This window comes from Cavia porcellus, unplaced genomic scaffold, assembly GCF_034190915.1.
Source record: "Cavia porcellus strain 051 isolate PalLab524CR breed Dunkin Hartley unplaced genomic scaffold, mCavPor4.1 scaffold_13, whole genome shotgun sequence".
NCBI classification, from domain to species: domain Eukaryota; kingdom Metazoa; phylum Chordata; class Mammalia; order Rodentia; family Caviidae; genus Cavia; species Cavia porcellus.
The window spans coordinates 10447158-10508105 of record NW_026947496.1 but is presented as its reverse complement, the minus strand read 5'-3'; the positions used below and the strand labels follow the sequence as shown (position 1 = coordinate 10508105).

Genomic DNA, 60948 nt, shown 5'->3' with positions numbered 1-60948 from the left:
CACCCTCAGCTCCATGTACAGCCCCACAGCCCGGCCTGCCCCACGACATTCTCATACAAGGATGGGGCAGTATCATCTTCTCTTCTTGTTGTATGTGTGAAAATCACCTCTCTGAAGTGACCAGTGATGTAGTAGACTGGACCGCTGCTTCCTGTTGAGCGAATTCTCTTTGTCCCCCTGCTCCTGTGCAGTTCATACTCATGGGGTGCTGGTGGAAGGGAGATGACAGATGGTGGTTTCGTGCACAGAATGGGAAACACGTTCTGACTGTGGGGTTACCCTCCTTTGCTATGCACTGAGCTTTGAGCACTGAACGTGAGTCAATAAAAATTCAACTGACTGGGCCTTTCCTGCAGGGGTCTTTCCCTACCTGTTTTCCATCCTATTGATTTCTTGCTGCAGGAAGCATCACTGGTCCATCTTCAACAGTCAAACGCTGGCGCGTGCTGCCCAACTGTGGCATTGTGAGAGAAGGGGAGAGCTCAGCTGCAGTCTCACAATGGAGAAAATCCCTCAGGACACAGTGATGTCACCCAGTCACCACGGGACAAATAAAGGACCAGCTTATGTCCAGAACAGGCCCAGAATTGAAAGGGAAAGAAATTCTGGGCTGGTGGCCTTGCAAGATGGGTGATCACTGACCAGAGCCAGGAATCTCTGACTCCTGCCCAAGAGAGGAAGAACTGGCACGACAGACAGACACGACTGGACTGTGGTGACAGCCACCTCCTGGTTGCGACATGGTAAAGGGACCTGGGAAAGCAAAAACTTGACCAAAGCATGCAATTCCTGCCTCAACAGAGGAGAGGTCAGGGAGGAGCACGGGGAGGCGGCTTCCTGCCTGGGGTTACTGTCCGACTGAGCCTGAGGCCGAGGGTGAGCCAGGAGCCCTGCTCTCCTCTCCCCTCTGCAGTTAAAGGATCCTCAGCAGCTTCTTGGGAGTGGGCAGCTGGCACTTTGGCCCAAAGGCTGAAAAGAGAAGAAATTGTCAGCCAGTGTCTAATGTTATTTTCAAGGGTGGAGCCAGACCAAGTGACGGATCCAGCCTTCCTCTGGAAGTGAGTGCTTGCTGGGAATTCCACAGAGGGGAGCAGGGGTCTGAGAGGAGAGGTAAATGGAGTCCAGGCTGCCTCGTACAGTGGCCCTTTAAGACAAGCCGGGGACAGTGAAGGTGCTCTGGCTGCCACCACCAGCACAGTCCACACGCTTGTCACCTTAGTAGGGCTCTGTGTGGAGAATGTCCCTGCCATGCCGTCTCGTCTGTTGATTTTGCAGAAATGCCTGGATCCCATTGCTCAGACCCATGGCCTGCAGCACACATTTGTCCCTGTTCCCCTGCCCTGCAAACCCCTCGTGACCTCAAATCTACTTTTCAGTCTCTGTGACTTTGACTACCCTGGGTGCTTTGTGTGAGTGTTCTTGTAACTGATTTATTTCACTTAATGTTTGCCCTAAAGTTTGTGCAGGTTGCAGCCTGTGTCCTGATTTTCTTTCTTTTGAAGGCTGATGTTCCATTATATGGGTAGATCACACTTTGTTTATATGTCCATCTGTTGAAGGGCACAGGAGTTTCTGCCATGATTTAGCCGGTGTCAATGATGGTAGAAACCTGGGGGTACCAATGTCTCTTCAAACCCTGCTTTCGGATAGACACTGTGATAGTCACTTTGCTACCCCCAGATCAAAATACTGCACACCCCAATTTAACAGAGGAGAGGTTTAGCCGGCTCACAGTCTCCAGTGGGTTCAGCTCCAAGACTGACTCCGGGGCAGAAACAGCAGAGTGGAAGGGTCTGGTGGAGGACAGCTGTTCATTTCATGGCAGCCAGGAAGCAGAGAGAGCAGAGGACCAGAGACAGGAACGCACCCTCCCAGGTCACCCCCACAGTGACCCTCTGCCAACCTGGCCCCACCTCTAACAGCGCATTCAGTTATGGACTCATCCATCGGGACTCACCAGTGAGAACAGTGTCCATGATCCGGTCAAGGCTTTGGGGGACAATCTAGATCTAAACGATAACAAACACCCAGAAATGGGACTGGTGGATTCTATTGGTAATTCTATTTTCAATTTCCTGGGGGCCGTCATAGCGTTTTCCACAGTGGCCGGACCATTTTACATTGCCACAAACCGAGCACAGGATTCCAGCTTCTCTGTACCCTTGCCAACGTTGGTTATTCTGTTTTTTGATAGCCTTCCCAATAGGTGTGAGGTGAGTCTCACTGTGGGCTTGATTCGCATCTCCCAAATGCTTGGAGATGCTGTGTGTCTCTTCATGTGCTCACTGGCATTTGCATATCTTTTTTGGGAAAAAATGTGTATTCAAGCCCTTTGTGCAGTTTTGAATCCAGTGTTCAACGAGTTGAGTCAGGGCATTGTTTTTAGAGGCTCCTGCAATTCTCACTCTCTGCTCCTCCATCCCACGTCTTCCCAGGGTCTGGCAGGCTGGCCACGCTGTCCCCATGGAACATCTGCCCAGGGTCCTTGTGGCAAATTTAAGCAGAGGCAAAGGAACATGATTCGCAAGTCACTTCCATCACACGCATGTTGGGTTCCACATAAGTATAGCTGTGCTTCGTCAAACATAGCAGGATAAGAGCTTGCACGGCAGATAAATTAGGGAGTGAATTCTTAGATTACAAAAAGATTCTGGCCCTGCTGTTTAATTGCTTTCAGAAAGAACAGCTATGGATCAAATGGTTTAAAAGTAAAAGTCATTTTCTGCAGTGGATTTGCCTTAACTTTCATCTGCTGTAGAATACCAGATAGCCAGTCATCAAAGGCCTCTATTTTGCAGCCTTTTAATCTGGGAGGACTCTGCAGATGGTCCCACCATGGCAAACCAGCGTTCCCAAGGTGTCCCATTAAAATTCTTTTAAGTGAAAAGTGACTATGGCTTAAAGTATTTTTTTTCCAAGTTAAAATGACCCACGGAGGCTCAGCGTCCAGGAGCAGGATCTTAGCCAGATGACCCGAGCACAGATGTGCAGAGTGTAAAGGCTCACCCAAAGACCATGTGTGGATGTGGGGCCCCTTACGTACAGCTGGACAGGTTGTGCACTCCACAACATCACCTGATTAAAGGGCTGAGGAGAGACAAGATCTGGGCCACGGGTCACCGGCCACATCCTTGTGTTGGTGCCTTGCTGTATCTGCCCAGAGGAAGGTTTTCTTTCTGGCACACACAGAGGACCTGCATAAGTGGCAGCCCTGAGCGAGTGCAGGTCTCTCTGGCTAGAGTTCTAGAGTCACAGTCCGCTGCTCAGAGGTCCCGGTCATCTCAGCTGACCGCCAAGTCAGCCCCAGCGCTCCTAACTGGGAATATAACGCAGCGGTGCTATAGTTACTTGTGTCAGTCTACATTGTTCACTTCAACAAGCATTTATGAAGCCCTCCCTATGTGCCAAGCACTGTGGTGAGCATTTGAGACACACAGTGAAAGGGGCCGACCACGATTTCCACCCCCGTGGACACAACACTGTCACAGGGAGAGATAAGGCAATAAATAAGCAGTAGTTGTGATTGTGCTAGCTGGCGTGTCAGACTGTGGTAAGAAGCAGGGAACGAAGGTCAAGCTTGTGTGACAGATTTCTCCCCTACAAAATTACCCTTTGCCGTATTGTAATTTTTTGTTTGTTTTTGGTTTTTGAGAAACGGTCTCACTGTGTAGCCCAGGCTGGTCTTGAACTCATAGCAGTTCTCCTGCCTCTGGCTTCTGAGTGCTGGGATGACAGGCGTGCACCACCATGGCCAGATCCCCATTATAATTAAGAGGTATATTGAGGAAGATATTTTGAGGCTCTGCAAATATCCTTTTTTCCCTAATATATTTATTCACTAACCTTAGTCCATTAGTAGATGGTCTGTGACAAATGTCTGGATTTTTTGAGATAGGCTGCTTCTATGTGGTCCAGACTCACCTTGAACTCCCAGAGATCCTCCTGCCTCTGCCTCCTGAGTGCTGAGGTTACAGGTGTGTGCCACCATTCCTGGCTGGCCTGTACTAATTTTAACTGTGGTGTTCTATTTCAATTTGTGTTCCTCTCCTTCCTTCTACAGTGATTTGTTTATTTAGTTATTTATTTGCATCAGTGTGACCTCATAGATACATATTTTAATCTGTGGGTTATAATCCAAAAGCATAATTTTTTATTTTGTTGGAGGATTGTCTTCCTGTGTTTTTTGAAGTTACCTCCGCCCTTCTGAGCGCTTGCTTACTTTCTGACATGTTCTTGTGTCTTTCCCACTCTGTCCTGGACTCAATAACTTTTCAGAGGAAGCCTTGGTTCCTTTTTCTTGAAGATTGGCGTTTGGGAACCAAGATCAGACACTAAATGTGCTGCTGTTCTCAGGGGACCATTACTTTTAGGTCCTTTTCATGGGACTCTATGGGATCTGTTTCCCATTGCTGGCAGAAAACATCCTACAGCCACAATTTAAAAAGGAGAAATTGCATGGCTCCTGGAGGGCTCTCAGAGGGTTCAGTCCATGGTCAGCTCCAAGTCAGAAACATCAGAGTGGAAGAATGTCGCTTACCTGGGTATCGGAGCGCAGAGGAAGACCTGGGAGGGAAGCCAGGGCTGGGGACAGGTTAGTGACCTGCTTCACTAACCAAGCCTCATCTCCTAAAAGTGCACTTGGCTCTTTTTTTAAAAATCAGTACCAGGGATCAAACTCATGACTTCGCGCTTGCAAGGCAGGTGCTTATGCTGCTGAGCTAAATCCCCAGCTAAAAGTGCACTTGGCTTTTAACTCAGTGGACGAATCCATTGATGGGATGAGGCCTCCATGAAGTATCCCACTTCCAAACCCCACTTCTGAAAACGTGAGCCTTTTGGGGGAAGTTATTGATCTGCACTACCGGAGGCAGTCACACTTACACATACATCTACATTTACTTAAAAATCTTAAATTCATATGGAAACTCCTGACCCCAGTCATAGCACAGAGTTGATTCTAATTCCCCTTTGCTGATGTGTAGTATCTTTTATCAATAGTGAGAGACCTGGCTGTCCTTAATTAAAATGTGTTTACTAATTTCTTCTATCCTAGCTTGCATATAAAGCAGCAACAGAATTGCTAATTTTACAGATTTTGTCTTTACCCTGATAGCATATACTTCAAATGCTGCTTCCCAATGTAGCTCTGGCTGGTTCCTTTTTCCCTTCCCCTTCCGTGTGGTTATTTGATTCACTTGTAATTAAGTTCATACTATGATTTGTTTTATTTCGGGTTTTCTGCATATTATGCTTCATGTCTTTTTAATTTACATTCAATAAAATTCACTGTGGTGTAGAGTTTTATGGGTTTTGTTGAATGGATACAGCCTTGTATCCACTCCCACATCATGACTTAGGATGGTTCTGCTGACTTGACTGTACACATTAGTGAAATAAATCAGACTCGCATGTGTAAACATCGTATTGTCTCCTTAGTGTAAAAACTGAAAGAGTAAATAAGATCCAAAATGTACAATAGATTTTGTGAAAGGGGAAAAACTATTCAAAAGAAAAGAACAACTAGGATAAGGGAAAGGAGAAAATAAAAAAGGGAAAATGATTACATACCTGTCTATCTATGTATCTATCTATGTAGATAATCATGCTATCAATTTCTGTTAGTTCATCAAAATAATAGTTTGTGCTTTCCCTGTTCAATCATTTTTATGTCTATAACTTGTAATCTGAGAACCTACTTTGAAGATAACAATACACAATATAGTAACCATTGTTAATCATTATGTTGATTTGGAATTCTGTACCATTGTTTTTAGTCTTTTTTGGCTTTGTTAAAAAAAAAAAAAAAGAACAGTTCTGCTGTTTATGACATTGCATTCTGTTGGACCCTTCTGTAGTCCTGTCCCCTACCAAACCTCTAAAACTTCTGATTTATTTTCTCTCCACATAGTTAGCTTTGTGCTCCCGCAGTGAAATGCCTGACAGAGTCCTTGCGAAGTAGAGAGGATAGTTTGGGGTCCTGGTTCTGGAGTTCAAATCCAGTATCAGGTGGCCCTGTTGGTTTGGGTCTCTGGTGAGAATAGCACATCTCAGCAAGAGTTAACATCAAGCCAGGAAGGGAAGAGAAGGGAAGGAAGGGGAGGGAGGCAGAAGGGGATAGAAGGGGAAGAGGAGGAAAGGGGAGGGAGAGAGAGAGACAGAGAGAGAACTTAAGGCACCTGGCCTCACCTTCCTGAAGCCTTCAGTACCTCTTAATAGTGACACCTGCGGACCAAGCTTTTAACTCATGAACCTTTGAGGAGCACATTACACTCAAACCATAGCACGGAGTAGTGTGACCCATGACTTCCTAGTCCTTGCATTTTTCTTTTTTGTAAATTGCATTTATTACCTATTTGGTTGTGTGTTATATGTAGCTGCTTTCTTTTTGTTCCTGGGTGGTGTTTTATTCAATCTATTACAACTTTTTCACCCATTCTTTGGCAGAAAGATGTGTTAGTTGTTTCCAGTTTTCAGTGGTTATAGATAAAGCGGCTGTAAAAATGCATACAGAGTTTGTGAACCCATGTTTTCATTTCTCAAGAGTAAACACCTAACAGTGGGATTGCAGGAACACGCGACAAATGTAAATTTATCTTTAGAACACACTGTCAAACTGTTTTCTAAGAAGGCTTTAGCATTTTGTTTTGGTCTTTCTGAGACTGGGTCTCTCTATGCAGTTCAGGCTGGCCTTGAGCTCGCTTTGTAGCCCGGGCTGGTCTCAAAACTTGGAATGATCCTTCTGCCTCAGCCTCCCGAGTGCTGTGATTACAGGCATGTGCCACCATGCCCAGAGACAAGGCTGACCATTTTGTTTTCCAACCAATGACATGGAAGAGATTTGAGTGTTCTATGCTCCCACAGCACTTAGTACTGCCAGGGTTTTATTTCAGTTACTCTAACAGCAGCATAATAAAGTCTCAGCCTATCTGAGACTTTAAACTGCGTTTCCCTAAGGACTGCAGTTTAAAGGCGGAGAGTTTATTTGCCTCACCATTTCCAGCGGGTTCAGGCCATAATCTGCTGACTCCAAGGTGAAAATGGCATGGTCAGAGGACCAGTGGAGGACAGCTGCTCGGTCCACGGTGATCAGGAAGCAGAGGAGGAAAGGAGGGACCAGGGATGAGAAGATACCTCCAGGTCCAGTCCCCGGTGACCTGCCGTTAGCCAGGCCTCTTCTCCTGACAGTATGTTCAGACCCTGAACTAATCAATAGATGTGATGTGATGGTGAAACCCCAATCCCTGACCCAATCATTTTCAAACACAAGGAACTTTTAGGGGGTGGAGCTTACATTTAAACCACAACAGCTGGTAATGTGGAATATTACTTCAAAGGTTGATTTGTCAGCTTCTTTGGTGAGGTGCTGTTCAGAACTTCTGCACTTTAAAAAAACAACAACTTGTTTTATCTTTTTTACTTTTTAACTAAACATCATAAATTTTAGGTTCAAGTCCTTTGTAGGATAGACTTTGTAAGCATTTTCATTCAGTCTAGGGCTTTTCTGTTTTCATTTTGCTCATAGCAGGTTTATTTATTTATTTTTGAGACAGAGTCTTGCTATGAAGCCCAGGCTGGTCTCAAAGTTACAGCAATCCTCCTGCCTCAGCTTCCCAAGTTCTGGGATTGCAGGGATGCACCATTAAGCCCAGCTGTTGAGGGTATCTTATGGAGAGCCAAAGTTTCAAATTTTGATAAATTTAAGTGTATCAAGTTTTTATTTATAAATGGTGCTTTTGGTATCATCTAAAAAGTGTTTCCCTAACTCAGGATCCCAGAGAGTTCTTGTTTTACTTTGTTCTAGAAGTGTTACTTTTAGGGTCTATATTTTTGTCTATGATACATTATGAGTTAATTTATGTAGGTCAGTTATAGGATAGGATTGAAGTCAATGTGTGTGTGTGTGTGTGTGTGTGCGTGTGTGTGATGGATTCTAAATATCAGGAAAGATTGTTGAAAAAATATTTTCCTCACTGTGTTACATTGAAAACATTGTAAAAAAAATCACAAATTTGAGCATTTATTTCTGCATCTCTGTCCCTACACCCACACCAGACTGTCTTAACATCAATCATCTTTTTGTTAGCATGATTGGACACCCGAGGCAGGTTACTTTATAAAGAAATGAGGTTTATTTTGGCTTAACGTTCTTAAGATAAAAAGGTCTACACAGCACGATGTGAATTTTGGTGAGAGAGATCCTGGGGCAGTTAATATGACAGTGGGAGTGTGTGTCTGTAACTCTGTGTTTACTTCCGTTCCTGGCACTCCACTCTGGGGATCTACTCATCTAATCTAATCACTTCTTAAATTTCCACCTGTAACGCTGTAGTGGATTAAATGCCCCCCTTAATGTCCTTAGCATGTGACTTTGGGGTTGAACTGCACAGCTTTAGGAGGATGGGTCACATTCAGACCACAGGAACTGACTGAGTCCGCACCCTCCAGCCACTGTTTGTATTGTCCTGTTCATAGTACTCAGTTTCTTTCTAAGCTAACCTTTTTCAGTAACCAAGTTCTCTGCTTCATCTTTACAGGCCCCAACGTTATAAAAACTTCCTCTCTGGCTGAATTCAAAACTAAAAACCTTCTAAATCATTCAGCTGTGGCACTGGCTCTTGATTCTCAAGGTACAGTTGGTTAAAAGCCCCAACAGTGGCCGTGCCACCCATGTCTCAGGACAGGAGCTACATGGTTCAGAAGCCTTCGGAACTGGTTTTGGGGAGGAGCTTGGAAAGGTTTGGAAATGCCAGCTAGAGAAACACCTCTGGGATGCTGTAAGCCAAACCTGATGGGTGAGTCTGGTTGGAGGAGGCTCGAAGACCAGAATGCTGATAGAAATGCAGCCCACAACGACCAGGCTCAAGAGGTTCCAGCTGGGAACAAAGACCGCACTGGTAGCTGGACTCCAGCCTGAAAATCTGAACCACATACTAGGTAGTCAGAGCAACCCCACTTCTCTGGCGCCAACATTGTCTTAATTACTTTTCATCACGGAGACACCCGGCACCCACAAAATAAAAGGGGAGAGGTTTGTTACAGCTCACAGTTTGTAGAGTTTCAGTCTACAGTTGACTGGCTCCAAGGCAGGTGGCATGGGAGGGAGAGGGACCCAGCAGAAGAAAAGCAGCTGATGGCGGGGGCAGCTGGAGGCAGAGAGGTGAAGGGAGCGGGGAGGGGGATACGCTCCTGAGGTCACACCCCGCCAGCCGCCTCCTCCATCCAGGATCCCCCTCCTGATCACTTTTAGTTCTAAACTTATCAGTGGACAAAACCTCCACCACCAGATCACTCCCTGAAAGCCTCGTCCATGAGCACATGAGGCTGTGGGGGCGCATACAGATATCAACCGTAACAGTGTTAAAAGTTAGTGTCTTTCTGAGAATTTTCCCATTTCATCCATGTCATGCAATTTACAATGGTTTGTATTGTGTTTTTAAGTGATTGTTATTCCTGGAAAGATTAACAGTCACGTTCCCTCTTTTCAACTATGAAATCATTCTCGAGTGAATTATTAACACCATTTTTCCTGATTTCAGTAACTGAGTCTTTTTCTTGGTCACCTAATTAAAGATTGGTTCATTTTATTGCCTTAATTCAATTTACATTAATCTATTTGAGATTAAATATGAAATTAAATACAGCAGTGTAAAAATCTTTGCTCATAATGGCTCCATTTCCTGCCATTTGTGTTAGCACACTTCAATTACACATTGTATGTTATATCAATACAAACTTATAATTATTCAATTGTACTATTGTCTTTTATATAAGATTAGAGAGGGAAAGAGGTGTAAACACAGGATACTTTTACACTGGCCTCTATATTGTCTTGTGCAGTTACCTTAATCAATGTTTCTGCATACAGATTCAAATTACTATCTAGTGTCACTTTTATTTCAACAAGGACAAATTCCTTGTTGGTTAAATCACTTGTAATGGGTGCTCTGTTTATAATTTGGCAATGTCTTTGGAGGGATAGTTTTACTAGGTATAAAATTTTTGCTTGGTAGTATTTTTTTCTTCAACATATTTCTAGCCTATATGGTTCTAATGAGAAATTAGATGTTAATTTTATAGAGGGCTCTTTGAACATAGTAGGTCAACTTTTGCTGTTTTCAAGATTCTTTACTTTTTTTTTTTTTTTTGCACTGGGAATCAAACACAAAACCTTGAGCTTGCCAGGCAGACACAAGGTTATTTTCTTATATTTCAGGAATTTGGCTATGATATGTATAGATACGGATCTCTTTGGATTTATCTTACTTTTTATATGTGGGCCTTTCTTTTGGATGTGTTGATTAATATTGCCCATTGAATTTAGAAAGTTTTAGTCATTATTTCTTCAAATACTTTTTTGTCCTTTTCTTTCTGTCTATATTCTCTTTAGATTTCCATTGAGCATATGTCGGTATGTTGGATGGTGTCCAACAAGTTCTGTTCATCAGTCTTCACTTTGTTTTCTTTTTGTTTCTTGGCATAGATAATCTCAAATGACCAATCAACAAGTTCTTCAAAATCTGACTTAGTTACTTTTTTATCACTGAGACACTACCCAGCACCTACAAAATAACAGGAAAAAGGTTAATTTTGCCTCATAGTTCCTTGGTTCCTTTTTCTGTCTTCTCGGATTTATTGTGCAGGTCCTTCAGAGAATTTTTCATTTCAGTCATTATACTTTTTACTTCCACAATTTCTACTTAGTTCTTTTTAATCATTTCTATCTCCTCTTTAGTTTTCTTTATTTTGTAAATAGCTATCTTTTACATTCCTTTGCTTCTTTGGATATGATTTCCTTTAGTTCTTTGAATGTATTTATAATAGCTAATTCAGAGTCCATGTCTCTTAAGCTGAATATCTGTGCCCTCTCAAAAAGCTTCTATTCCTCGCTCCTTTTGTGTGAACAAAATATACTTTCTTATTTCTTTGTATGTCCCATTTTTTTTTAAACTTGACATTTTAAATCATTATGTAGCAACTCTGGAAATCAGATTCTCCCCATTTCACAGTATTTAGTGATACCGTTTGTTTGTTTAGCAACTACTCTGAATTAATTCAGTAAATACTGGGTTCTTTATCATGTGTAGCCACATGCTTGGCTATCTCAGTGGTTGGTACTGACTGGAAAGAGATCTCCTAAAATGCCCCACCCCTACTAGTCCCCATTATTTCTTTTTGCAGAGGAATCTGGTACTAATCCAATTTATGACAATTTATGACTCTGTGTACTGCTTTGTAGGGCTTCAGCTTCAGTCAGAAGTGAAATATTAGGCCTGCTTACGTCTTTCCTGAACACACACACAACCATAATCATGAACGAGCCTGTTCCACTGTATGACCTTCTAGATTACCAGGAATTTGCTGGAGACATAAGCAATTTATTATCCAACTTTTCTTTATAAAGTCTGTATTAGCTTATTTGTCCCAATCTTCATTAGATAACTACAATGATAAATATTTGCATGGATTTTCTTTTCAACAAATGACTCCTACAGGAAGACTGTTTTCCCTAGGCAGGAGCTGAGTAACACTGAGCAAAGACAAACCTTGCCAGTGGGGTCTTCCAGGAAACTACTGAGTAGAGAAGCCCATTATCAGCAGTTTTCTGGGAATGGGATTTTGGGAGAGTTCCAGCCCTTCCGGTGAGTAATGGGCTGCCTGTTTCATTGTGCTGTGGAATGTTCATATTCAAGGCCACAGCACATTGAAGAGAGGAGGGTGGTAGAGAGGCAAGCTAAAATGTCAGAAAGCTCAGTGTTCTTTACGGAGATTTAGCTGTTTTTCTTGAATAAATGATCCCAGATGTTTTATGTCTTTGATTTCCTGAGCTATGAAAAGTTGATTTTGGTATTTATTACTGATTATTTATGTTTTTTATGGAGAGTTTTGAAGGTCCTTCATGCTCATTTATGTCACTTATGTTGATTTTTTAATACTTTTATGAACTACTTCTTGGTAATTACGCAAGTGACTGCATTATACATCTTACCTATTACTATCCTACTTCAGATTAGTATTGTGGTCCCTCAACTCATGGGTTTAACTCTTTCCATGATTCTGGTCACAAACCAAATTGGATAAGAACCAAATCAAATTTCCCCAGAAGGTCAACATTGAAGCTAATCATTGAATTTGATTTGATTCTTGTCCAGTTTGGCTTGTGACCATAATTACGGAAAGAATTAAGTTTGAGAACCAAGGTGCCACTGTACTTAATTTCAACAAAACAGCGCAACTTCGCTTCAATATAAATAAATTAGCTTTTCTTTTCTTGCCATCATTGCATATTTGTGTGTGTGTGTGTATGTGTGTGTGTGTGTGTGTGAAAGAGAGAGAGAGAGAGAGAGAGAGAGAGAGAGAGAGAGACTCTCTGCTGTTTGAATCTTAAATGTCCCCCAAAAGGTTGTGGGTTGAAGGCTTGCTTACAGCCAGCGGCGATATTGGGAGGCAGTGGATCCTTTGGGAGGTAGGGCATATTGAAAGGAATTTAGCTTACTGGGGACACGTCCTTGAAGGGGATGTTGAGTCTGCCTCCCAGCCCTCATCAGGTGAGCCACTTTGCTCTACCACGCATGCTGCTCTGTCTGCTACAGGCCCCCAGATGTTGATGCCAACTCACCATAGGCTGAAACTGCTGGAATTGTGAACCAAAACGCATTGAAAGTTGGCTTGTTTAGGGTATTTGTCAAAGTTATGGGTTCTCTCTCTCTCCCTTTCTGTCTCTTTCTTCCATACACAAACACTCATTCAGTAGTTAGACAGTATATTCCATATACAATCTATCAGTATTTTAAATAGTGGGCAGCAAAACAATCTTTTTTCATCACCTGATTAAACTATGCGTTGTCCAGATAGACTAGGACACAGACCAGAAATAATTCTGCAGGTTCCTACTAATCATCTGCCAAAGCTTAAGAACTTTCCGTGACTAAATAGCATTCCATTTGTTGAATACCATTAGTAAATCTCTAGGGTCGTAAATTATTGTTTGAAGCAATTTTGTTCAGTTTTATACTTGTTTCTTGGGTAAGAGGTTGTATTGATCACTTTAATTTGCTGTACTCTGAAGTTCTATCTCATAGGATATTTTATTTACATCTTTCTTATATGACACCTAGTTTTCAAAGTACTTGTATCAGTTTATACTCCTATCAGAAATGTTCTGGAATACTTCTGTGCTGTATCCTTGCCAACACTTGCTTTTATAGAGTGGAAGAAGTCTTCCATTAGCTATGAGCTCACTCCATGGCTGATCCTTTTTCTCACCCAATGCTGTCCTTAGGTGAACAGATTTAAATGTATGAAGACAAATGAATCAGTCTTTTCCTTTTCTGTACTGGTTTCTAACCCAGAGGCATGAAAATATTCTGTTATGCTGTCTTCCAAAATCTGCATTATTTTATTGATCACATTTATGACTCCATCCACCTGAAGTTGATTCTAGATACTTGTTCTATGTGGACACCTAGTTAACTTAGGATCACTTACTGAGAAGACTATTCTCTCCCTGATATTTCTGTTCTGAAACTTTAATTCTACAAATTTGCCAATGAATGTCAACATTGATGATGGCACAGTTACGTTCAAGAGAACATAGCTGGGCTTTTCAATCTATCTCTGCTCATAATTAATTGAAGACTATTTTTATTAATTTTAATTTTCAAAATTTTTTCATATGCAGATATGCGGGTAGTTATAGAAATCATTTGAAAATGTCCTGAAACTAATAAATTACTTTTAATTAAGCCTGGAATAATTGTCCTTTTAAGAACTATATTGTACCATTGCTGCAATATATTTTTAGTTTGTTCTTCAGCTTGAAAACAATTTACAGCTTAAAGAGAATAAGATTATACTTTAAAGATATGATTAGCACATTATTTTAGAATACATTATATATTAGCTAGAAATCTACATTTGAAAAACACAAAAACTTCATTTCTGCTTTTCATTGTTTTAAAAATTTAAACACTGACTGAAATTTCCAACTGATCTCATAGAGTCACACAACTTAAATAATAAGTTAAGTTCTGTGCCCTCAGCTTCCAATCACAGTATCATCATTTATTCCAAGTGGCCTGTTAAAACACAGGATTATGTAGAACTATAAGACTTACAAATAGCAATTTTGAGTGGAGCCACGCTATTATTGAGACCTTTTGCATTCATTTTCATGAAGGATATAGTTCCACTTTGTTTCTTTAAATTCTAAAAATTAAGATACAATCTACAGATGGCAGAATGTACCTCTTAACAATCCACAACTGTGGATTTTGACAAATGTGCCCTATTGTGTAATCACTGCCGTGTTCAAGATATAAAAAGTCCCAGCAGTCTCCCTGCCCTACTTGTTGGTGAAGGCTTCCTCTCACCTCTGCTCTGACAATCTATTTTTTTGTCCCCATAGGTTTTTTTTTCTTTTTCAGAATGTCATATAAATGGGATCATACAGCATGTAGCCTTTTGAGTCTGGCTTCTTTAGTCTAGAGTGCTTTTGACATTTATCTTTTGTGTTGTGCCGGTGATCATTATTCTGTATTACTGACTAATATCCCTTTGAAGACATGTCCCTCTTGGTGTGTTTAATGTATGAGTGTTATTCTGTTTATAAGTCACTTTCAAAACACATTTATCATATGAGGGAATCGTATTTTGATTTGGCTTTGTTTTTCTTGAATAAGTAACACAACATTTTAAATTGAGGGAAAAGAAAGGTTTATAGAGCCCCCCTGTGTTAAATAAATAACCCAATGTTTGATAAGACAGAGTAACCTTCCCCTCAGTTTGTGGCCAGTACGTCTGGTGAGTTTCATGCTTACTTGGTCAAAGCCATCCAAGGACTGCTTAATACAAGGTAACCGTAAGAAGCTCGGATATGGCCCCCAGTTTGGGCACAGGTGCACGTAGAAGTGTTGGATAGATTGCAGAAAAAGTTACAGTTTTTGATATTTGACTAAGCACAGGTTGCAGGTGAAAGCCTGATAATGTGTGGCTTGGGGGTCCCATTCCTTTGACTCCTGCATATGTCCTACAAAAACCACAGGGGAAACTAACCTAGGGCTGGTCATGACCTCTCTTCTTTCTAAGCTTCTGTTTCATCATTTGTGGATTGGGACAGAAGTGTGTCTCCCTCAGATGGTGTGAGAATTCAGATTATAGTCAAAGCTCACCATATATTGAAAACTGTTTAGATGTGAATTTGAAAAAGTCGTACACTGTGACTTGTTCACTACAAGGTGTTACACTGAATGCTGCAGTGTGTTTCTGTGCCTCCCTCTTAAAATACAAATTCCTTAAGGACACAGCTGTTCCCCAGGGCCATGTGCATGGACTCTGACCGATTTGGTTCTCTGGGTCTACACTGTCCTGAAGGTCACTGGCAGGATTGGCCCAGTGTACTAAAATGATTTCACCAGGGACCTGCCCGTAGTGTGAGGTTTACTGTTCGATTCCACAGATCCTTCTGTCTTCAAATGTTCCTTGGATTTCCTTTTAACGTATTCGGTTGTCTTTTGAGTTTGCAAATACATTTAAAGATTTCAATGACAACTAGAGGAGATACATACTTCTGTTGTTAACAGCATGTTTGCAAAGCCAAATTCCCCTCAGTTTAATTTTAGCTGCACAGCAATTGGTGCAGCAGAATATTTCTGGGGAATTTCTCAGGAGTGCTTTCTCCTGCTTTTGCGGCGCCTCTGGGGGTTGACGGTGGTGTCTGGCGATGGAGAGGCGAGCCCCCCTCCGCCTTAAAAGAATGTTCCACTGGGAAATTCTGTGATTTCTAAGGCTTGTGTAGCTTTTGTTTTGTTTTTCTTTACCAGCAACTAGAATCTCTAAATCCCCAAAGTAACAGCATAAGGAACAGAGCTCTCGGATGAGCTCTCTAATCGCATTGAGCAATTACACGGCATGCATCCTAACACAGCCCACAGGCTCCAGGTGGGACCCATCCCTCCTAAACAGCTGGGGAGTCCTATTTACCAGGACTGGGGTCACCAGTAGGGTTGAGGGACGATAGAGCAGGGTGTGAACTTTGCTAATGAAGAACACAATTTCGTGAAACCCTGTCTTCTGTTCAAAAGTAGGCAGGTCTGGAAATGTACAAGAGTCTGCTTTCTAAAATGAAACCTTACCTCATTAAGAAAGCTGGCGAGGCTGGGGATTTAGCTCAGCCACAAAGTGCCTGCCTGGCAAGCGCAGAGTCCTGAGTTCGATCTCTGATACAAAAAAGAAAAAGAGAAAAGCTGATGCAGGCGCTGGGGCTCTGTCCACTCAGCTGTCCTGGGTCTTCAGTGGCCTTTAGTGACCCCTTACATCTGTGGCCTGTATTCTTTTGGCACCAAAGTCTGGTTTTGTGGAAAACTTTTTCCCCACATACTGGGGGAGGCAGGTGGTTTCAGGATAATTCAGGGCATCACATTTGCTGTGCACTTTATTTTTATTATTATTACATTGGATTCTCACAAGGTTCCCACAGCTCAGCTCCTTCACCAGGGCTGTCCACGGTAGGGCTCCTGCTCCTGGGAGAATCTGCCGAGAGGAGGCTGGGCTCAGTGAGCAGCAGGCTGTAGACAGGGAGGAGGTGTGCACAGAGACACCACTCGCCTCTGGCTGTGAGGCCAGGGGTGGGGACCCCTGCTTTCCATCACAGAATGGAACCTCAATTCTGAAACCTAGGAAAAGATTTTTAATTCATGTTCTTTCTTTCTTTCTCTCTTTCTTTCTTTCTTCCTTTCTTCCTCTCTTTTTCTTTCTTTCTTTCTTTCTTTTCTTCTTTCCTTCTTTCTTTCTGCTTGTCTGTCTTGCTATGTAGCCCAGGCTGGTGCTCCTCCTGGCTCAGCCTCCTGAGTCCTGCGATGACAGGTGTGTGCTACAGGGCCCAGCGTATCCTACTTTGTTGCTAACTGTGATCCTTCATTAGCTTTCAGAGAACGGTATCTCATGGCACTAGTTTTATCAAAAGATTTCATAGTTCACTAAATTGTTTCATGCTGTGTAGTCATACCTATTTTTTAAATTGTGAAAGTGACACACACCTATGATACAAAAATCATGGTATAAAATAAAAGTGAGAAAGCAGAAATGCATCTTTTGTTTCCCACTCTAGAATTCCAATTATCCAAGACTTCCTCTTTGTTTGGAGAAGGCTATGGCTACCCATTTGTTTTGTATGTGTTTCTTGTGGGGGGATATATATATATAGTGGGCATATCAGTCTGTATCTAGCTTTTCCACTTATTATGTCTTTCCATATTACCTTGTATATACCTACCTCATTGTTTCCCACGGCCTTTAGGCCTGACTTTTGTGCTTTACAGAACAGTTTGTACTTTATAAATCGCCCTTCAGCCTGGTTCTAGCCCCCCACCGACTGCCCACCTGGAGAGAAAGGCCGCGTGTGTGCTAACTGCAGGGAACCCAGAACGGCTCCTAGTTACACTGCACTGCCCTCTTCCCTGCCGTCCCCAGGCCTGTAATTTCCTAATTACACCTCCTGCCCTTTGATTTTAGCTTTGTCCATCTTCTTTGGTGCAAATATTCCTGGGAATCTTGTGTTCTTTTACATCCCAAGCTTAGGACCAATGAATTTCTCAGAAACTTTTCTAGGAATAAACTTAGCTGAGTGAGAAAGATGGACCAAGCCAGAGACCCTGGGAACTGGGGGGTGAGGGTGTGGGGAAGAAAAGAAAATAGGGAGCCTCTTTTTAGCTCACCCCCAGTTCTTCCCATAGTCAGGTCCCTGTTTCCTAAGGTCCCCTCATTGTGTGTGATTATACAAGGGGAAGACAACTTGTAGGGATTCTCTTGGGATTTTTATTTATTACAAAGATTCTGCACACTTCTTAGAGCCCTAACAGAGGAGTGTTGCTTATACTTTGCAGTCTGAGGAGTTTCCTTCTGTCTGAGAAATTACCAAACAGGAAGCAATAGGTTCTACTGATAACTGGATAAAGATTATGATTCTTATTCCAGGAAAATGAAAAAGTATGCAACTTTTTGGGAAATTATTCATGCCATTTCTTTTTGAGCACTGACACATGTCAGGTATTGGGTTATAAAGCTCAGCATATTAATTTATTTATTTGTACTTAAATCTTTACAATAGACCCACTGAAATGGAGGGGAAACCCGAGTCAGCCCTCTGGCTTCCCTTGCGTTTATTCACATGGTTTTAGCTGACTGTAACATCGTTGATGTTAGGAGTCACACAGCTGAGCCATGTATTGTCAGTCTCCCGATAGCTCGGTTGTGGGTGACACATCTGACGTGTGTGTTGTGATGATACTGGTGGCTTTGGTTCCTTGGAGGCTGCTTTTGTTTACTTTGATGCCATTGGGACCTTTGGCTCTTCCCTTGGATGTGCGTAGGTATCTGATGGTGACCTCTTTGAGGGGAAGCAAATCTCATATTCCTGCCCCCCCCTCCACTTTCTGAATAATTTTTTTCCTTTTTGCCAAAGGAGTGCATTAGCACACTATCCAGTGGGACAAAGGCCTGGTTCAGGAGCAGTGTGAGGTGCCCATTGAAACTCTCATTTTATCGAGAAAAGAAACAAACTATGTTTCAGAAGCTTGAGCCAAAGATTGAGTTAGGGTTGGAGAGAACAGCGCCTGCTCCAAGGCCCCTTTTGACCCACTGGCTCCCTCCAAGAGCACCTGGTTTGGGGTGTTGAGTGTGGGCGGGCACTGCAGGTGGCAGGAAGTCTGGGAGAACAATAGGTGAGTGGGTGCAGAGGTGGGAATGCAGGCCACTGGAACAAGCCAAGTCCATAAACACACACAGAAGAGCACAGAGCACAGAGAAGGGGGTGTCCCCAGGTGAAGCAGATGCAGACAGAAATGACGGAAGGGAGTGGAAGGTCACTCTGCTATCAAGAGTGGCAATCATCATGCAGTTGCCAACATGGTTGAGTTTAGTAGTGGGTGTGTTAGTCACCTGTCCTTTACGGTAACAAATACCTGAGATAGTTTAGTTTGGCTCACAGTATCAGAAGGTTCAGTCCATGGGTGATGGCCCCCTTGCTTTTGGGACTGAGACCAAGACAGAAGATCAAGGCAGGCAGCATGAGTTGAGCAAAATCATTCACCTTGTAACCTGGAAATGAAAAACAGAGACCCGGAAATGAAATACAGAGAGAGGAGGAGTGCAAGGTCCCACCTCTGCTTTGAGTGCATCTTCACTAACCTAAATCCCCCACTAATCCCCACCTCTTAAAGGTTCCATCACTCCCAGGAGTGAAAACTGAAGACAGTGAGCCTCTGCCTGACTCTCCATATGCAAAGGATAGCAGCAGGTGAAGTCTCGGTCTAAGAACATCACATTCTTTAACTGTGCAATCCTCACAGTAGTTCTATGAACAGGTTCTAGTGTTATCCCATTTTACACTTAGGAAACTGAGGGTCAGAAGTCATACAGCTTGCTCCAAATCCCACAGCCAGTGACAGAGTCAGGATGTGGAAGCAGTTGCAAATCTGACCTCTGACCTCCGCGATGACGGCACCCTGATACCATCGTCTGCATCTTCTTCCCCCTTCTCTCTCTCTTTTATATCCTGGCAAATCCCATATAAAGCATCATTTACACCTCTACCTCTTTTTATTTGTAACTGGCTCATAACAGTTGTGTGTATTTAAGGGGTACAGTGTGATAATGTAGACGTGTATGCAAGTGTGTCAATCAGATTAAGGTGGTGGGCATGTCTGGTGCTTAAGCGCTGGTCATTTCTCTGTGCTTGGAGCATTTAAAATCCTTTGAATTGGCTACTTTGAAAGCCACTGTGGTCTATAATATAGAAGTCCTGTAATGTTGAGTATTGGCAGCTGCTCCTCCTAAGCAGCTACCTGCTGTACCCATCAGCCGCCCTCTCCCGTCCCTCCCCCGCCTCCTTCCAGGCTCTGGTAGCTGCTATTGGTCTCTCTACTTCCATGCCATCACCTTTATTTTCTTCCACATGTGAGCAGCAATGTGAACTGTTTGTCTTTCTGCATCTGACAGCCTCAGGGTGGTTTCCAAGGCCAACCCAAGAGCCCATGGATGCTGTGATTGCCTGCTTCCTGCTTCTTCTGGCCCCGAGTCCTTAGCCTTCCCCTCCCAGCGGCTCCGTGGTACATGGCTTGTCTGCAGTGTCCTTGCAGAGTGTGGATCCCAAGTGCTCTGAGGCTGGAGGAGGCGCACTGCGTTTAGCTCTGGTGGCAGTGGTCAGGGCCCCCTCTGTGTTCCTTGCATGATCCTCTGAGACTGGATTCTGTTTGACTTTGACCTCTGGGCTCTTCCTGTAGGCTGGGGCTCACTGGTGCTCAGGGCCTGTGGCAGCTCTGGGGACCGTCAGCACCTGTGGTGACTGAGTCTTTGCTGTTCCCTTGCCCCAGGTCCTGTCTTTACTGTGGTGATTTCCCTCTTCTTGCAAACAAGCATCTCTCTGTTCTGTTTCTATTTTCACACGGTGCATGGTTGGCTCAGTTTATCTTCGGTTCATGCTCTAGGAGATGGGCTCTGCCTGCCACGGCTGGTTCATAGTCAAACTAATGTCCCTGCTGGAAAGGATTCTCATGCCGAGTCCTTTCTTAGACCACCACAGCCTTTATATTTGGTCAGGCATGAGTTTCTGGATGTGATGAGGTTGATCTTGGCAGACTCTGACACTTACCAGGGATTTTTATGCAAATGGAGAGATACTCCACACAGTTCCTGCTCTGTTTAATGTCCAGCTGATCAACCTTGAAATAATCAACTTTCATCCAAATATTCAGACACTAGTTACACACTGATTAAATAAAAAAGGGCTGATGAATTTGACAAATTTTGTTTCAAACTTAAAAGCTGATTTCAAATTTAATTTGGACATTTGAACGTCTAATGTGATCAAATGTGCTTGGTCCTCTAAATTGATGTATGGAATCAAACCATGTAAACATTTCTGTTTTATTCATTTTAAATTGCCCTATAATAACTGCACATACTTATGGGCTACAGTGTGATGTTTCTACCCATGTATACGATGTCTAATGATCAAATCCGGGTAATTAGCTTATTCATCATTTCAGACAGCAAGCGGTGTTTGGAGAGAACACAGTCATTCTGCATGGATTATAGAAATCAAATTATTGAACATGAAATGAGAGCTTAAGTTTTAAATCATGATAATCAGAAACTTTTGAGTAAAATATTTAGTTATGAAACAGTTACATGTCTCACCATCAGGGAAAACATTTTCCAAGGGAGATTTTCAGTGTTTATCTGCTGTAATGTTTTGCCTTCTGTAGATATGGTTGCTAAATTTTACAGTCTTTCTTGTGATACCATAGACCTGGGGTAGTTTTAAAGTAAGTTTTTGATGTTGAGTAGTTTGTTCTCATATATTCACGCAATTTATGACAAAATTAAGTAGATCCTTGAGCTACAAAATTTTATAAATGTGCCCAATTGAGTCTTGGAATGATTTTCAACACTTCAACAAGACTTATCCCACAGGATTGTGGTTCTGATACTGTATATTAAAGTGCCATATCTAGTACATTTACTCCTCTTTGTATTTTTCAGTCAATTTCAGTGGTAAACTTTTGTGTAATTGTTGTGTATTTTCGCTGTTATTCTTCAAATTGTACTAGTTATTTAAAGTATTGAGAAAAGCCAGAGTATTCTTTCGTTTTGATAAACTTTAAGGTGTGACATTTTGGTTGTAACATAAAAGAAACTGATTTTTAACTTTGAAAAATTTTGACATATCCAACATAGGTATAATAGAACAATACAATGAACATCAAAAGTTTTTTTACCCAGAAACAACAATTCTTAACATGCTGCCCGTGCGCTCTGCACACACACACACACACACACACACACACACACTTTTTTAAGTGTCAAAAAGTCCTAGATGCCCACAGCTCTGTGCACACACTTCTTCTGCCCCTGGCTCTTCCTCCGTGAGCTCACAGCGCTGTTACCACACTGAGAAATTCACTAATTCAGTACACTCAGCCTTGCTGTTCATACTCAGATTTTCCTAACTGCTTCTTTGTAAACGTCTCCATTTCCGTCAGCCTTATGCACTGCGGCTGCTACTGTGTCTCTTCATTTTCTTCATGACAATAGTTTTGACGAGTTGGGGCCGGCTCTTTTGTAAGATGCCCCATAATCTGGGTTTTTCTCATGGTTTGCTCATGGTCACACTCAGATAAAATATTTTTGACAAGATTCCCCCAAGCTAATGCTGCAGTATCTGGCTGTGTCACACCAGGACACTTGTGATGGTCTGAATCTTTCTTTTGGGTGATGCTGAGTTGGATTAAGCAATTAATTTTGAAAATGAGTTAGATCCCAGATAAGCAGAGTATGAGGTTTTCCCATTGAAAGGAATCTGCTTTCCCTTCCTGAAGTTTTTCTTTTTCTTTTCCCCCACTGGGGAAGTTGGCACCAGTATCGAGAGATTGACTCATTGAGGTTCCATATAAATGGAAGGAAGGGAGTGGGCCATGGGATACGCAGGGAAGGCATTCCAGCAAGGTAACAGCATGTACAAAAGTCCTGTGGTAGGACAGAATGGGGACAAGCAAGGTGGCTGAAGCTCCACTGGCTTAGGACAGGGGCAGGGGTGAGAGGGAGCTGATCCTGAAGGCCTTGAGAACTTGGGCCAGAACTTTGCCTCCAGGCTAAGAATGCTGGGACTAGGCAGAGGTTCTGGGCATGGAAGCCATCTAACTTGCGAGCTTTTCTTGTCAGCTAGACATTTTCATACTTACTGAAAACGATCTTTTAGATGGGTAGGAAGAGATTGTGTTCTCAATTCTGCTTTGTGCATTCATGGAAAAGGAAGCCACAGGGGAAAAAAGTTGGGAGGTATTTGTGAGGCAGTGCAGCTCGGTCTCAGCTACTGCTCGGCAGCTGTGAGGAGCATCCTGACCCCAGACATGAAGAGCTGGGGAAAGACAAGGTAGTGAATCCCAGTGCGCCAGCATCTTGCCTCAGGAGCAGAGCAGTCCACGGCTCCGCAGTACCTGGACCCGCCTGCTCCTGTCTCCCTCGGCTGTCCTGGACCCCGTTTCTCCCTCACTGCCAGTGTGTGACCTCACAGACCCCTGGCCTCGCTGCCGGGTGTCCTGATGTTTCTCCTGCCCGTGGCTCTTTCTTGGAGTACAGCTGAGGGGCACCCGGCTCCTGTGCGCTGCTGCTATCCCTGGTGTGCATGTCCCTCGCTTTGCTCCTTCTCCTGCTCAGGGACAGCTGTCCATTCCAGCCAGGTGTGCAGCCACCCGGGCATCTGCTGTGCGCTTCACCCCACACATCTGCTGGAGTGGGTGTGCGCGGCTCTGCACCCCACACTCCCAGTCACGAGGTCTGCAGACAGACTTTCTCACTCTGTATGCCAGCAAAATGGGACCATCCTTTCCTACCCCCCAGGCCTGGGTCTTGTCCTCCTTAGTCTATGTCGCGGGCTGATTGTCTGTCTGTGCTCAGGGGCTTGGGGCACAGATGAGCAGAGAGAGAAGAGAAGGGGCTCCTAACCTTCATTCCTGGGGTGCCTAAGCTAGGGCATGTTGCTCTGCAAGGTGAAGATTGAAGGGGATGCTTGACGGGGACTCCTACGGCTTAGCATGGGCCCTCGCAGGGCCTGTCCTGTGGCCTCCTCTGGGCTGTGGGACATGGATTCTGGGGTTGTCTCCCCGGGAACTGGCCCCAAACATGGCCCCTGCAGCTTTCTGCCTGAGCTCTCCAAGCGCATGTGAGGGGGCACTGGGTTGTAAATCTCCCCTTGCCAAGGGTCAGAAGACATGTCCCTAGACACCCAGGGGACACCTCTAGACATCCAGACCACACCCCTAGACACTTGGGCACACCCAACTCTTGCCCTGGAGCTCTGTGGCCCTGGTGTACTCCTACCCTTGGCCACAGCAGCTGTGTCCTGGCTGGGAGGCTCTGGACGCTACATCTCTGGAATGCTCCGAAGAGAGACCAGGTCTTTTCAGCAGGCAAAGAGCACTGCCTAGGTGCCTGAAGGGACACAGCTGTGGCCAGGGGTAAGCTTTTGCATAGTCACTGCTTCTCAAAGCTTTGGACAGCAATCCTGACAGGCCTCAAGGGGCGGGTCCCCTCCCTCTGTCTGGGCCATGTTCCCAGCTGTGCTGGGCCAGTGGGTGGCCTCAGAGTCATGGGCTGGCCATGTGATACCCATGATCCCCATTCTGTCACAGTGCACACATTAGTCACTTCTCTTTTGCTGATCTGGGTGAGGTTAAGCATCAGGACGTGACTGTGTTGTATGTGGTGCATAAATAGATCACAGCTGTCTCTGTGGGTCCCTGTGGAAGGGCAGAGCGGGCCACCTGGGGACACCAGGGGCTGTGGGATATGATAATATCCGCCCACTTTTCTTATCACCCCTCTCCCTTTCTTCCCTCCTCTCTCTTTCCTCCCTCCCTCCCTCTCTCTTCTCTATCTTTCTGCCTCTGGCACTTGATCCGCTCAGAAGGTCCTACAAATCCCAGACCCCACTGCCAGTTATGAGAGACCGAGGCTGTCCCTCTTCTTTGGGGTCTCTCCCCTGGTCACATTTATCCCTTCCTGCCCTCTGTGACCTCTCACCATCACGCACCCATTTGTCCTTGTCCCCTGCAGCTGACTGGCCCTTCAGGACAGGGTCACTGTTGCTCCCCTGGAGGGTACCGTCTCCCTCCCAGGGACTGGTGACCCTACAGGGACAGCTGGGTGCTCCACTGATGCCTTAGCAGCATGGCTGTGCTTCAAGGGAACAAGCAGGAGAGGGGACACCAAGGCAAAGACACAGCCTCAGTTCAGCAAAGTGGGGAGAAGGACAGGGACACAAAATGAGGGGTCCGGAACCAGGGGAGGGAGTGAGCCCCGGGGGCCCGCTTCCCTCTCCTTGTTGTTTTGAGTTCAGGGGTGAGGAGGGGGCTGTGAGGGCAGAGGACGGTGTAGACAGGAGACAGAGGTGAGGTGCGAAATCTGCAGAGCCTAGGACGGGACCTGGGAACTGCCTGTCACCTCTGGCAGCATCTCAGCTTTTGTGGCTTGGTGACACCAAGGTTAGCCCGCAAAAGCCTGTTTGGAGTGGATGGGGAGCCAGCTGCCAAACGAAAAGCATGTAGTGAAAATCCAGAGATTTGCCAGAGAGGGAAGCTGAGAGAAACGGGTTGGTAGCTAAAGATAAGGAGGGATAAGGGAGTTTAAAAATCTGTGTATAAACATATTTTTAATTCCATAGCTTTATTTTAAACACCTTGAGATAAACTTGATAAAAAACCCTACTGCTCTCAGCGTGCAACCTATCGACGTGCAAGTGTGCTCTGCGTGTGACCATCACCGCACACCACTTCTGTCACCCAGGGCCATCCTTGTGTCCCGCTCCAGCCTCAGGCTGACACTCGTCTCCTTTTTGTCTCCAGATCTGACTTCTGTGGGAACGCCACCGACGAAACACCCGGCACACGTGCTTGGCCGCTGCCGCGGGCAGCACAAGTCCTCATGCGCACGGCCTCGAGTGTCAGAATCTCTCCCTTCATGCCTGAACGGAGTTCCATTGCGAGGACGGCTGTATCTCCACCCACCAGGTGATGGGCATTTGGGTTGTAGAAGATTCATTGCTTAAGATGGGAATTGTGCTGTTGGTTTGAGTTGCTGCAGAAAAAAAAATCACACACTGGGTGGTTTAAACAGTAGATTTTGTTTCCTTTCTTACAGTTCTGGAGACTGGAATTTCCTAACTGGAGTGTCAGCATGGCCTGGTTCTGGGGATGGCCCTTGACTTGCCTTTCAGATGACCACCTGCTCACAGGGTTCTTCTGTGATTCCCTGCGCCTTCTCTCCCAAACTCTGATGTCTCTTTTCTTCATACAAGGACCTTATTGCAACCTGGATCACGGCCCCTCCTTTCTATCATAACGACACCCTGAAAGGCCTTATCTCTCAGGACAAGCACGCTGGCAAATGGAGAGTCCACATGACTTTTGGGGAATGTGATTCATTCCTGCCTCAGACACTGCACCACCTCTGCGTGCTGGATGACAGTGATATAGTACCGAGCTTCGCAACCCAGCACTGTGGACATTGGGGACCGAACGACTTTTCGGGGCCTTTCCTGGACATGATAGGACATTCAGCAGCATCCTTAACCTCTGTCCCATCAGATACCAGTAACATAATTCTAGTTGTGACAACAAAAAATGTGGCTAGGCATTGTGATTGCCAGAGGTGACAAAATTACTGTAAGCTGAGAGGGAGAGAGAGAGAGAGAGAGAGAGAGAGAGAGAGAGAGAGAGAGAGAGAGAGAAAGAGAGAGAGAGAGAGAGAGAGAGAGAGAGAGAGAGAGAGATTGTAATGAGTGAAATCTTTGAGAGAGAGCAAGAGATGGGATTCTGTGTTGTAACCAGAGCTCGATGAGAGAAGAGGGAATCTACCTGTTGGGAGACCTAGGTGGGGATTGGTCAGTGGAGGACACGTACTAGTTTGTTTCTTTAAGTTATACTGACACCTAATAACTGTACATATTTATGGAGTGCCATGCTATATTTCGATGTGTGTACACATTGTACGATGATCAAGTCAGCACAGCATGTAGAGAATATGCCATTTTTGTGCTGAGAGGATCTGGCATCCTCTCTTCTGGCTGTGCTGAAACACACAATACATTGTCAGCTCTGATTATCCTGCTGTGCGGTGGAAGGCCAGAGCTGATTCCCCGTAACTAACTAGAGATTGGACACTCTGACTGGCTTTCCCCACCCCTCGGCCTTCCTCGCTCCAGCCTACGGTCACTGTGATTCTCTAAACTTCTGTGCGATCAACATTTTAGATTCCACATATGACTAAGATTAAGCTCTCCTTGTCTATCCATTTCTGTCTTATTATTAATAACACAGTGTCCTCCAGGTTCACCTGTGATGTGACACGGGGCAGGATTTCCTACTTCATCATGGATGAAGGACAGCAGCCTCTTTAACACACGGTGCTGGAAAAACTAGATTTCAACGTGCAAATAATTAAACTTGAGCCCTGTCTCTCACCATGTGAAAAATCAGCACAAAATACATAAAGACTGTTAGAGGCAAGAACTACCGAAGAAAGCATAGTGTCTTCTTACACGTGTTTCTCAGTGACATCCGGCATCTGTGGAGGAAGCAGGACTTTGCCGCATATCCACAGCCACCTGTGAGTCAGTGATGTCCTGCTGGGAGCCTTCCCTGAGAAGAACTGCTTCTTCAGGAGCTAATACTGGCAGGTTCTTGTGACACTGCTTAACCTGTTTATTAGAGTCCAACACATGTTGGAGCTCTTGATGGATTTTGTTCTCCAAGACTGTAAGTTATTTGAAGATGGGCACTGCCCTGTATGTATTTATAGTTAGCCCCTAGCAGGCACTCAATAAATGTTTTATTGAAAGAAGTTTCCATCCGTATTTTATTATCTATATCTTCTACAAAATTTGCCTCGTAAGATGGGCAACACTCCTCAGACTGGCCAGTGGCTAAATAGACACTGAAATTGATGCACGTTGCTGTCATTTGGGATGATCCTCCAAATTCTCTTCTACAATAGTCTTGTCAGTCAAACTGGGAGCATAAATCAGCAGCTCTTGAAGCTCCCTCTCCTCATGAACTGTTTGTCTGCAGATTCTGATTCAGTCTGTGGAGCAAGGCCTGAAGCTTTGCATTTCTAAGAAGCTCTCAGGTAAGGATTGTGGTCTTGGGCCAGGAATCACAATGTGCCCAGCAAGGATGCAGGTCCTCAAGAGACTGGGCTGCTTAAGGTGTGGCAAAAGTTTAATCAAAGAGCTCTCGGAGTCAGCACTAGAGGTGGGAAGGTGTCCTTGGAGAGGCAGTGATGGGAAAGAGCACGTTTCCCACATTTCGCTGCTACCTCAAGCTCAGGTGAGAACTGTAGGACTCAGTGTGTGTTTTCTCTTTTTTTGAGACAGAGTCTCACTACATAGTTCAGGCTGGACTCAAACTCACAGTGATCCTCTTGCCTCAGCCTCCCGAGTGCTGGGGTTACAGGCATGTGCCATGATGCCTGGCTAGGGCTCAGTATCTTGACATAGATTGATAATGATAAAAACTTGAAAAACAAGATTCACTAGTTTAGAGGAGCAGGCTGCATGATGCTTCCAAAGAGTGGGGAGCAGTTCTGTGTTTCTCTGAAAGATCTACTAAGATGAAGTGTTTTTAAATTGTCCAAAAAACACTGATACAGAGGGATGTTAAACATAGGGTTATGGGACCAAAGAAGTTCTTAACACATTTTTTGCTAGAGGGCTTTTCTTATTTGTTGGGGATTAAACAGAAGCTGGCTTAAGAGAGCGCATAGTTAAAATTATGAATGAGATGCATGAGTACTGCCCTGGGCACTGAAGAAGACCAAATCTGATAAAGGAGGATTGGCACTTTCCTTCCTAGGATCTCATGAGGGTCCCTAAGTGCCACTGAGGTGAATTACTCACTGCTGAGTTCTGAGCTTCCTGGGTGCAGCAGGGAATGGTGGGGGCTGGGAGCGGATCTCTGAGGATGTATGTGGGGAGTCCAAGTGAGGTGCCAGTGCTTCACACCTCTCTTTCTGGTCAGGGTTTGCAGAGAAGTTCCACATGGTACAACAAGTCCCAATCATGTACACAGCTTGCCTAGAAAATTGATTCCAAGAAAAACTCCAAGCAGAATTTATATACAGCAAAGGCAGAAATTCATAATTCTAAGAGAGTGCAGCAGGCAGTACACATAGGTGGGAGAGAAAGATTTTGTTAGGAACTTGAGAGTTCATTCTCAGGCAAAGGCTTAAACCCAGCTGGCAGCTGCCATTCAAGAGTGAGAGTCCTCAGAAAGAAAGTTCTAGCATGTTCTAGAACATAGATGACTCATGAAGACATTATTTTAAGTGAAACAAGCCGGTCACAAAAGGATAAATACATATGCTTCTGTCTATGTAAGAGGCAGAAGCAGAGTGATGGTTTCCAGGAGTGGAGGAGAAGGAAAATGATTTAGAGAATACGGTTCCAGTTTTGCCAGATGTAGAGCTTTGGAGATGAATGGTGGTGATATTTACACAATAGCGTTCATATATTTAGTGTGACTTAACTGTACACTCAGAATGCTTCACATGATAAATCTTGTGTTGTGTGCATTCCACTATAATAAAAACTGGAAAGTGGAACCCTAAGAGCCAGCAATCCTGCTTCTTGGTACAGATGTAGAGAAATAAAACTCGGAGTCTTGAAGAGATGGCCCTTGGGTTCACTGCAGCATGACTCGCCACAGCCAAGACCTGAGAACAGCTTAAATGTCCACCGATGGGTGAATGGGTAAATAAATTCAATCCAATTTATTCAGCAGAGAGAGAGGGATGGCCTGCTGACTGGGACAAGGTGCCTGGGCCTGGGGAGCAGGATGTTGGATGAAATGAAGCAAGGACAGAAAGACAAATACCACATGATCTCTCTTACACATAGTGTCTAAAACAGTCAAATTGCTAGATCACAGACTGGAATAGCAGCTTCCAGGAGCTGAGGAGAGGGGAGACTGGGGTGTGTTGTTAAAGCTGGAAAAGTTGCAGTTACTCAAAACAAATGAGTTCTGCAGATCTACTGTACGATGGAGAGCCCGCAATGAACAGTACCACACTCTGTACTTAAATTTTTACATATTGTTCATGCTCCAACCACAGAAAGAAAGTGGAGAAAAAACATGAAAGAGGCAGGAAGAAATTCCTGGGGGTTTTAGACAAGCATGTGGCATTGGTACTGTTTGTGAAGATGGTTTTATGGTGTGCACATCTCTCCAAATGCGTCGACTTGTATATATTAAGTAGTTACAGCTTTTTTGTGTAAGCCATACTTCAATGAAGCAGTTTAGAATTTGGAAAACTGTATTGGCAAGTAAAGCAAATTCTAAAAATCCCTGTGTTGACTGATACCAAAGGCCAAGAAATGCCCCTGTCTGGGTTGGGTCAACGGGTTACAAGTCAGGTATCTCTAAGAACCAAGAACTGATTTGCCACTTGAGAGAAAGAACCAGGAGATGTTCAGTCCTCAGAGATGGTGCCAGCCACAGTATGAGGACTTTGCACCGCCAACTACCAGTAGGGCCAAAATTACAGGAGGTTCTACTGCAGGACTTTTCGTAATTGGATAAGTGGCAAAAAAATAGATGCTTCACAAAATGAGCTTATAAAGGAAAACTGAAAGTTTTATACAAATGAATGCATCATTTGTATAAACTCTACCCTCCAAAAGTAAATAAATCAGGTAGGTTAGAAGACAGGGCTCCTCACAGTTGGCTAATGGTCATTATTACAAAGGAGTCTTCCAGAAAGACAAGGATGCAGAAAGTACTTCCACGAAGACACCCCCAGGACTATCTGGTCAGTTCCAGACTGATGCCATTCCTGTTATGAATCAGTGGGACTAGAAATTATCTTTATTTTTAAATTTTATTTTGAAGGTAGTAAAATATAACAGAACAAGAGAGAACAAAGTCAATTGAGACAGTGCAGTGAAACTGGTACAGAACTTCACAGCAGGTTACCGGGATAACAGTAATAGGTATCACAGTGTATCTCGTTATCTTTATAATAGTTGTTCTTTCAGTCACATATAGCAAAATAAAATGAAGTACAGAACATTATAGAAGTTATCAAAGCAGAATATTGAATAGAACAGTACCATTATATCAGAATAAAGCAAAACAGTAGTAAAAATATTTGCCTTCAAAGAGATGCTAGAAGGAAATCCTCCTTATTTGCTATTTTGCATATGGTCAACCTCCCAAGAGAGGCTCAGATCTCTGGTTCCCATTTGCTAATGGGGGCCAGGGGAAGTGGATGTTTGACTTTCAGCCAATGTGCTAGTAAGCTCACTACTGCTTAGCAGGGAGGCGAGCTGCTTGCTTGGTTTCCCAGAGCCCTAAGTTCCAATATGGCGCGGATCTCAGGAGACACCAGTGGTACTCCCCCTGGAGGTGCCACAGCCTAGAAAGTATTTTTAAAAACATTTGGTGTAAGCCTCACTGTTTTTGTCTTTTCAAACCTCCTCATGTCTCATCCTCTTTGAAGACGCCTATAGTTTGCTACAAAATGTGTGCTCACATTGCAGTAGAGATAATGACAGTGTTCTTTGGAGAATCTCCCTGTCCAGTTGTTTTTATTCGGGTTGGCGGGGAGTTGAAGCCGTGTCTCTGTGTCTTACAGTATAACCACACAATGTTTATGATACAGAAAAAATAATCAACAATCAGAGAAACCCAAGTTTTGGGATGGTAACAGCAACCTCTGGTTTAGTCTGCGTTCTTTACATGACAGCACTATCCAGACTGTATTTCTGCACACCCAGTGCTTGGGATGAGAAACAGCACTGTGTCAAGGATAGGCCTTACTGAATGGCTGTGGCATGAAGCCTTAGTGGGGGGCTTCTACAAGGTCTCCATGTTGGACCCGCGGAAGTGGTGCTGGCTGCCCCAGCCCGGGGTGTAGACTGCTTTGGGGGAGAGGAAGATGTAGTGAGCTAAAACAGTGACAAGCTGCATGTTGGTTTTCTTACAAGTTGCCATTATAGCGATAAGCTTTTTTCTTTTTGCACTCACTTACTAGGACCTACTATGTGCCGGACACTACACTGGAGCTGGACATCAAGAGACACGGGAGCTCCGTGATTCTTGCTTCCAAATTATCTTCCTGTGAAGACTGCTGGAAGTGTGAGATGACAATTTTTCTCCCGCTCAATGCTTTAATACCTTTGGGAATCACAGCAGTGGAACATTTGACCGGTTTTATTTTAGTTTTCCTTTTCAGTGTATTTTATGGGATCAAAATGAGTGCAAGACCTCAGTGGATGGCTCTGAGAGTTCTTCCTATTGCTAGAAAAAAATTTTAGTTTTATTTTTGTTTTCAGAACAAACAACTGTAAGTTTGAACTGCCCAGACAGCCTTCACTCAGCAGACTCAGAAACGATGCTCCCACGATTGCTTCGGCCTGAAAAACAAAATCTAGTTGGTTAATTGTGTGAGTGCTTGTTCCCTTGGGTAACCTTTTAGGGAGAAATTGTTCCACGAAATTACAAAATGATTTCTCTATTCATTAAATAGGTGAGAGTCTAGACACTGAACTGGATAGTCTGAGGACGTGAAGGTCCTTGTCCCTGAAATTTTAGGAGTGACAACAATCACGATTTTGTTGAGGGTTTACCCTGTGCTAAGCTTTTCCTTATCTTCCCAGTGGCCCTTTTGAAATAGTCAATAATATCCACTATAAGGGTATAAAAATGGGTGAAACCTGAGGCTCCAGGATGCAGTGAGAACTAGGCCAAGGTCACATAACTAGCAAATGACCAAGCAGCGATCTTTTGTCGTGAACACTTATGATTTCCTATGTCCCGTAGGTTCTGTATGAGACATGAGACCCACGGACCCGAGCAGAGCGCTTCTGACTGACCCTAGCAGGAGGGGCTCTTGAGCTCAGAGCTGTCCTTCCTGACTGCTCCTAGCGAAGCAGATGCTGATCCGCTGACCGTGAAGTCCATAGGCTTCAGTGTTCTCAGCAGCAGGCCTGCTCAGGATGGCGGCCATGACCACTTCTGTTCTAAAAGGTGGTGAGATTGAAGCATTATCTCCAGTTTGAAAATGGTTCCAAGTGACACACTTAGAAGTGTTCTGCTTTATGTTTTGAAAACAGCTTTACTGAGACATAATTCACACAGCACACAATTCACTCATGGAAAGTGAGCTCTCCCCTCACCCAAAGCTACTCACAGTAGCTTTAGTGTGGTCAGAGAACTGTCACCATAGTCTGCTTCAGAATGCTTTCCTCAGCCCCCAGAAGAAACCCTTCTGGCCTTCACCTTTCCCTTTCATTGCCGCTCCCATCCCAAGCTCTTGGCAAACACCTGTCGACTCTGTCTCTCCACCACCTTGTCTTTTACGCATATTCTGTGTAAATAGAATCATTCACTATGCAGCCCTCTGTGATTCTCTTTCATTTTGCTTTGGATCACCTACTAAGTCATGGTCCACATACAGATGCTGTAGAAATTCAGTGTATTCACCTTGACGTGTTTGGAGTTAAGTGTCCATCCGTGGAATCATCCTCATGGTGCCGTGAACTTATTCACTCCCTTCCGAAATGTCCTCTTTCCCTATTGTGTTTGCTCGTTCCTTCCACAGTAATAGTACTTAACAGAAAATCTGTTCTCTAAGCAAAATTGTAAGTATGCGTTTCAGTATCATTAATCACGTGCCCTATGTTGTGCCTTAAATCCCCGGAACCTGAGCATCTTGCATGGCCCAGGGTTTTGGCTCTCTGGTCCTCTCCTCCAGGGGAGAAGGGAGGGATCATTAAGAGAACCGCAGGTGCCTGGTTGGTCAGTGATGGTTCTCTCATTGTATTCCGAGTATTCTCATTGTGTTCCGAGTATCTCTGACCTCGAGGGAATGAGTGACCATCGCCCGTGCTGTGACTGAGGGTGCACTGGCTTTGTTAACAGTTTACTGATGGGTTGGTTGTGCCAGACACATTACTGTGCTCTGCAAGTCAGAGACTCTTTGCTCACCTCTCCCCCGTTGTCTTTCTGCAGTGGAGTTGCCAGGCTCCGGCCTCCTGGGTTTCAGAACTTCCAGGGTGGGATGTGGTCCCCAGAGAGCAGCTCTTCCGGATCCCTCTTACTCAACTTGCCAGGGGCCTGGGCTCCTTCTGGACATGTTGAGTTTCTCTAGGTTATGCAAACAGAACAGTGACAATTAGATCCCCTCACATTCCATCAGAGCCAAACAACCCCGGGGCAAGCCAGGGTTTTAACCTGTTGCTCATCTGATTCTCAGAAAGTCTACCCTTTGCTCTGTAAAGTTGAGACTCTCGATCAATGATGGTGAAGGTTTTAGAGCTTTCAGTGGTACAAACAGCCCACTGTGGCAGACACACACAGGTCCACCCCACTGATCTAGATGCTTAGATAGGAGGGACGCGCAAGCGCACAGCACAGCTCTAGAGCAGCCTTGAGGATCGCCCAGCCCAAGCTCAGCCTCCTGTGAACTTGAATCCTCAGGTGTGTTCTCTTTGCAGCCCACATCCTTCTCCCACCCTTTCTCCGTGGTCACTTTTTCCTTACGTCTGTGTTGCAGCCACTTGCCTTTCTCACTGAGCTGCAAGCTCCTTGAAGGCCGAGACTTAATCTTTCTTTCATCCCTAATTGTAGGAGTTTAAGTACAGATCTCTAAACCAGGGGGGTGCCCGGAGACACTGGGGGAAGTGACCCGAGACCTTCATGCATCAGAGTGGCAAGCTGAGAAGTCCCAGGAGCACTGCTCTGCAGCCCGAGTCAGGAGACTGGGGGGAGAGCTGCGTCATCCCCAGCCAGACCCCAGGGTGGGGTCCAGCACCTTTCCATCCTCTGGTGGTACAAGAGGTTTCCCTTCTCCAGTGCGGGCGCTTCTACAGGTTGGGGCAGGTTGAGAAAATGTGGAAATAACAGCTTTGCTTGCCGAAGCCCTGGCTAGTCCTGCTTATGCAATTTGGCTGGAAAGAGAAAATGGAACAGCAGGTAATACCTGCTCTGCTCTGTAAAATGGAATTACAGTTGGGCCAAGAGGAAAGCTTTTGCATGGCTTGCCCAAATGATGCAAGGGAAATCAGCAAATCTCTTGGCCTGGAGATCTGGACCATTGCCATAATATTATGCTTGACTCATAACTTTTAAAAAAACTTTTAAAAAAAAGTATCAATCTAAGTATAGAGAAAGAGTTTTCCTAAATTCTATTAAATTATTGCAAGTAGATTCAAATGGAATCCTTCTAAGTTGGGTAAGATTCAGAACAGGTGTTACTTTTCTGATTCTATCTCCTCCTCTTGCCATCTTTCTTGTAAATCATATCAGTGAGAAGATTGACTTAGTACCTTGTTCTTTTTCACTAGAATTTCCTACCACCCTAGAGAAGGCAAAGTAGTTCAGAAAGCACGTAAATACCCTTCGCTTTTTCAAATTATAAATTCATTTTTCTAACCATGTCATGTAACCATGAATAAAATTCTGCAGACTAGCAGAAGCAAGGTACTTAAAATCTGACCATGTGACTGTAATCACAGAGTCCCTTACAGTGGCCATTTAAAAGTATTTCTTTCTTGGGTGTTTATTTAAAAACTGTAATAGTAGTTTACATATAAGTTGGTGTCTTACAGTTCTCACATAAGTGTTTTTCTCGATGAGGTCGTCTCTGTGGTAGCAGTTAGGGTTGTAGAACATTTTGTTGAGGATAGGTGCCATCACTCACGCATCTATTCTCCTCCTGAGGAATGTTTAGATTGCTAGCCTGGTGTGTTAGTATACTAACTCTGCAGTGAGCGCCTTAGTGTGCAAAGGTTTCTTGCAGCTGGAGCACTTTTCCTAAGCTTGGTTCCCAGAAGTAAAATCAAAGCCCTGGCGCAGTGCGTGTGAAGGCACTGATGCCCTTCCTATGCGTTTTCTCATCTGCCTTCCAAGGGCTTTCTCCGATTGATCCTGGCAGCAACACTGTAAGAAAGTTCCAGGGTTCTTAGCTGAGTCACTGTTTAAAAGGTGACATGGCAGTGGACTACCTTGAGTGGCTTTCCGATGACCACTTACCTCTAGGTCTATCTGCAGACATGGGAAGCAGCAGGCTGTACCTGGGTCCCCAAAGACTCTAGAATCATGAGATTCTCCCTTCCATGGGGCTCACCTTGCGCGTGGTCCAGAGAGGAGCTAGATATCCTAAGATCCTGAACCAGAGGAACCAGGGGGAAAAATAAGGAGTAGAATTCATAATTCATGTTGCAGCTAGACTCTTGAGACAGCCTTTCCCCATCGCTTTCTCTTGCTGAGGTTTAGTCTGCATCCAATGAGAAAGTGAAGCTTTTGTCTTGTGTCAGATCTCCACTTCCCCAGGGTGGTAGGCATTGCCAGGCAATCGATATTTCTTGTTCTACCATTTGGGCTCATCCTTTCTCCTGCAGCCCCAGCCCCCAGATTGCTGCCGAGAGAGAGCAGGCACACGGCATGTATCTGCTTGGTGCCTGGGGCTGAAACCAGAGCTTTGCACACACAAAGTGTGCACTGAGCTTTATACCTCAGCCCCCAGCGTGCAGCTGTTGATTGCAAGAGTGAATGGGAGCTTGAAGAAGCTGGATTTCGTATGGGACGCACAGCACGCATTGCTGCCTGCTGACTAAACGGATTTTCCTCTTCCTCTTTCACAGCAGAACTTTCATGTTATTTAAGGTGGCTGTGTACCCGGGAAGTAGCTGACTTCCCTGTCCCCTTCTGTCTAGTGCTGGCCAGGTGACCAAGTTCTGGTCTGTGAGACGCGTGGATGTAATTTCAAAGTTTCTGCAGAAGGTGATTTTCTTCTCTCCCGTTTCTTTCTGTGTCTGGAGATGGAGCGGCGTGGTTACCTCTGAAAGAGAGAGTGTGAGGGTGAAAGTCGCCAGCTAAGGATGGCAGAGAGGGAGGAAAGGGGGCTGCAGTGTTGATGTTATCAAGGGGCTGCAGTCTCTGCCTACTTCTTACATTCTTAGAAACTTAAACCCTTTCTAGATAAGCCACAGGGGTTGGTTTTCTGTGGCATGCAGCAGAATGCTGTCCTTTCTGATACAAGGGACTTGAGTCCCAGCAGTTCATTTGCGCAAGGTCATAAAGAGCGGGCGGACCAAGAATAAGACCAGCCTTCGGTCTGCAGGGTGAAGCCAGGCCTGTGGGTGCTCATCTCACTCTTGCTATGGGTTTAATGTGGTCCGAGTTTGCGTGCTGGAAACTTAATCACCTGTGAAGCTGCATGGAAAAGTGGGACCTCTTCGAGGTGATTAAGTGGTGGATAAATGGTTCTATCTGGAAAATGAATTAATAGTATTGTTAGAGGAGTGAGTTCATTATCACACGAGTGAGCTTGTTAGAAGCACGTGTACACCTCCCTTTTCTCTTTCCTCTTTTTCTTCTCTTCCTTCCTCGTATGTTGCTTGCCTTTTCACTCTGGCATGACAGCAAAAAATTCTCACCATATGCAGACCCTCAGCCTTAAACTCGGTAGCCTCCAGACCTGTAAGGAATGAATGCTTTTTCTACTGGCCTGTGATATTCTGTTATAGCAACACAAAGCACATGAAAGCCACTCTTTTACATTAGTAGCAATTTCAGAAAGAACTTTGAAATTGAGTGCAAGTTTTTTTTAAATAAATGATATGTATTTGTTTCTGACCAACCAGGGCACAACAGATACCATGATGATGATTCTGAACACAAGGTTTTATTTTTATATCATATATTCTAGTTTAAGTGTAAGCTCCCCAGAGACAGAGTTAGGGATAAAAATTTCAGGAGATTTTATTTAATAAGATTTTTAATAGCTGTGTTAGCCCTACCTCATGTGTCATAGAAAATTGGCTATTGGATTTGAAACATTTGATTTGGAATTTGACATTTCAAAACTTTAACATGGCCTTCTATGTGTTCTGTATTTTTTAGGGAAGTCTAGGAAAGGCTGAGATACAATTGTCACTGTGTTCCTTGTTGTTCTCTCTCTGTATTACAGAATGGGCCCTTTGGCATTATTTCTGAAGTAGCTGCTTTTAACTGGCATTTGAAAAACATCTCCAATAATCACATAGTTTTGTTCCTGAATAAATAGTCCTCTGTGTTATAAGAGTGACTTTCACAAGAGATTCAGATGAAAGTGTGCATGAGGGCCAGGTCACGTGGTGTCTCATTTGCTGGAATGATGCAGCAAAGAACTTCCACAAATCACTCTGAGTATCTCCTTGTAAACCAGGGAGAAACTCCTCCTGAGTTTTTTACTTGGTGCAGTTGTCAGTGTATTAGTCAGTTATTCCAGTGCTGAAGCAAAATTCCCAATTTTTGAAACTTAAAGGAGATGGTGTTTATTTGGACTCACAGTTCAGTGAGTTCAGTCCATGGTCAGCAGGCTTCAAGGCAGAAACAGCATGAAAGAGCCTGGTGAAGGAAAGCTTCTCAACCCAGAGAGGCCAGGAAGCAGACAGAGGACAAGAGGGGCCCAGGACAGGGCTGCTCTTCAGGTCACCCTCTCAGGACACACTTCTTCCTGCCAGCCGCCTCCCAGCTTCACATTCTGCTACGAACTCGTCAGTGGGTGACCACAGCACCCCATGGTCCAATCAGCTTCTACAAGCTCCACCCCCAACAAGAGACTCTTGGGAGACATTTTACATCTAAACCATCAGCAGCAGGTAATTTCCTAAATGTAGGAAGAGAAAACCAAATATGTATGCAGGAGTCCTGCTACATTTCAAACTGGAGTGTAGGGATTGTAGGTCAGACAGCCCTGTGAGTATCCTACTCCTTTCGACTGCTATCATCAGTTGGTTTTGGGATACCTTTTCACATGGTTATCATTTTTATTTTGGCTTTATCCTTAAAGTGTTAACAGGCATGTAACTGACTCCAACTGACTCCCTCTGGCTCTGTTCTGACCCCGAGTCATGTTCTTTACTGGTCACAAATCCAAAGATGGAGGATGCTGAGGGATCCTCAGGAGCCCCTCTCCCTTTGTCTTACCCTTCTCCTGCATCTCAGAAGTCACACCAATAACATGGCAATGTCTGGACGTGACCCTGGGCCTTGCTGCTGCCATCTTTCTCTCAGTCTGTCTTAATTACTTTTTACTCATTGCTGAGACAAAATACCTGATTCCCCAAATTAGGGAAGGAAAGGTTTATTTCTTGGAGGTTTCAGTCCATACTCTATTGGCTCCAAGGTAGCATGGTGTGGTGGGGCAGCCTTTTATGGTGGCTGCAAACAACAAAGCAGGAAGCAAAGAGAGAGACACACACCTTTCCCTGCCATTACATCATATCCAGGCTCCATCCCTAGGCGGGTGTAGCACTCACACGATCAATCTGACTGCCAGGCAATGAACCAATCACAAATGCTAGATTTGGTTGAGTTCATAATTCATGAAGCTTGGGGGCCACTGACATAAACCATGACACAGCTCCAAGTTGCAGCTAACACTGAAGATGAAAAACTGAACTTATGAACCATCCCTGGTATCACACACTCCTGGTCACCCTGCACTGGAGCACGGCGCATCTTTGGCCTCTCAGGTATAGGGACAAAAGTATTGTTCAGATTGAGCCAGTGTGATTGGATGTCTAGAGATGGAGGTCCAAAGTATTGACACATTAGGAAAGCCTGAGCAAGCCCTTAGAGTGAGCTGGACAGCCATCTGTGAGGTTGCATCACCTGGCAACCTCTGTATGTGGCATGTCCAGCCCACATCTGTCTCTTACAACGTGATAAATGACAACTGCTGGTGGATACCAGGTTTTGCAAGTCAACTTCGAAGATTTCCAGGTAAGTAACAAATAATTTTTATAACATAAACAACACCTCAGCTATGCATAGCATATACTGTTAATTATTCCTCATTTAATGGAAATTCAATTTACCTGTGCATTCTGCATTTTAAGTGATAACTCAAGTGTAGGAAAGACCTTCTCAGATGCCTTTGGAAGTGCATGGGATTCATCCATCCTGGGTTCCCAAAACCATATGTGTCTTGCACTCATTTTTAATTAAAGTCCGTTATCTGAAGGAGCCATTTCTGAGCATAGAGAAGGAGAACCACAGGGAGGGTCTCTGGCTGGATCTTGGGCCCTTCCCCGGTGGGGCAGTGGCCCTTTGGGACCCTCTTAGCACCATGTCCTGAGCAGCTTCCCTCACTCCACTCTTCTCCTCACTGTATGGGATCCACTTTCGTCCCGGGCCACCTCCAGGAGGACACTGGTGGTGAGTGGACTGGCCATTGGAGGACCTGGCCCATCTTGGGTGGCCTTCTCCCTGGTTTGTTATCAGGGTGCCTGCCCTCCTGGATCCTTGAAAGCAGTTCATCAGCAGGACAAGTTTATCACCCCAGAAGCTCTCAGGTTCCTGTGTTGCTTCCCGCACTCTTCTGTCTTGCTGTCCTGATTCTTTTAGCTTAGGAGCTGACTGGGGAACCCAGAACCTGTCACAGGAGCCACCAGAGAGGAATCTGTCCCCTCTTCACAGCCTGCCCTTCGTGGAAATAGGCAATTTCCTTTCCTTATTAGTTAGGACTGGTCTCTTAAGGAGAAGTGTTTTCTATTTAAGAAAAATCAAAGCAAACAAAATAGTCTAAATCCTATAAACTGCTCTCTTTACAGAGGTCACTTTCTGCCCCTGAATTAAAGCTACCTGCATGTCCTGAGGAACCGTGTCTGTTAACGTACTCATTTCTGCAGCTTCTTCTGAACCAGATGAACGCACTGAGGGGGACCCCGGGGTGCTTCCTGAGGTGAGCTGTGGTACATGCCTGCAACATCGCTGCATACAAAGTTCTTTGGCTTCCTCCTCTGCTCTTGTAGGACCTGCCTCCTTGATCACCATGGATTCCTGTGCTTCTGACCCTGTCCAGGGCAGCCTGGTGGCTGTCTCCACTTCGCCCTGTCCAGCTGGGTCCTGCAGGGGGACTGCCTGTTGGTCCCGCAGCCATGGAGCAGCCTCTGTTCCCCAGGACATGTAGGCATCTCACCGGCTCACCCTCAAGCGCAGATGTAGATTCTCCTCCTCCTCTGCTTCTCCAGGTAGTCTCACTGTCCTTTGCCCCACTCCAAGGCCACCACGCTGGGCTGGGGAGAAGCCTCTGGCCTCAGTTCCTTTGCCACAGAGATAAAGATCTCAATCACAGATATCACAATCTTCAAAAAGCAGCATGAAATGTTATTTTGTTTGGCTGCTAAACCATGTCTGACTCCCTTCCCTGAGGTCATATGGTAAAAAAACAAGAGAAAAAGGAAACCGGTTCATCAACAAGAGAAGCCGGGAGAACTTTCCAGAGTTCTAATTCTCATTCACCAGTCATTTAGTAATGTTAACATATGTCACCTAATTCATTCCTTCTTCAACTTTTTAAAAAGTGAGCAAAGTCAAATAACCATGTATCATTACCCCCTTCATGTTAGTGTCTCCATCATAGGGTTGTCAGCCATTTAGTTATCAACGGAATTGTCGCATCCCTGAATTGAGGCCCTAACCCCCAGGACACTGACATTCTTTGTCCATGGTTTCAGTTGTAGCCAACCATGGTCTGGAAATATTAAGTAAATAATTCATAAGTTTAGAATTTGTGTCATTCTGAATAGCAAGATCCAAGTTCATGCTGCCCTGTTTCTTCCCTTCCAGGACCTGAATCATCCCTTCTTGCAGTGGATCCACTCAGTATACACCACCCACTCGTCAGTCACTTAGTAGTCCACTTAGTAGCCATCTTGGCTACCAGATTGACAGTTGTGGGATCACAGTGCCTGTGTTCAGGAGCCCTTCCTTTACACACTAACAGCCCCAATGTGCAAAAGTGCTGGCAGTTCAGGATGCAAAAAGAAGCTGCAAAGTGCTTCATTTAAGTGAAAAAAGTGAAAGTCCCCACCTCAATATGGAAAGAAAAAACCCCGCACACTGTGGTTGTTAATATCTATAGGAACAACCCATAAAACTGTGAAGCAGAAAGGAATTCCTGTAGTTTTGCTGTTATAACTCAAAATCCAAAGATTGTAAGCACTGTCCATGATGAAGCTTAGTAACTCACCTCACTTTGTCTCAGGCATTGTATCAGCTCTTAGCACCACAGGAAGGGTGAGTATAGTGCAATACCATATTGACAGGGAGAGAGAGAAAGAGGGGGAGAGACAGAGACAGAGACAGAGACAGAAAGAAGAGAAAAATAAAGACCATATTGCTGGGGGCTAGGGATATAGCTCAGTGGCATAGTGCCTGCCTGGCAAGTGCAAGGTCCTGAGTTTGATTTTTGCTACGAAAAAAGAAAAGAGAGAGAGAAAGAGAGAGAGAGAGAGAGAGAGAGAGAGAGAGACCGTATTCACATAACTTCTATTACAGTATATTATTTACTCTTTTATTAGTAGTTTTTGCTGAAAATCTCCTCAGTTGCTGTTTATAAATTAAACTTTGGGGATATATAGGGAAAATCATATATTCAAGGTTCAGTACAAATTGTAGTGTCAGGCATTGCCAGGGTGTCCGAATGTATCTGCCACGGAAATATCCGGAATGTGACTATAACTGGAGACTGGGTCTTCAGAGAGGTAGCTAGGAAATGGGGTTATTTGGGTGGACCGTACTCTGACATGACCGATGTGCTTAGACGAGATGATAGGAACACAGACACACGGGGAGGGAACACAATGTGCAGCCCCAAGGAGAAGACAGCTCCTTCTCCAGGGGTGGGGGCTCAGCCTCGCCAATCCAGCTCCGGAAGGTGAGCAAATGCATTTCTGTCCAAGCTCTGCAGTCCGCGGTGTTCTGTCACGGCCATTTCTGTAGTGTGGCTCTTGGGTATCTGCCGAAGGCCGATTACACAGAGGGAGCGCATAGGGTGGCACTGTCAGGAAGTAATGGTCACTTCAAGGGGGGCTCCTGGGGAAAGTCTTCGGGTTCTTGGGGGAGCATCCTTGGAGAGGACTGTGGGTGTCTGTCTCCCTCTTTGTTCTCTGGGGTTTCGCTCTGCACCCACTCCTGCCCTAACGGGCTGCTCCTTACACATGTGAAGCAACGCAGTGCACTGACTGTGGGCTGGATCTGCAAAACTGAGCTCAAATAAAACCTTTCTCCCCTTGATAAGTCGGTGCTCCCAGGGTGGGGGGAGATTGTGAAGGAACTAAAGAGGCCCCGAAGGGCAGCGTTCTACGCAGGCCCCTCTCTCTTCCCCAGACCTCTTGTCCTCTTTGCAAAGCCCCAGTCCCCGCAGTTACTGCCCTGTGCGATCCCCGAAAGGCCTGGAGGGAAGGGGAGGCACGGGCTCTGGAAGACACGCAGGGGATTGTTCTGTGAGCTTCTCCCCTGAGGTGGGTCCGGCTTTCCAAATTTTATAAAGGCTTTCTTCACGAGTGCCCCCAAACTCCCACCCCCTTGGGCACTGGAGGGAAAAGATGGAATGAGGAAATGAGAGGAAAACCTAAGGCCGGTGGAACACATGCCACCTCCTCTTTATAACGAGCTCTATGGGTTAGAGCTAACGCTCCTGCTTAGTATCAGCCTCATATGGTGGGTGGAAAGGAATCATCGCTTTCCCACCCCATAGGCCAGGAAAGCAAAGCTGAGCTCCTTGCTGAGGGCCTTCACAGAGCAGGGTGCAGTGGGAGGATGGGCTGCATGTTAATGCCCTGCGGAGCAGGCAGAGAGCTGAGGTCCCAGCTGTGCACCCCTGGGGACCCAGCTGGGACCTCAGCCCCAGCCCTGTGGCTTCCCCAGCCCTTTTCTTAAATAGAACTATGTGATTCCGTCAGGTGGGTGGCAAAACCGCTCCCCGTTGAGAGCTCTCAGGGCCTTGCAGCCCTGGAGCCCCGGAGGAGCCCGAAGGCAGTGCCTGCCATCACCCCAGGGTGGCTCCCTTCAAATTAAAGCTCGATTTAAAAAGTCACAATTTATTGTAAAGAAGAAGAAGAAACATGCCTGGCCTAGCAATTAAGGGTGCAGAAGGCTCATCTTTTTATTTTTATGTCTTGAAGTCTGCCTCTTCTTTTTAGTTTCTTTAAGTTTATTGGTGCAAGTTAGGTCTAGGTAAGGATCGCATTCCTAGCAGGGGATTTGTAGCTGTACCCAGTAGGCCCCGACTCCTCTTCACACACCCCGCTCCCTTCCCCTCCTTTCAAACTGCCTTCCCCTCCCTGTGCACAAAGCTCTTTCATTTTGTCCTTCACTGCCGTGTTTTATTTCCTTTCCTTCCTTTGCTTTGCCTCCTCCCTCGTTCCCTTTTCCTTCGGAATAGTTTCCGCCTATTTCATAATCTATTCTACCTCTCGGTTCTTATCTACATTTTCAGTGTCTCACACCAGAGAGCTAATGCTGTATTTATGCATGTGTGTCTGATTTATTTCACTTGTGATTATGGTCCCAAGGTCCATTTAGCTACAAATGTCTCAATTTTATCTTTCTTTATGGTCAAGTTGTACTCTATTATATAAAAAAACACATCTTTTTAAAATCCATTCATTGATTGATGGGCATTTGGGCTGCTTCCAGGATTTAGTTATTACAAAATGTGCCACTATAAACACGGGCATGAATCTATCACTGTGATGTGATGAGCTGAGTTGAATAGATACTTCTCAGAAGTACAAATGGCAAATATATAGATGAAAAAATGTTTAACATCAAGAGATGCAAATTAAAACAACACTGAGATTCCACCTCACCCTGGAAAGAATGACTATTATTAAGAAATCAATAAATAACAAATACTAGAGGGGCTGTGGGGAAAAAGGAACCTTTCTCCAGTGTTGGTGGGAGTGTAGACTGGTGCAACCACTGTGGAAATCATGTAGAGAGTCTGCAAAAAACTAAGATTAGAGGTCCCATTTGACCCAACTATTCCCCTTCTGGGTATCTTCCTGATAGAATTAAAAACATCACCTTTTAGCAAGGTTATAAAACTGTGGCTGGTATGAAACAAAATTATCCAAAGAGTTGTGAACCTGAGTTCTTTCTCCTAAGCCCTGTACTTCCTGTGCAAGGCGCTAAGGCGTTTATCAGGAGGGATGGAGGGGGAATGTAAGCTCCCTGGTCACGTGCAAGACACTGTAAGTGGCGGGCTGCTGTCGAGCTGCGTTTTCCTTTTATCCTTAGTGGGAATTCATACAGAGGGACACCCATCATCACTCATGCTTCTGTGGCTCTGGGCTTCCTGCTCTTCAGTATGCCAGAGAACACAGCTGGGTTGGAGTTTGAAACCTCATCTGGCCTTGACTCTAAATTATTGGCTCCAGGGTTTCCCAAGTGACCTGCTGCCACTCCTGAGTTATAAGGAGCAAATGACACCGAATAGGGTGGAAAAGCTTCCAGGAGCAGCAGAGAGGTCCTACTTGGTCTCTAAAATTGCTTCTTCATTGCCTGCTGGCTCCCACCCTCCTGGCCATGTTTCTGTTAGGGAGATACAAGGAACCCCAGGTCTCCTCAAGGCCACCAGCAGCCAAGAGCTTTTGCAAATCAAGATATTCTAAGCTTTATGGAAAAACTCTGAGAAGGCTCAGCTCTGGCCACAATAAACAAGATAGGGTTCGTCCAAACTCTGGTGCTCTCTCTTATCCGTAAGTTTGGAGTTAGTGATAATTTAGAATAGGGTAAGCTGGATACAAAAGGAGATTTATAGACAGACAGATAGACAGACTCTGAGGTGGCCACAGGAGTCTCACCTCCTGCTGTTTTCACTTCTGTATGGTCCCCTCACCATGAATGTTTGTAAGGTCCCATGATTTGCTTCTAACTGATCAGATATGGCCAGTGTGGTGACTACTTGACCGCATAGTATTCTATCAGGACGCTTAGTCGATCTACTCTCTTGCTTTTGCAGCCTTTGAGGGTGCAGGCTGCCCAAGGGCAGAGCACCAGGGCAAGGAAGTGCATACAGACTTGCGCTGGCTGCCAGGAGAAATCTGAAGCTCTTTATCCTTACAACCGAAAGGAAATGAGTTCTCCCAAAGCCCTGGGTGAGGTTGGAAGCAGCCTCTTGAGCCTCCAGATGAGAGCACCATTTGCTTTCTGTGAGACCCTGACATAGAGGACCTGGACGGGCCAGGACAGACATAGACTGTGGTCCAGAAACTGGGCGGTGTCTTTTGAAGCTGCTAAGTGTTTGGTAATTTGATATATAGCAAGAGATCATAAATGCAAGAGGTTTGCAGGGCAAATTAATAAGCAATATTCTAGGAGTGGTGCATAGCTGCTGAAGCAGGTAAGCTATGTAGACTTTTGAAAAGTGCCACATGCTCCTGAGGGATAAATGACCACCCTGACTTCTTAGCTATGCTTTGAAGTTTCGAAAGAAAGGCTTTGAGGAACATATGTGGGGCCCGTCACTTCCTGGGTGTGTGCTCTTGTGGTAAAGGCAGCACTGGATACCGAGGCCAGGAGCGAGGCGTGTGCCTGGCTGTTGGATACGCACCAAAGGCTGCTAATGGCAGGAGCTGGGTGAGCCCAGGACAAGTCAGGGAGGTCGGTCGGGCGGAGTTCTCAGGGAGGGGTTGCTTGTAGCCACTGTGAAGATTTGGCTTTTTCTGGCTGGACTTGGAAGTCCTTCAGGGGTTTGAGAAGTGGCTGGGTGGGTGGTAGGGCTCGGCACCCTCTGCAGTGATCTGTGCTCTCGGTGGTGCAGTGCCAGTGGGTGCCCAGGGGACAGTCATTCCTGTATCCCTCGCACTGTTTCATTCCACATCTAACACAGTAGCTTCCCAGGATGTGTTTGCTCAGGTGAACTAAGCATCTGAGTCATCCCTCCTGGCTAGAAGATGTTTGACACACTGGGGAGTCAAAATTCCAAATATCACTGTGTGGTTTCACTGGCATCAGACAGGTAGCAGAACAGATGGCAGAGAAGGTAAAGCCACGCTGTGAGAAAGCCACTTCTGGAGTCTCAGTCCTTCCCCAAAGTTCATGGAACGGAAAACCTGGAGACGTCCGGAGGTGCTAAGGAAAACCTCTCCAGTTCCTTGTGATGTGGTGTGTGTATGTGTGTGTGTGGGGGGGTGTGCCCTCCTGCTGGCACTGTGTAGCTTCACCATGGCACCTGCTGCTTATCTCGTTGGTACACTGGTCTGTTCTGGTCATCAAGTGGAGTTAAGGACTTCCACGTTGCTCAATTTGCTTTGTCATTTCTTCCTCAGAAGGGTCAGGCTCCCAGGGAAAAACCTTACTATCCATCATTCTCTAAGAGCGTTTGAGCAGTTGAGTCACGTACACAAATATTTGGTCAAACACCAGGCCAGATGTTGCTGTGAATGTGATTAGCATTTAAATCAGGAGTCCAGTAAAACAGATGGCCCTCCATAATGGGAGTGGGCCTCATCCAATCAGTTGAAGGGTTAGGAGGAAAAGACCACAGTTCTTCCGGAAGGAAGAAATTCTGCTTTCAGGTTGCCTGGGCACTGACGGCTGTACGATCAGCTTTGCTGGGTTTTCCAATCTGCCAGCCCACCCCTCACTTGCCAGCCCCCACAGCCATGTGAGTCGGGATTGCTTAAAATAAATCTCTCTGGGAGGCGAGGGAGGGAGGAGAGGGAGGGAGAGCAGAAGAGGCAGGGAGGCATGGGAAGTGTGGGGTGGGAGGGGCTGCTGAGACCCTGGAGGCCCCCTTCTTCTCCTCTCACCCTAGCACTAGCTGCAGACCACCCAGCAAGTGCAGAGGTTGTAAGAAGGTGGTCTGTGGCATCCCCCTCCCCCACATCTCCCTTTATGTCCTCCTCCCAGGTTCTCCCTCTCCATCTTTTGGAGTGGGCTTTTCAGCAAGGCCCTGGGGCACCCCCAGCAGCTGTCCCCTCTGCATAAGAACTGGGTCATTTTCATTTCCATCAAGCTGAGAGCACAGTGTACATGACCCTGTGGGCCATGGCAGGATGAGCAAGGTGGAGGGAGCAGATTGCGTGTCCCCCAAAACCTCCTGTACCAGGGAGTCCCTGTCTGCCATCACATAGACCATGCATGGTGTCCTTCCAGTGAGCAGAGACCCAGGACCCTGCAACTCCTCCAATACCCGGGAGGTCCTAGTGTGCCCAGGATAGCAGAGCTCTCAGCTGGCTCCCATGTTTGCTGCCTCCTAGGATTCTCTGGCTTTGCTTCTGGACATCTTCTCCTCCTTGTGGAGACCTGCTGCATGGTGTGCCCCCCCTTCTGTCTAGCTCTGGCTGGTCCAAACACTCAGGCCTGGTGTGGTAGGGTGAGGCTCCCCTCCCTCCAACCGCAGAGCACTGCCTGCAGGAGTTCCCCTTCTTATACACAGTTGAATAAAAGTGGGTTTTTAAAAGCAATCTCCTGATTATAACCCTGGGACTTAAATCTTAGGCACCAGGAGTGAGAGAACAAGCTCACTTGTGGTGGGTAGCATGGGGCACACCCTCCAGGGGCAGGAATGGTGCACCCTTTTGGATGGGCTCCCACAGTACCCCCTTTTCTGCCTGGGCAGGTCACTGCCAACCCTGAAGACACACTCAGCACTTGAGTGCGTTGGTCCCTGCTGCACGGGCTCTGGCCGGACCTCAGGGGTGCCTGGCTCTGTGCTGTTGCTGGGAATCCAGTGTCCTCTGTTCTCCTGAATGGGGGAAAGGAAAGCTGAGCAGCTCTTGCCGCCCAAAGCCATGGCTTTTACACCTAATGCAGATGACAGGGAAGTGAGAGCCTTGATTGGACCACCATAAACTGGCCACAGGCTGTCCACACTCGCCCTTGCTCCTGGGCCGAAATGCTCTAAGCAGACAAGGGTATGATGTAGGTGGCGCTGGTCGCAGAAGTGGCGCTGGCCTTCTCCATGTGGCAGTGTAAGGAGTGAATACAAACAATGAATGAATGGGTCCCCTGCTCTTCACTGTGCTTTTCTTGGATTCTCCGAGCACCTGTTGTTTCTATCAGAGTTTCTCCTCCAAGGGAACTTCTTTCTCTTTCTCCTGTCCTACTCCTCTTCTTTATGGAGTGGAAACACGTTTTCTCTTCTGGAGATCACGGCAAAGTCCTTCAGTTGGAAACCACTGTCTGGGCTCCAGGAAGAACCCGAGAAATGAGCTGAGGTGGGTGAGCAATGAAGCGCCAGAGCTCACGTATTAAGAGTAAGATGTTCTCTATGCTCTCTGCTGTTTCATGACTCTCGTGCCAAGAATACAGAAGACGCACATGAGCAGTAACGGCCTGGAAAACGGGGAGAGGGAAGGAGTCAGAAAGCGGCATCCTCAGTCTGTAGCAGCGTGGGGATGAAGGTGCAGTGCTTCTCTCTCTGGAGGGAAAACCCTGGAAATAAGCAGCGCAGCTGTGGTCCACCAACCGCGCTTGCCCTGAGTGGACGGGCAGCAGTAGGAGTGGAGGACATTCAAGGCCAGAGGCATTGCAGACACAGAGAACACAGCTCGGTCTACTCGCAGCACTGCAGTGTGTGTGTGCGCGCACAGGCATGCACCGTGTGTCTCTAGGACTTTTTAGTTGGCTTCCAACTTTTGTCGGCTGCTTCCTTGGGAAGCAGGTTGGGTTCTCTGCAGGGGACTGAGGGGTACCTGAGCAAACTGCAAGCAGATTTCAGGCATTTCTCAGTGTGCTCTGGACCCACAAATTCTCCAAGGCTGCAGATCAAGTAGGGCAGGAAAGTGCCAGGCCCTGACTTGAGGGTGCCTTTCCTGGCACCTTATGAGGGGGCAGAGTGCCCTCGCCACCACCCCATCTCAGATGCTCATTGGTCAGTGACAATGTGTCTCACCTTCCTGACAGGAGGGACCCAAGTCACTGAATGCCCCTGGATTCTACTCAGGGCACACAACCTGTGAAAGGCTACTTTATTTTGTATCCTCTTTTATTTGTTTTTATTTATTTATTATTTATTATTTTTATTATGCCATTGCATTCCTTCTGTCTTCCTTATGCCGCCTCCATTCTTTTCATTACTGACCTTAGACAACACTCCCATCTTTTCCTATCTCATTTCCTGTCAATCAGTATCAAATCTGTCCCGTGTTCTATTCCCTGAAGGTCCCAGCTCTCTGGTGGTTAGAGTCTCCAACCAAGCCAGTGGTGACACAGCGTGGAGCCCACAGCATGGAGGTCCTCCTTAAGCGGCAGAGTGGAGGGGGCCAAGAGGCTCACCTAAGTGGCAGCATCTCGGACGACAACCCAACCCCATGATGTGCCAGACACCTTGTGCTTGTAGATGGACTAAGCGGAGACAGCTAATGCAGGAATGAGCGGGCGAGACAGGAGCCAGACAAGAGAGACACAAAGACCTGGAAACAGAACCTCAGAAACTGCTCGCGGCAAGAGAGTATGTCCTGCAGCTGAGCAACATGGGATGGCCCATCAGAGATTGTGCCTGCCACATGTCTGGGGGGTCACCCCTCTGGGAAACATCACCCCAGACCTAGAAGAGTGCATCATGCCTGCTGGGGGCTGAAGGCTTAGATCCCCTCCAAAGTTGTGTATCAAAGCTGTAACCCTTTAGCAGTGACGGCGTTTGGAGCTGAGGTCTTTGGGAAGCAGTCAGGGGTTCATGAAGCTGTGAGAGCAGAGCCCGAATCTGACCAGACTGGTGCCTTGTAAGGAGAGAAGGTGTGGACAGCACACAACAGGAAAGTGCACACAACTACAGTGCCCGCAGGGAGGAAAGCTAGATCAGCAAAAGAATGAAAGTGGGCCCATATTTTACCCTGTACCCCAGATCAGCTCAAAATAGATTAAGGGCAGAATGAGACCTGGAATTGAAAGGCACCTGAAAGAAAACAAAGGGCAAGTCTCCTTGTCAGTGATTATTTTTTATATAACACAGGAAGCTTAGGAGAGGGAATTCAGCATGGCTGGGTAGAGGAGGAACTGTGTTGGGGTTACTCAGAAAAAATCATCTAAAACACAGGTAACTGGAAGGAAAGGAGGGCAAAAACATCCTGAGGGCAAAACTCAGTTTGAAACGAGCCTAGTAGATCAGACAAATGTGGGAATAGGGCTTTATAAAACAGTGCATGCTGAGCAGGAGCTGCCATTCTGGGAAGCTCCCCAAAAAACTGATGGGCTGCAATAGGGTGGCACAGCCAAGCCACACAGGGTACATTTGCCGTGTAAGACACCTCCCCTCTTGATTTCCTCTAAACACAGTACGCTGCAGCCTGGCAGCAAACTTTGCCAGTACATAGCATGGCACATCCATGTTTATAGCGGCGCAGTTTGTAATAGCTAAATCCTAGAAACAACCCAAATGCCTCTTCGCCAAGGAATGGATAAGAAGATTTGACTATTTTGTACTATTGAATATTATTATTCCACAAAGAAGGATAAGCTTGACGTATTTCTAGCCAAGTGGATCCACCCTGAGACCATACTCTTAAGTGAGATAAATTGGACATACAAAGTGTGAATATTGCATTATTTCTCTGGTGTGAGAAACCAAAAACGTAAATACAGACCAAAGCGTATAACAGATATTGTGAAATAGGAAGAAATGTTCAAATAGGCAGGGAAACTAAGGAGGGGGAGAGGGGGAAGAAAGGAAGGAAGAGAAAAAAATAAAAGAAGAAAAAATGGAAACAAATCTCTTGTAAATCAGGAGGGAAAGGGGTTGAAGGGAGGGGAGAGGAATGTAGAAAAATAACAGTCAAGATGTATCATGTACAGTGAATGTAATCATTATGTGTACCTAAAATGTACCAATCAAATTAATTAATTAAAAAAGAAAGCTTAGGAAACAAAAGCAAAAAGAAACAAGTGGAAGCCTGCCAAACTTAGTGGAAGCTTCTCCATGACACGGGAATCCCTGAAAGGGAAGACGGCCTATGAATTGGGGGATAATGTTTGAAAGCCACAGTGTCTCAGTCACTTTTCTCATTACTGAGACCAAATACCCCACACCCGGAGTTAAAGGGGGAAAAGTTTATTCAGCTCACAGTTTGTGGAGGTTTCCGTCCACGAGCAGCTGGCTCCGAGGCAGGGTTGGCAGAGGGGCATCACAGAGAAGAACAGTTCGTGTCACTCACAAGACAGCAAAAGCATCAAGGAGGTGAGACAAGGCTCTTTCTGCCCCTTACATTGTATGCAGGCTGTCTGCAACGGACCATTTACAAAGCCGAGGTATGGAACCAGCCTCTGCATCCATCTGAGAGCAAATAGAGGAATTATGGTATATACACAGAGTAGTACCCAACTTAGAAAAAGAGGAAATCCTTCTAACTGTGACAGTATGGATGAAATTGGAGGATTTAAGGCTAAATGAAATACCTCGATACAGAAAGAAAAATATTCTATGAGATTCCATGTTGTGTCAGTTAGCTTTGTAATATTCTAACAGACCCTTGAATATCCAATTTATAAGGAGAAAGTGTTTACTTTTTGTGGGGAGCAGCTGAAGTTGGAGATCAGTCACGTGTGGGGCTAAAGCAAGGCCAGCTCTGAGAACACAGAGAGCCCGAGGGGAGCCACATAAAACAGCTCTTCCAGCTCCAAGAAGGCAAGATGCCCAGGCCAGCCGGGCAAACAAGTTGCTAGGCAGCGGGGTTGAAATCGACCGCAACCATCAATCAACCTCCTGAGTGTGTAAATAAACGTGTATAAGTCAGTCGTGCTATCCACAAGCAAGAGAGGGCTTACCAGAAGTCCAGCCTTCAGGCACTTTGATCTCAGATTTTAAACTGCTTGGTTTGTGGTGTTCTGTGATGGCAGCCAGAGGGAACCACAACAATGCCCAAAGGCTACGAGAGCTGCCCGCCTTTCGCTGACCACAAAGAAGCCCCAAGCGCTTTGCATACTGTGCTCATTCCATCATCGTGGTTTTAGCCTCACAGACAGTGGAATCAGGTGTGCTGCAGCCCACCACAGAGATGGGAAAAGGGCCACACAGCACCTCCTGGAGGCAGGTCTGAGGCCAGGTGGCCCAGGTCCCAGGGCTTTGCTCTCGGGGGCTGTGTGCCTCTAGATTCCAGCCTGCAGCTTGGGCTTTAGTGGCCTGTGGGACTTCAGGTCTAGGAGCTTTGGTCATTATTGCCATTGGAAAGGCCAGATACTCTCAGGGTGCCCTGACCCATGGCTCCAGGAAGTTTGCTCTCTGCCCTTCTATGGGGCTGAGCCTTTAACTATAGGTCAGTGGCAGGGAAATCAGACTAATCTGGCGTGTCTTTATGATAAGACAGAAAAGTCTGATTTCCTGTGGCTTCACCACTTGCCTTTCTGTACCTTTTCCTCATTTCTGGTTCCTGGAAGATGCTGCATTTATTTCTGGGACCCGTGAGTCGAAGAGACCAGGGGTAGGCCTTGTCCCCTGGCCCATAACCATTTGGAGAAGGATGTCACCAAGCAGGTGTTAAGCACGCCCCCCCTCCCCATCTCAGGGAGGTGATATTTCACTGCCGCCCACAAATGACAGAAAGGAGAGGCTGGGATGTCTTTGGGGTAGCCAGCTGCTGGCCAGGCCAGGGAGATGAGTGGTTTCCTGTCTCAAGGACTGTCACGTTGTCAACCACTCTGACATTAATAGTCATTGAAAGGAAGAAATTGCATGTCAGAAGGAGCCAGTCGACAGGAGGCACCATCTGGGCCACCCAGGCTGCCTGGGAGGCTTAGTACAGAATTCACTGATACCAGCAGCCCCTGCTGGGTGCAGCCTGTCCTGGACAGAGGGCAGGGGGCGGCAAGGCAGAGGAACAGCTCCATTACCTCCTCTCCAATACAGGAATCTGCACACCAGGAAAGGTCAACGGAGAGAGAAGCAACTTTCAATATTAGTTTTCTTATTTCAATATTAGTTCTCTTATTTGCTCTTTTCCTAATAGTTGACTTTTATTGTGAATTTAAAACTTCTTTTTTTCCCCAAGCAAGAATTTTCCAAGGTACATTTTAAAATCATAGTTAAAAAAAAAATTCTGGGTTACCAAGCATGGAGTAATGCCATCTCAAAACTCTAATTAGACATGTCCCCATAGAGGCATGCATTTGCTTTTTCCCCTAATTCTTAGTAAGCTGGAGAGTCCTGCTGTCCTCCCTCAGTGATGAGAAGGACTCTCCCTACATCCAGGGCGCGGGATGCACCAGGCACTTGTGGGCATTGTTTTGTTTAAGGTGTTAAACAGCTCTAAGAGTTGATGCTCTCCTTACTTTCACTTCAAAGATGAGGATGGGGACAGACAGAAGCATAGAGTTGACTGTCCCCAGCTTGTAGGTGGACAGCTTGTAGGCTAAGACACAAGGAAGGGATCAGTACTTAGCACTGCGTCTGTCCGGCTGGAAAGCAGGCTGTGATTTGCTTCTGTTCTTGTTGCTGGAACATAATACTTGACACCCAGAAGTTAAAAGAGGAAGGGTTTATTTTAGCTCGGTTTGTAGAGGTTTATTTCAGCTCAGTTTGTAGAGGTTTGGGTCCACAGTCAGGCGTCTCCAAGGCAGAGCAGCAGGGCAGCGGTGCATAGCAGAGGAGGACCAGTCCGTGGCTGGGTAGGAAGGAGACAGCATGGTCTCCTGTTCCTTCGTTTCCCATCCAGGCTACAGCCCATTGATTGTGCCACCTGTAACCACCTATAACCCTCTTCAGTAAATCCGCACCACACCCAGAAGTATGTGAACCCAACCAGCGCACCAGTTATCACGTACCCATGATCTAGATACAAGCTATGACATCTTTCTGCCTCTGATTGCTTCTGTGCGAATTCCCGGGCTGGGGCCTTGTTGGGCGCAGGCGCTCAACATACCATACCCCAGCCGGGACTAAGGACCACGCCAGCTTCCGCAATGCGCTATGTTCCTCTTTAAATTAGCCAACCCGTGCGCACCCCGCGCTCACTCCGTACTCTGTGGCAACTCCTGATTGGCCACAGCTGGATATAGTAGCCAGAGCCTGCATCCCATTTCCGCCCTGCTTCCTTGTGGCAGCCTGTGATTGGTCACGGCCAAATATATAAACCAGAGCCCGCGTAAATAAACTAGCAGTTAACTGTCGTCCATAAGAGCGTCTCCTGTCTCCTGTCTCCTGTCTCCTGTTTCATTGGGGAGCTGCGCCGGTCAGGGCCTTTTGACTGCCAGTTAACTGTGAGGCTCTGTGTCAGTATCAGTCTTTGCTTTTTAGTTGGCTCTATCCCTCTTTCCTTTTACCTTCTGACTGCCACAGAAGTGCTCCTTTATACATATCTACCAGGTGATCACTCCCTCCAAATTTCAGAGACTACTAAGAACTGAACATAGATTCAAAGCCTAAATAATGGAGAAAGACTCCAAAGATCCTTGCACAAGAAATATATGCACCCTAGTAAATTATGTGTGTGTTTAAGGAGATTGAGGCAAGAGGATTTTTAAAGACAAAATGAAAAAGATTACATAGATTATTTTGGGACAATTTTTGTCCATAAGGGTCAAAACAAAGGGTGGTAACAGACATGGTGAAAATAGTAATCTACTACACAGACATCATAGTAGGAATACTTTTTGCATAAGGTTGCAGCGTGTTTTGCAGAAGCTTGTGGTTCTGGATGAATCTTTTGAGAATGTTCTTGCCATCAGATATACATGCATAAGATTCGCTTATTTGTTAGTTTCACTAGGGGTGAAAATGACACCATTTTCATTTTGATAACTTTTGCAGCTATGTGGTGCCAGGCATCCTGAGGTCCTAGTTCTGGGAGAGAGACAGGGAAATTAGCAGATGATGACTGTAGAGTTTATGAGCTATCTAGTTATCTTTGGCAATGTGACCACCAGGAAGTAAATAGAATCTCATGAAGTCAGAGGTGGGAGTGTCATGATTAGATTAACAGATTTATATAAAAAAAGAAAGAGCAAGGGACTCTCTATCTCTATCATGTTAGGACACACAGACAAGACCACAAGTCAGGAAAACAACGTTCATCAGAAACTTATTTGGGGGCTAGGGATTTATCTCAGCAGCACAAGCACCTGCCTGGCAAGTGCGAGGTCGTGAGTTCGATGCCTGGTACCAAAAACAAAAAGGAAAGAAACTTATTTGGCCAAGACCTTGATCTTGGATTTCTCAGCATTTAACACTATGAAAAGTAAATGCATGTTGTATAAGATCTGCAGTGGGCAGTACTTGTAACCAGCTAAGACACTGGCTAACGACAGACAAAGCCCCTCCTGGCGCACTGCATCAGAGGACCCCAGCCTTGATTTCAGGCTCCTAAAAGCCCTGTGAGCAAGCTGTTTGGGAGACTATGAAATGGAGGAAACCACATGTAGCCTGACTGTGTGACTCTGAGTGTTTATGGAGGTCTCTGGGTGAATCTCTTGTGGATGCCAAGGTTCGTTAGAGATCTCAGATTCATTTCAACCTGGCCCAATAAACATGTGCTGATTTGCCGCAATGGTTCCTTCACTAACTCATGGCATGTCGTTTTTGTTGAGGGCTCCTACTCGCAGCCAAGGATACCCTGGTGACAAAGCACACGTGGTCTCCACCCTTGCAAAGCAGTGGGGATACTAAATATGGAAGCAAACATGATTGGCTGTGCACAGTGGTCCATGCTATGCAGATAAAGAATGTGAGACTGTAGGGGGGAGCAACAGGGGAGGGGGAGGAGGGGGAGAGTGACCTGGAAAGGTTCCCTGAGCAGATAATGAATGAACAAGCTTGTGTTCCGGGGCAGGTCCCAGGGAAGGGAAGCAGCACGTTTAAAGACTCTAACAGAAGGCTGGGTGTAAGAAGGCTGTAAATAGGAGAGGGCAGCATGCTTGGTAAAGGAGAAGCAGTAAAGCATTAGTGCAAAAGAGGACCACTGTGTGAGTTTGCAATCGGTGCTCCCATGAGACCAGAAGCCCCTGCGGGGTCCACTTAAAAACCCGCCCTTTGACTCTCCACTGAAGAATATGCAGGAGGGTTACACTGCGACGTCCAGTTGGAACCTGGGTTTCCCAACTTGGCTAGGGTTGGAACTTCTTAGGGGATGTAAAAGAACACTGAGGTCTGGACATCCCTTACCCCTAGGGATTCTGGTTTCATTGACTTGGAATTTTGAAAAGCGTCTGAGATTGTTTTAGTGGACAAAAGTTTGCCACTCACTACACTGGATGTAGAAGGTTAAAAAAACACACCTTGGGGTGATCTAATGGTGGCATAGCCTAATACGGTGTCCGTGAGAAGCCACAGAGGCAGGGGGAGAGACAGCAGGACAGTGAGAGATAGAAGGAACACATCATCACAGGGGGGGAAAAGTGCTCAGGTAGATGAAGCCTGAGCTACAGGAGGGACTGGCCATGGACAGCAGGAGACGCCATCTCCATTTTAGTAAGATAAGACAGGCATGGGGAGCCCTGGGAATTAGTCATGAAAAAATGGGAGCGCTCTTAGCAGGTAGACTTCATTTTCTTAATTAAGTATAATTAAGCAGACATGATCTGAAAGTTAGGGGCTGTTTAGTGGGTGGGGGTGGGCAGGAGAGGTGGGAGATCTGAGAAGTTCAAAGTAGGAATGAGATCATCTCTGGGGAGAGAGGGAGAACACAATTACAGTAATTAGCTCTTATCAGCAGGCTTGCGTTCCAAGACCCCCGTGGATGCACAAACCAAGGATTGTACCAAACCTTCTGTATGCTGGTTTTTTTTTTTTTCTTATACATGCCTACTTGTGAAAAAGTTGGGGACTTTCAATTTTCACCTAAAGGAGGCACTTTATGGCTTCTCCTTGGCCTATCCAAATTTCTGGCACCAATAGTCTTGCTCTTTGAGGCCATTTTTAAAATAAGGGTTAGCTGAACATAAGCAGCGTGATATCTCAACACAGGATCATAATTGGGACAGTTGCTAAGTGACTAGCAGGTGGGTAGTGTATACAATACGGATACCTTGGACAAAGAAGTGATTTGCATACTGGGCAGATGGAGTGATGTCATCTTTGAGGAAAAAAATACCCAACAGAGGTTTATTTTGGCTTATATTTCAGAAGTTGCAGTTTTTGGATGGCCCCAGATATAGTGGGAGGGCCTGGGCAGAGGAAAGTTGCTCATATCATGGTAGTCAGGAAGCAGAGAGAGAAGGGAGGATCCAGGAGGGAGATAAAGCCTTCCAGATTACACTCCCAGTGTCCCACCTCTAACCAGATCCTGCCTCCTAACAGGAAGTCAGCTGTAGCACCCACAATGCAAACAAAGTCCCACCTCTGAGCACGTGAGGCTTTTGGGAGATATTCTTCATCTAAAACATGACAAGAGGGATGGCTTAAGGTCTTAACACATTTCTCAGAGGAGTGTGCAGTGTGCAATTCAATCTATGAATTGTTTATTTCTGGCATTTTCCATTTAATATTTTAAGACTGCAGTTGGTCACAGGTACCTGAAACCATGAACACTGAAACCTCAGATCTTAGAGTATTGTGAGCTCATGTCAGTGGTGCATGCCCACTTAGGATGAACAGCAATGTATGGCTTTTATTTCCAACTGGGGAAAGAAATGGTGGGCTTCATCCTAGGCTGGGAACTTGAAACTCTTTGGTAATTTAACAGGAGCACTTCTAACGGAGAGAAGAGGCTGAGGTGTAAGTGATTGGGGGTGTTAGGAGGAAGTGGGCTATTGCTTTCTTCCATTGAGACAGCCTGGATGATACACAAGGCTCCTTCCTGAGTCCTCGGCAAGACTCAGTCTTCTGGGATGCTCCTAGCCAGTGGTGTGTACTGGATTTACTTTGTATTTCTAATTAACATTTGTATTAATTTGCTGTTGCTGTATAAAAATCAGACACAGTGACTTAAAACATTCCATGCTTATTATCTCAGTTTCCAAGGATCAAGAGTCTAAGTGTGCTTAAGTGGGTCCTCCCATAGGATCTCCCCAAACTACAACTGGTATGGCTTGCATCTATTGTCCCCCCACAGCCTCATGTGGTCATGGGTGGGGCTTTCCTGAGGTGGCTGGATCTAGAGTGTGTGATGCCAGGATTAAGGCTGTGATGCTGGGATTGGTTCATGGTGCCATGCTAGGATTCAGAGCGCCTGACCCTGGGTGTGAGTGCTGTCTTCCCTGAGGCCCGGTGGCCTGGACAGAAGACAAGGGACACAGAGGGCTGCTATTGTTGCTTGTTGCTTGGTACTTCTTTACCACTTTTCTGTTCTGCTGTCTTCCGCCTGCCATGAACTGTTTCTCCTCTGTGCTATCCCTCTGCCATGCCACCTACCTTGGAGCCAACCATGGACTGAAACTCAACAAACCGTGAACCAAATGAACTTTTTCATCTTTAACTTGAGGTGCCCAGTATTTTGTCTCAACAATGAGAAGAGTAACTAAAACAACAAGCAAGGTGATGGTTGCGACTAGAGTCTCATCTGAGGCTCGGGAACCTTTTCCAAGCACAGAGGTCAATTCCTTGCATCTGTAGGATGCATGCAGCTTGCTTCTTCAATGTTGGTAGGAGGAGAGGGTTTGTTTCCTTTGGACTAGCTTCTAAAGTGCTCATCTGACTAGTTTAAGCCCACCAGAATAAATTCTCTTTTGATTAAAGTCAACTGAGTAGAGATTGCATCACATGAGCAAAATCTCTTTACCTTTGCCACAAGACAACCTGACCACTAGAATGTCCTCTATCAGGTGACATCCACCCATGTTCAAGGGAAGTGGGTTACATAGGTTGTGTCTACCTGGGGAGTGGAAATTTTGGGGTCATTATGAATTCTGTGCACCACAGCATTTATACCAGGTGGAATACATAAAACTTTCTTTTCTGGTTGTGAAAGCAATATAAGGATAAAATCCAGAATTTACAGTAATAATACAAAGAGAAAATTAAAATGTACTCGTAACATCACTTCCTTCCAAAGATAAACACCATTATCCTTCTGATTTATGCCTCTTCAGATAAAAGGACCACTGTTTAGCATTCCTGTTTAAAATTTATTTTAGATGAAATAGTCTTTGAAGAAATGAGTAAGAACAGCGCTCCATTGTGTAATATACTGCAAACCGATTTTCTTTTTTCCGTTTGCACTTTGGTTGCTTCCAATTTTTAGCTATTACAAAGAACATTGACGAGTTTACTCCATCGAGTTTATGTGCTTGTTCAGAGCTCATGATTCTCTTGTAGCTACAGGGGCAGAGACACTTAGAGTGGAGGGGCAGATGCCAATAAAAAAATCAATCAGAAATGAAAAGCATCCACAACCTGAACAGGTTATGTGGAAAATCAAATTGGTTTTTATTCGAACACAGTTTTTCCCTACAGGCATTTATCCATGAAAGTAAGATACTCCTAAGTGTCCTGTTTGAGAAAACAGGTGATGATGTTTGCTCCAAGTCACCAGGGTCCCATAATAATTGTCCAGGCACAATCACTTTGTTGCATCATCCACATGGTTTCATGACAGTTTGTGGGCAGAAGCTCAGAGTGGCGGAAGGGAATGGAGAAGTGGGGGTGAGTTGGTAGAAGGTGAGATGGAGGGAAGAGGGAGGAGGGTCTGGAGGGCATCTGGACAGTCGGTGGCCGAGGAGACCACTGAAGGCCAGCACGAAACCTACCTGTAGCACGGAGCTCGTAAAGCAATTTAAAAAGTATTGATCTCTGTGTCTTTGTGGGTTTGGGTTTAATCTTGGTGTCTTGCTGACCGCGTCTCCTCTCATGGTAAAAACACTTGCGGCTTTGTCTGTAGAGGTGACTCCCGATGACAGCAGGGTCTCTGCCATGCAGGGCTGCGTTTGGTGCACAGTGGTTTGGTCGCTGTCTGGGGACTTAGTTCCTGACAAAGCCGGCCTTGCTGGGGTTGAGCTTTCTTGTACAATGAGAGATTCTGGGCAAACAGCATACTTCTATACTTTCCAGATTTTCTTCGATGGATGTGTGTGTGTGTGTGTGTGTGTCTGTGTGTGTGTGTGTGTGTGTGTTGAAGGGTGGAATGAGGGATGTAAAAGACTAGAAAAGAGTGGGAAAGATGGTCTAGCTGTAACTTGGGTCACACTCAGTGGGACCAAAGGGAAATGCTGGGCTGGTGGACTCTGGCCTGTTCATCTTGTTCATCTCATTTGGGGGGTATCCCTGTGTTCTTCCAGGGGCAATGGTGGTCCCTGCCCTTAGCTATATTCCCAAGACAAATTGCTCTTCTCCTTGAAAAGGGTACGAACTCTGTGTCTCGCCACTGCCAACCCACACTCCCCTGACTCTGCTTCCCAACAAAGCTCTCTTGTAGAATAGCTGAGAATGCCCTGGACAAATTTGGCTGTAATTAATGCCATGGGCCTCATGTTCTAGCAGATACCTCCAGGGAAGCCTCACTTTTTCTCTTCCCTGTTAAAGTCACCGTGAGACCCCTAGTGGGTGTGGCAAATGGGAGCAGTGCTTTGGGAAGCAGTGACCCACAGCCTGTCTGTCCATGGTGGTGAGTTTCCAGGAGGTTTGCTTCTAGAATCTTCCGCTGCTCAACTTTATGACATGTAACGGTCTGAGCATCAGTGTAGACCAGTGTTTGTCCATTGGGAATGGGTGCTCCTGCACTTCAGGGGACATGGAGAGGAGAGAGAGAGAGAGAGA

The 60948-nt window shown here is 45.6% G+C and overlaps 1 long non-coding RNA gene across 2 annotated transcripts; it reads left to right on the top strand.

Moving 5' to 3' along the window:
- Positions 1 to 569: 569 nt before the first annotated feature.
- LOC111756469 (uncharacterized) lies at positions 570 to 27393 on the top strand. 2 transcript variants are annotated; one of them, XR_002790949.2, is made up of 4 exons: positions 570 to 1058; positions 8535 to 8792; positions 25398 to 25562; positions 25693 to 27393. It is a non-coding gene; the product is annotated as an uncharacterized LOC111756469 (long non-coding RNA). The 2 variants fall into 2 exon arrangements; XR_002790948.2 differs by having other exon boundaries at positions 8535 to 8934.
- Positions 27394 to 60948: the final 33555 nt, after the last annotated feature.